The sequence below is a fragment of the Phoca vitulina genome, unplaced genomic scaffold, assembly GCF_004348235.1.
Source record: "Phoca vitulina isolate PV1807 unplaced genomic scaffold, GSC_HSeal_1.0 scaffold52, whole genome shotgun sequence".
Classification (NCBI taxonomy): domain Eukaryota; kingdom Metazoa; phylum Chordata; class Mammalia; order Carnivora; family Phocidae; genus Phoca; species Phoca vitulina.
Window position 1 is genome coordinate 451,778 of NW_022589755.1, and position 68,559 is coordinate 520,336.

Consider the following 68,559-nt stretch of genomic DNA (forward strand, 5'->3'; position numbering starts at 1 on the left):
CCAACACTGCTCATGTGCTCGCTCTCAAATAAATAAAATCTTAAAAAAAAAAAAAAAAACCAGTCAATGTAACCCATCATATTAACAGACTAAAGAAAAACTACATGCTCTTACAAATAGATGTAGACAGAGCATTTGACAAAATTCATTATCCTTTCATAATAACAGTAGCAAACTAGGAATAAAGAGGAACTTCTTTAATCTGAAAAGGGTTTATGTCAGTAATGTATAGCCAACATCATAATGGTGAACCACAGATAAGGATGACAGCGCTCCCTACTGGTATTGGAATCATATTGGAAGTCCTAGCCAATGCAATTAGGCAAGAAAAAAATACAAAAAGTGTACAAAAATGCAATTTTCATCAAACTCCCAGGAAGACATAGATAAGAGACATAAAATAAGAAATAAACTTGTAGACATAGACAAGCTTACTCTAAAATTTATATGGGAAAGCACTAGACATAGAATAGAAAAAATTGTCCCAAAAATAATTTTTGAAAAAGAAGAAAGGTGAGAGGAATAACTGATATTAAGCCTTACTATTTAGCTACAGTAACCAAGAGTTTGTGGTTTTGGCTGACACATAGGTCAATGGAACAGGATAGAAAACCCAAAAATAGACTCATAAAAACATGCTCATCTGATTTTTGACAAATGTGCAAAGCTGTTCAGTAGGGGAAGGATAGCCTTTTTAATGAATGGTGTTGGAGCAGTTGGATATCTGTCGTATAACAAAACGTATTTGGTCATTGTCCCTCATTCCTGGAAGAAACCCCTAGAATTTCCTGAGTGATAAGAATGTCTTGTTATTCATAAAAGAGCCCCTTTTGAGTTTATGCTCATAAGATGACTTGGTTTGGGTCCCCTAGATAGCTTCAGGATGGGTAATGGTCGCTAGAAGGAAGGTGGGAACTTTCAGCCCCACACCCTGACCTCAGGGAGGGAAGGGGGGCTGAAGATTTGTTTATAAGAACTTGTGGACAAGGAGATTCAGAGAGCTTCTGGGCTGGTGAACACACTGATGTGCTGAGAGGGAGGCATTCCTAGAGAATGCAAAGGAGATTTGTTCATACCACCCTCCTCCCAAACCTTGCCTTAGATATCTCTTCCATTTGGCTGTTTTGTTTTTTTTTTTTAATTTAAAAAAATATTTATTTATTTATTTGACAGAGAGAGACACAGCAAGAGAGGGAACACAAGCAGGGGGAGTGGGAGAGGGAGAAGCAGGCTTCCCGCCAAGCAGGGAGCCCGATGCAGGGCTCGATCCCAGGACCCTGGGATCATGACCTGAGCTGAAGGCAGACGCTTAACGACTGAGCCACCCAGGCGCCCCCCATTTGGCTGTTCCTAAATTATATCCTTTATTACTGAATTGGTAAACATAATAAAGTGTTTTCTTAAGTTCTGTGAGTCATTCTAGTGAATTCTCAAACCTGAGCTGGCGTCTGGGGAACCACTGAATTTGTAGTCAGCTGAGCAGAAGTGTGTGTAGTGTTTGGCCAGCATCTGGAGTGGGAACAGTCTTGTGTGACTAAGCCCTTGAACTGTGGAGTTTGCCCTAATTGTGGGTAGTCTCAGAACTGAATTGTTGGATATCCAGCTGGGTTGGAGAATTGGGTGGTGTTGAAAAAAACCTACATATTTGGTGTTAGAATTAGGGTCAGAAAAAAGATGCCCAACATACATAGGGGAAAAAAATGAACTTCAACATAAACTTCACCTCTTATATAAAAATTAAGTCAAAATTGGTGATTGACTTAAATATAAAAAGTAAAACTATAAAACTTTTAGAAAAAATATAAGAGGAAATCCTTGGGGCTAAGGAGTATTCTTAAACTTGACACAAAAAACATGATCCATTAAATCAAAAAGTGACAAATTGTGGACATCATCTCAGTTAAAATCCTTTGCTCTGCTAATGGCTTTGTTAAGGGAATAAAAAGACAAACTACAGACTGGGAGAAAACATTTGCAAACCCTATATCTGACAAAGAGCATATCTAGTAGAATATATATCTCTCAAAACTCAGACAGGAACAGACGTTTCACTGCAGAGGATACACAGTTGGAGAATATGGAAGTATGTTCAACATTATTAACCATTAGGGAAATGCAAATTAAAAGCACAATGAGATGTCACTACACGTCTATCAGGATGGCTAAAATAAAAAAACACTGGGGCACCCGGCTGACTTGGTAGGTGGAGCATTCAACTCTTGATCTTAGGGTTTTAAGTTGGAGCCCCATGTTGGACGCAGAGATTACTTAAAAAAAATAAAAATAAAACAAAAATGGGAACACCAAATGCTAGTAAGAATGTGGTGAAACTTGTTCACAGATATATTGCTCCTGGGAATATAAAATGGTACTACTCTTCCGGAAAAGAGCATGGCAGTATCTTACAACACTAAATATCTACTTGCCATATAACCGAGCAGTTGAACTCTTGGTCATTTATCCCAGAGAAATGAAGATTTAAGAAGGTTCACACACAAACATTTATACTAATGTTCATCGCGGCTTTATTTGTAATAGCAAAATACTGGAAACAACGAAAATGTCCTTTAGTGGGTTTGAGCAAACTGTGGTATATCGAAACTATCAAACAGTACTTGGCAATAAAAAGGAACAAACTTTTTTTTTTTTTTTAAGATTTTATTTATTTGAGTGAGAGTGAGAAACAGCATGAGAGGGGAGAGGGTCAGAGGGAGAAGCACGCTTCCCGCTGAGCCGGGAGCCCGATGTGGGACTTGATCCCAAGACTCCAGGATCATGACCTGAGCTGAAGGCAGTCACTTAAACAAGTGAGCCACCCAGGCGCCCCCAAAAGGAACAAATTATTGATACAACTCAAAGGGATTATGTTCAGTGAAAAAAAGCAAATCTCAAAGGGCCACCTGTTCTGAGATTCTGTTTATGTGACATTCTGGAAAGTGCAAAACTGTAGCCATGGAAAGTGGATCAGTGGTTGCCAGGGTTGTGGGTGAGAGAGAGGAGCATCAGGAAGGAGTCTGTTGTACAGTGGATCTACTCTTTGTTTTGTTTTGGTGGTTATACAAGTTAAGATTCATAGAACTGAATATCCAAAAACGTGAGTGTTGTTGTATTTAAATAACATACATAAAACGACCCGTTCAGATAAACGTCTTAAAAAATCAGTTTTCACAGGAGTGTCTGGGTGGCTCTGCCGGTTAAGCTTGAACTCTTTGATTTCAGCTCAGGTCATGATCTCAAAATCCTGAGATGGAGGCCCGCAAGGGGCTCCACTCTGGGCCTGCTTATGATTCTCTCTTTCCCTCTTTGTCCCTCCCCCCTCAAAAAAAAATCAGTTTGCACAAAATATCAGTCTCATAAACTGTTGTTATCTAGAAAATTCTGGAATGGGAAGCAGCGTCCTCGGCCTTGCCCTGTTGTCCCGTCTAGTGAAGTGATGACATCTACCTTGCGCTTCTGAGCACTTCACTCACCGCAGTTGCCCCTCTGTTACATTTCCCTCCATTTTGGCGACTCCTGAGCCCCCAGCATGGCTAGTCTTCCAATTCTATCGGTTCCTGGATATGCAGAACCAATCTCCCTTTTTAGCGAGTCAGCGTCCCTGGGTCTCGGAGCCTCCACCTCTGTCTCTGGTGTCTCCGCTGCTGTTGCTCTGGGTCTCTCCATCTCTGCCTGTCTCCACGTTTCTACTTCTCACCGCTTCTGTCTCCATCTCTGCTGCTTCTGACGTCAAGGTCTCCCGTCTTTGGGTCTCTGTCTTTGTTTTCCCAGTTGTGGGACTAGCCGTTTCTGTCTGTCCCTGACTTTGTGCTGTCCCTGGATCTATCCGTGTCTGAGTGTCCCCGTCTCTGGACCTCCCCTTCTTGATCTTTCTTCCTTTCGCGGTGCTTCTGCCTGGCGGCCTCCCCTAGCCTCTTCCCCTCCTCTGAGAATCCCGCCATCTCTGATACCCCGAGACTCTTGGTCTCCTTGTCCCTGTCTCTCTCCATCTTTGGGTGTGCACGGCTCTGGGTTCTCGCGTTTCTGTCGCTCCCTGTCTCGGCGTCTTCTTGTCTCTCTCTGTCTCGCAGTGCCTCAGTCTCCCCGTATCTCTGGTTCTCAGGGCGGTATTTTTTTCCCCCTCCGCTCGTTTTACTGCGTTGCCATGGGTCGAAAATGACGCAGGCGCACGGGAGGCTAGCTCTGCCTCTGATTGGCTGTCCATTCAGCCGTTACATTTTTTTTTTTGCCCCGCCCTCGCCCTGGGGAGCGGCCCGCTGCATTCTGGGAGTCGTAGGCCGTGGCGAAGGTCCAGCGCGCACGCGCAGTCTGACCTGACGCCATCGCGCCGAGCTCCTGGCGGCTGGAACCGGCCTGGGACCACTACGCAAGAGGTAGGTCTGGCAGGCGGCCGGGGGCGCTACGACGTGCTCTTCCCGAGCGGATCGTAGCGGTCCCGCGAGTGTGCGCCGCGCAGCTGCATTCGGAGGTGACCTGTGGGGGCAGGGAGCGACCCCGGGTGGGGGAGGGGAGGGGGGATTCTGCGGTGTGGGGCCGGGAGGGGGAGGGGAGGAGGCCGGGCGCCCCTGGAGTGGGAGTGAGGTGGGGGTGCGATCCCCCAGGGCGTGGGGCGGGGCAGGACCGGGCTGAGAGAGCGCAGTTAGAGGGGACCTGGCTTACCCCTCCTCGCTGTGGGAATGGGGAAGGGTTGAGGCCCCCCTCCTGCGGCCTGGGAGGGGGAGGGGATTAGGAGAGGGGACTTAAGGGCTGAGGATCGCCCTCGGGGGGAGGAGCGGCAGTCTGTGGCGTCCTGGGTGGGAGCAGGGAGGGGGCTGAGGTTCCCCGAGTGTGCGTTCGGCTGAGCCAGGGGCGGTGCAGAGGCGCACGGGGCTGGGACCCGAGGTGGGGCCTGGGCATGAGGGGTTGTCTCTGCTGCCAGGCTCCCTGCCGCCCTCGGACCTCCTGCCTCTTGCCAGTCGCCGGGGGATGCACGGTCTTGTTTCCGTGCTAGGATCCCTTTGGTGGGCCAAGAAACCCGAGAGAGGGCAAGAATGGGTCTCCCTTTCTTGCTGTTGGAGGAGCGGGCAAGGGGGAGTGGGGACGACTGAGGATGTTGTTCAGACCTTTTGTTTAAAAAAAAAAAATGTTTAGAAGGAAAGGTCTTAGAAGTGCATGTCTTTTGGTCAGATTCACCTCTTAATATTTTGCTTCGTACATTTCCCGCTTCCTCCCCTTCTCCCTCCTCTCCCCCTCCTCCCTTTTCCCCTCCTCCTCCACTCCTTTCTCCTGTCTTTTGTGCATCTTCGTTGACCCCGTGGAGGCTAAGCTGGACAGCCCCACCATCCTCTCTCTGTACCAGGGTTTGGTCGGTCCCCCATTGCCCCCAACACCCCAACAATGTCCTGTACCTTTTCTGGTCCAGGGCCATGTATGTATTGTTCGTTGGGTCTGTGAATTCTTGACTTTGGAGTTCTGTCCTTGAGGCTTTTGGGAAGCCCAGGCCAGTTGTGCAGGACATTTTTTTAACTTGGGTCTGTCTGTCCTCGGGAGTGGATCCAGAGTTTGCACTCTTGGCAGGGACCGTAGAAGACGACTGAGATGTTAAGGATGATCCCTTGATCCACATTTTCTCATTCTAAAGGCACTTTTTCCCCCTTTGCAATGAGTAAGTAATCATTGGTTGAGGCCAAGAGACCTGTGAATGAGATGGGCATACGTGGAGAGGGGGAAGTGGGGCGGGGCAGGCCTGGAGGTAGAGTTGAGTTAGGAGCCAAGCTTGAGCTCTGCTTAGCCCAGTGTGAGAGGGATTTGCCTGCAGGAGGCCCACAGGGTTTGGGGACCTCTCAGCTCACTGGGCCCCCCCCCCTGCCCCCTCATGGCTTCTGCATCCCAGGAGCTGTCTGTGGGGTACGGGGGGAGCCTGGGCTCCAGGAAATTTCCATCCCCATCTGAGGCAAATCCCCAGTGGCCCCAAGATGTGTGTGTGATGGGGGTGGGGGTGGGTAGCTCCTGGTGACTGATCCAAGAGGAATTTGGGCAATGGGGAATGGCCTTACTCAAGGAAGCTGGGGACAGGAAAGAGTTCTGGTGGTCCCTCTGCCGAACAAGAACGTCCTTGCAGCAGCATGACGTTTGTGAGGCTCCGATGAAGGGAGAGGAGACCTGTGCACGTACATATTAGCGAGTTCAAGGTAACTTTATGGAGACAGGCTCCACACAGAACGATCATGCCTGTGGTATCCTAAGAAAATGAAAATTACTTTTTGTTGACCACACATCTGCCCGTATGCCGCCTAGAGCTCCATGTATCCTGTGCCTGTTGGGGTAAATGGGGCTGTCAGCTGGCTGGAGCTGTCAGTACTTCTCTTGCCGGGTGAGGCTCTAGATTAGTTAACGGCAGCAACATGGTTAAAAAAGCTAGAGTCTGGAAAGCCAACCAGCAGCCTGTTCTGTAACGGGGACAGCCAGGCCCAGGGCATACGGGTCCTCTGGCTGCTTTAGCCACAAGGCAAAGTTGAGTAGTCACAGCTGAGACTGTCCTGCATTTGCCACTCGTGGCCCTAGCAGAGTAAATGCAAGAGTGCATTTCTAATCCCGTGGTAGGGAAGGAAGCTCTTTATGAACAAGTTTTGGAACTCAAATTTATTTAGGGGGAAAAAAACAAATTTGGCAATAAACATTAGAACCTTATAGCTAAAAGAGCATAAACTGAAAAGACAGCCATGGACTGGGACACTGGCAAGACCAAGGCAGAGAGAGACCCCTTTAATTACTTAATAGAAAGGGAGATAGAAGAAAAATGCCATCGAAAAACAAGCAGCTGACTGACAGAGCACAAGGAGCAGATTTTTGTGGTCTGAGGGTCCCCGGTGCAGAGGTGTGAGGACGGAGCCCCCTGGTGAGCACCGCTGTAGTGGGTGGCAGGGGCTCGGTTGCCTCCTGTGGGCTGCTGTGGGTCACAGCACATGCCCAGTGGTCCAGGTATCCCACTTTACTTTTACCTTCCAAATACATCCCCAGCCTGATCCCAGTACACGGATATGAGGGTAATGGCCGACAGAAATTAGGAATAACCAGCATGCCTCTCAGTGGAGAACTGGAACCATGTAAAAATAATTTATGCATGGGCGCCTGGGTGACTCGGTTGAGCATCCAACTCTTGATTTTGGCTCAGGTCGTGATCTTAGGGTCCTGGGATGGAGCCCCGTGTGGGGCTCTGTGCCCAGGGGGAGTGTGCTTGAGATTCTCTCTCCCTCTGCCCCTCCACCCTCTTGTGCTCTTTCTCTCTCTAAAGTAAGTTGAAAAAAAATAATTTATGTAGTCAACAAATACTGAATTTGGCTCTGCCCAGAGACTTCCCTGTGAGTAATCTCTGCTCTCCTGGGGTTTACGTTCCAGCGGGGGAGGCAGGTCATAGGCAGGTAAAAGGGAGCGAGGAGGTGTGGATGGAGGGAAGGTCTCCGTCAGAGCTCAGACCTGCGTGGGATAAGAAAAGAGAGCTGTAGGGAGCAGGGGGGTGAGGTAGGGGTGTGCGAGGGAAGTGGGGGGGGGAGATGGGGGGTGGTAATGATGGCATAGCTGTCTCTTCCTTGACTGAAACGGAACTCTGCGTGGCATGTCTTCTGACCCCTAGTCTAGCCTCAGAGAGAGGGGAGCAGTGGGCCCTGGGGCCTCTGCCAACCTTTTTTTCTTTCTCTCTGTCTTTAACGGCTTTATTGAGGTATACTTGACGTACCGAAAGAGTCCACCTGCTTAACGTGTACAACTCACTGATTTTGCACATATTCGCAGAGTTGTGCGACCAACACCACAGTTGATTTTAGAACAATTTATCACTCCAGGAGGAAATGCTGGGCCCACTAGCAGTCACTCTGACTCTGACCCCCTCTGCTCCTGGCAGCCCCTGAGCAGTATACTTTCTGTCTCCTGTGGACACTCCATATAAATGGAATGAGACACCCCCACAGCTCTGACATCCTTGGGCCCCATGCCCTGGTGAAATGTCAGAGCAGATCTTCACTTTCCCTAGAGGACGTCATGGATGCCTGGTCCCGCATTGCAGTTTTCTCTGTACAAGTGGGATTGCTGAGAAAACATCCTCACCACAGCTGTGATCACACACATTTTCTTGAATTCCTCAGATGTGTTTGGAAGAAAACGTTGGTTTCTGTGATTCAGACAAGGAGAGCATTCCCACTGGGTTTGGGTGCAGCTTTTGTCTGGGATGTCTCCCTCCCAGTGGGGTCTGTGGATCTTCCGGTTACACAGGGAGAAGTGCAGACCTAGCAGGTTCTGGGAGGAGCTGGAGTTCACGGCCCTGTGTGCTCAACAGCCGGTGAAAGCATCGGGAGCCCGAAGCCAACAGCTGGAGGTCTGGCCAGCTGTGGCCTGCTGGGTTCTGTCGTTCTCCTTGCTCAGTGTTCGCCAACAGTTAAAATCAAGAGATTTCACCTAAACATCCCAAATCTAGCTTCTCTCAGGATCATCAGGATCAGCTGGGGGTGGGGAGAGGGCCGAGCAGGACGTGAACTCCCAGGACCTAAACACCACGGTCTCTCCTCTCCCCCCACCACTGTACTCTACTCCTGGCCGAGTTCTTATACCTCCCACCTGGTTCTGTGGGTGGGTCAGGCCAGGTCTGCAGTCCTGTGCCATTTCCAGAAATAGATACTGGTTATTCACTGATCTGTAGTCGACCCTTGAACAAGTTGAAGGTTAGGGCATTGTCAGAAATCTGCATATAACTTCTGACTTCCCAGACGCTTAACTACCAGTAGTCTTCTGTTGACAGGAAGCCTTACTGATAATCAGTTGGTTAACACATTTTGTATATAACACGTTTTAAATACTGTATTCTTACAATAAGAGAAAAAAATGTTACCGGTGTAAAGAAGAATGATTTACAGTATTGTATTTATCAAAAAAATGCACCTTAAGTGGACCCATGTGGTTCAAACCAGTATTCAAGGGTCAACAGTGTTTCAGATTTTTAGTTGTCTTAATAGGAGGAACAGTCGTGGTACCTAGCCCTTCCAAAGGTGAAAGGAAGTCTGGGATACACCCAAATTTGGCATGATATCACATGCTTTGAGTATACATTGTTGGAATGAGTTTTGTCATGTTTTATGATTTTTACATTTTTGAAAGTGAGATCCTATAACTTTTCTTCTAGCTGTGACTGATTTTTTTTTAATTCCTGGTAATACCAGTCTTACAGAATGAGTTTCCACCTCCCACTTTTTATGTTAATTTTTATCTATACAAGTGTAAAACTCTGCTGTTACTTAACAAGCAGATTGCTTGGAAATAATTCTGCATGGACTCTGGGTGTAGTGGGTGGGACTGATGAGCTCAGGGGACCCGCTTGTCCTCCTTTGGTATGGATTCCCTGGCTTGCTTCTCACTGTGTAGGCCTCTCTGTCCGTCCCGTGCAGGTCTGGATTCTGGCTGAGATCCCAGAGCATCCCGCTCTCTGCCTTGCAGCTGCAGTTACGTGAATTCACCCTCCACAGCACGTGCCCTGTCCTTGGCTAGTCACGTTTCCCAGTGCAGGCTTGGGAAGATGTTGCCTTTGGAGAAGGCACTTGCCACCCCCAGGAGCTCCCTCACTCCCCCAGAACTGCCTATGCTAGGGTCAGCAGCTGAGGACCAGGAGGAGGACCCCAGGACTGTCCTCGGGAAGGACCTTGAGTTCTCCCGCCAGCATTTCCGGAACTTCATCTACCAGGAAGCAGCCGGGCCCCACCAGGCCCTGGCCCAGCTCTATGCCCTGTGCCGCCAGTGGCTGCGGCCCGAGGCGCACTCCAAGGAGCAGATGCTGGAGCTGCTGGTGCTGGAGCAGTTCCTGAGCGCCCTGCCTGACAGAGTACGGCCCTGGGTGGTGGCACGGCATCCTGAGAGCTGCACGAAGGCAGCCTCGCTGGTGAAGGACCTTACCAAGGCCCTAGAAGAGCCAGGTGAGGCAAGCACCCCAGAGGAGAGCAGACCAGAGAAGAAATGGGAAGTGGGGTGGTCAGCCCCGGAAGGAGTAAAATTGACAGCGTAGAGCCCAGACCAGTCGGTGGCTCACCTGAGAGTTGAGCTCCACCGTGTATAAGAGGCACGGAGGTGAGCGGCCCTGAGCTGGTGGGGAATACAGCCTCACCACCCTGCCCCGTGGCATCATCCTCAGCGTTGCCTCATGGGCCAGGAAGTCTGCTTAGGTTCCTGCCCTCACGTCTGCCTTCCAGGCGCAAAGAAGCAGAAGGGAACCAGCCCCTTAAAAACTGAGTAAATGTTCTGGGCATTTGTTTCTGCTCCCTCAGTATGGTAAGAAGAGGAGCACTGGGGCTGGGTGGGCAGAGCCTCTACCACATGTGAGGGCAGAACTTGAGGGACTGGTGGTGATAGGGGCCTGGAGCCTGGGGCTCAGGGTCAGAAGCCTAGGTCCATGCCCACCCCCTGCAGGCTTACTGTGTGATTGTTAGCACGTCACTCACTTTTGGGCTCACTCTCCCCTTGAGTGTAAGCAGGGATGCTGTTGAGTCTCCCACGGGGCTGTCCACAGCTTTGAGGAAGGGGGAGTGTGGGAAGCATGCTGAGCCTTTGTTGTCTGTTATTACCAGGTGGGCCCGTGAGGGCCAGTGAAGACCTGGAACCCAGCGAGACCCAGGCATCCCCCGACACCTGTGAGTGACCAGCTAGCCCTTGGGCGGGTATGGGCCAAGGTTTGGTTGGGGGAGGGTGGGAGGGAGTCGCCATGCAGGTTGTCATGGGAGCCAAGGGAGGCCAGGTAAGCGAGGCCTCCGAAGTCTGTGCTGACTTCTTGCTGTAGGCTCTGGTGAATGTGACAAGTATTTATAATTAAGTTTATTTTCAAGGATTGTACAAATCATACGTGCTTTACTATTAACAGTGAAAACCATTGAGATATAAAGAAAAAAGTTCTCTCTCTACCCCACTGCCCTCTAAAACTAAACCAAGTGGTGCCCCCTGGCATGTGTCCCTTCACGTGTTCCTGCTCATCCCTCGCGTGCGCACACGGCTCACCCGGGAGCCTGCTCGGGGTTTGCGGCCATTTTCGCTGGAGGTGATGTATTTGTGCCCGAGCTCGTGCTGTTTGCGTGAGCAGCATCTCACCCAGCCAGGCCCCTCCAGGCGGTGGACAGACAGATACCCAGGGCCAGATCCTTCTAACCTTCATGGCGTCTCGCAGGATCTGCCCTTCCTTGCCCTGGAGTTGGAATTCACTGCCATGAAGGTTTCTGCCTCTTCCTACACATGTGCTGTAAAATGTCCTCAGGCTTGTTCCTGCTGTGGGAGGTTTTGTTTGTGTGGACGGGTTCCTCGGGATCACTGGGCAAAGGACACGCCTGCATGGTTTCGTGAAAGTTTTGTAGCACACATGGTGCCTGTGTCCAAGGGTGTCCATTTCGCCACATCCGTGCCAGCACCGTATGTCATTGCTGTTTAAGATTTCCACCGAGCTAATGGGTATGAAAGTGTTCTCTGCTTTGTGGCTTCAGTTCGAATTTCTGGGGCCACTGCTGACCTTGAGCTTCTTTTTGCTTTCTTCTTAGTTTGCTCTGCTCTGTCAGTTGAGGACAGTTGTGGGGTCTCTTGGGACGTGCTGTGACATGGGCCTCCCTTTCTCGGAGTCTGAGAACTCTTCACTCTCTTTCTGGGGCCCATACAGGGGAGGCGGTGGGGTCTCCCTCATTGGTTTGGGCTGCCCAGCTGTGTAAAACCAGTCTCCTCAGCTTTGTCTCCCCTTCTCCCAGCCTGTCCCACTCCAGACCCTGTGCTTCTGGAACAGGGGAACATCGGCGACGAGAAGACTGAAGAGGCCAAGCCCACAAAGGTTGAGCCGAAGGTGGGCGGGTTCTGTCTTGTCCATGAGGCCTGTTCCCAGGGAGGAGGATCTGTCACCCTAGCCTGGGAGGTTCTCTCCCTCCCCCATCATTAACGTGCCGCCAGCTGCCCCAGGAAGAGCTGGGGTGGCCTGAGGTTCCAGGGCTGGACACCTAGCCTGCTGCATCCCCAGGAAACCAAGAGATGAGCCTGGCTGAGAGCGGGTGGGGTGAGGCAAGGAGGGGTCTCTGGGATCAGAGCGAGGGGCCCGAGTGCTGCCACTGCCCCCTTGGGAGTGCTGGACAGGTGCTCCCTTTCTGTCAGCTCCCCACCAGCCCGGGGTGTGGCAGCTCCCTGGCCCTCGTCCCTCTGGCGGTGACTAGGGCACCGTTCACCTCTCCCGGGGTGCACCATCGCTCCTAGCCACGGCTCCCCTCCCCACTCCCATGCCCCTTGCCCTTCGGCACTCTGGGCCTGGACATGACCTTTCCTGTGCCCAGGACACACATCCTCCAGACCTTATGGACCCCGTGGCCTTTGTCACGGTGGCTGCTTTTCCTGAGGGCAGTGAACATGGCTGTCCTGGTACCCTGTCCCCTGGGTGCTGGCCTGGGGCCTGTGTGGTGTGCAGGGATGGAGGAGATAGGAGGCTTTGGGGTCTTCGACAGCAGTGGTTCTGCCCCTCCGGGGGACATTGGGTGGTGCCTGGAGACAGCTTTGGTTGGCAGCACTTCTGTTGGGGGCGCGGTGCTGCTGACACCCAGAGGGAAGAGGTCAGGTAACATCCCGTTGTGCCCGGGACAGGCCCTGCGGAAACAAAGTCCATAGTGCTGGGCGCCTGGGTGGCTCAGTCGGTTGGGTGTCTGCCTTTGGCTCGGTCATGGTCCCAGGGTCCTGGGATCGAGCCCTGCATCGGGCTCCCTGCTCGACAGGGAGCCCGCATCTCTCTCTCCGGCTCCCCCTGCTTGTGTGCATGCTGGTGCGCACGCTCGCTCTCTGTCTCATCAAATAAACAAAACCTTAAAAATAAAAAAAAGAAAGTCCATAGTTTTGAGGCCAAGAGACCCTGCCCTTGCGTTAACCTGGGATCCAGGACCTGCATGGTGGTCGGGGGATCCCCCAGAATAGTGCCACCCCCACTGTGCTCACTGGGATCGTGGGACCAGCTGTCCAGCCTTCCTCTGCACGGGGAGCCTCAGCCGTGGTGGTGGTGCCGTTTCAGAAGTTGACATTTCCGGAGGTGCCTCTGTACCTGGGGGAGTGGGGCCACCTGGACCCGGCGGAGGAGAACCTGAAGACCTTCCGGAAACTGCTCTTGTGGGGTGAGACCTGTCCCCACAGCCTCATGTTGTACCCTCCACCTCTTCCAGAAGCGGTGGCATGGGGTTTCCGACTCCCACATGGGGCTTTGGCTAAGGCCCCACGGTGTTTTAAACGTATTTGACCGTGAACGAGTTTGCCGGGGTCCCCACTTTGGCCCTGCCCTTCTCGATCTACACATTTGAGGCCTCCCAGAGCCTTAGCCTTTCCAGTTTGCAGCCCCTGCTCCAGGACCTGAAGCCCCTGAATGTGGAAAGGCCTGGCCCCAGTGTGTTGCCTTTCCCATCCTCCTCGGTGCAGTTACGGAGCCTCTTGGCCTTCCTGGGTGTCCCTCTCGTGGGGACATCTTTGCCCACAGCACAGGCCCCCCCCAACACAGACTTCTGAGCTGTTTATGCTTGTAGTTTCATGGTCTTTCTCTGACTGCTCTCCCTTGAATTTCCCCACATCTGTTGGCCTTTCCGGCTCTTCTTCTGTGGGCCCTCTTCTTCACCCCTTCCCCAGTGTTCTGTGAGCCCCCAGCTCTCCAGGGCTCCAAGCAGCGCAGCTTTGGCGGGTGTCCCAGGGCAGAGGGAAGGATCGGGGCTGCAGTCCCACCCTGGCCAGCCTGTGAGACTTGAGGTGCATTTGCTGTTTCGGGTCTGGTTTCAGTGTCTCTTTGTTTTCGTTTTTTGATCCCACTCAGGGTTTCAGCTTGCCCAGCCTGATGATGCCTGCAGGCTGGAGACAGAGGAGCTTCGGTTGGTTGAAACAGAACCATCAGAAGGCAGCTTCTCAGGTGAGAGCTGGGTCAGGCCAGGGGGAGGGTGTGTCTTTCCTTCAGAGGCTGATGGAAGCTCCTCGCAGCTCTGCTGGTCTTGGCAAAGACCTCAACTTTGACCTCACTATTCTCCCACCCTGTGTCCCCTGCTTTTGCCGCCCCCACCCCAAATGTCAGAGCAGAAGGTAGGGAAGTCACTTGAGTAACAGCAGTGTTGATTGTTATGATCCTGTGGATTGACTGGGATTGGCTGGGCCTCTGTTCTCCCTTTGGCGGCTGCTGGGCCGTGTACCACCCGGAGGCTTGACTAGGCTGGGATGTCCTGGGTGCTCGGACTCAACCAGTGGCAGTTAGTGCTGGCTCGTGATGGGGAGCTCAGCTGTAGCCATCAGCCTGGGCTCTCCATGTTGCCTCTCCCAAGTGGCTAGCCTGGGCTTCTCCAAGTGTGGCAGCGGGGTTCATAGAGGGAGCATTCCAGGAGGGTAAGCACCGTCATGTGGGTGCTTTGTGAGCCTTTGCTTGCGTCATGCATGCTTAATGTCCCATAGACCACAGTAGGCCGCGTGGTCAAGCCAGTGTGCATGGTACACGGGTTGTATGTGTGCGTGCGTGTGTGTGTGTGAGTGTGTGTGGGGGGGGGCACTTCCCAAGGGCCTGAATCCCAGGAGGCATGCTTCACTGGGGGCGCCCGCTGTAACACGTTAGTTTACCGCACAAGGGCTCACGTGGCCCTTCCTGGTGAGGATGTGGGCTCCCCCCAGCTCATGGCTCCCTTGCTAGTGGCTGCTCAGCTCATGTCGACAGCTGCAGGAGAGAGTAGACCCCCGTCCCCCGCCCCTTACACTTGTACATACATCCCGTTGGCCAGAGCTCGGTCACATGGCCACTTCAGGTGCGAGACATGCTGGGAGTGACTGTCTTCAGGCAGGCAGTCGTGAGCTCAGGGACGGCCAGAGGAGGGAAAACAGATGGAGGACGCGTGGCAGTCTTCCGAGGGGTCTTCTTTGAATTCGTTGCCCCTGGGTTTGTGGAGGGAATTGACCGGTTGTGTGCATGCCAGGCGCTCCTCGTGTCCTCACCCGCTTCCCCCTTGCTCCGGCTTTCCATCCTGCCCTGTCTCACACTTGCTGGCCTTTTGTTAGTTTTCCTGCCCACGTGAGTGCTGGGAGTTGGGGCTGCTCACATCATGACCTTGTTCCAGGCGGCAGGAGGTGGCAGGAAGGTAAAGAGAACATGTGTGAGACGCTGATGGAGAGGATCACGAGGGAAATTCTCGTTTGCCCCCTAACGGGTGCTGCCCCAGAAGAGGAAGAGCAGCTGCAGAAGGCTCTGGAGCCTCAGGAGGGGGAACCGGGCCCTGTCACCATAGCCCACAGGCGGTCCGTCATCCGGGAGCCAGCCCAGGACAGGGGCACCGCTGGGGAGAGCCTTACGGTGCCTGTGAGACCAGCCACCCCACACCAAGGCCTTGGAAGAAAGAGGCCCCGCCCGAAGGATGTGGGTGGGCAGGGCCCTGAGCGTGTCTGCAGTGGGAGCAGCCACCGGTCGTGCCACGTGAGGGAGCCTGATGCAGCTGGCCACAGCGCAGGGTCCCTGGCCGGGCAGGACCAGGATGGCTCTGCGGCGGGCTGCCCTGCTGCCGATGAGCCTGGGCTGTCCCGAGGGAAGCCCTATGCGTGCAGCGAGTGTGGGGAAACCTTTGCGTGGATCTCACATTTCATTGATCATCTCAGAAGCCACAGTGGCAGGAAGGTGTATGCGTGCCAGGGCTGCTGGAAGACCTTCCACTTCAGCCTAGCCCTGGCCGAGCACCAGAAGACCCACGAGAAGGAGAAAATCTACGCATTGGGCAGGGCCCTGGGACCCCACCCTGCTGTGTGTGGAGCCCGTGCCAGTGGGAGGCTCAGTGGGCGCACGGGGTGCGTGGCGGGTGAGGTTTTCCCTGTGCACTCCGAGGCGCAGAGATGAGCCACTTGCTCGAAGTGTCCCTAGAGGACAGCTTCGCCTGCCCGGGATTCCCGAGAAATGTATCCGGCTCCTTCGAAACCCTTGCGTGGCTTCTTGCATTGTCTGTGTGGATGTGAGTCTTGTCTGTTTTCTAAATGAGCTTGTGTGGCTAAAGCACTTAGAACCCAGGAAGGGCCCTCGGGAAGCCCTTGTCTCCTTGTAAACACACCCACGCAGATGCCCCCACGCAAGCACGAGCCGTCGGGTGTGAAAGGAGGTTCCCTTCTCTTCCTTAGCCAGTTCAGCACCACCCGCGCACTGGAACGTTGTCATTGTGCAGAGTGTAGAGTTGCCTTCAAGTGTGTGATCGGCTAGCTCTTGCTGAAGTCAGCCTTGTCCCTGTTCCTCCTGTTCAAGCTCCCCGGGGCTTCTGCTCAAGCTGTTGGGTCCTTTCGTAAACACCTGATGTCAGGTTCACTTCTGAATCCTCACTAGCGGACTGTTTCCCAGTTCACGCACGTTGTCCACGTGTGTGGAGTGGTTTAACAAAGGTCACAAAAATGCTTGGAGCCTAGTAACACGGTGTTTTCAAACCGTGCGTCTCAGCCCATTAGTGAATTGTGAAATCAAATCAGTGGGTGGCCACCAGCATTACAACACCATGAAATTAGAATTAAATAGGTGAAAATTCATCATGTAGTGAAGGCAGATGTTTTGTGAAACTTTTCAGCCATATATCTAACTATGAGACCTGGTTGCAGTATAAGGTGTATTTCTTACTCAGAGGGTGGAGGGTCATGATCAGAGCAGGTTGAAAACACCAGTAAAGGTTGATGAGATGTGTCTGCCTGGGCAAGCGGAACTTAACTCCTTGGGCTACATAGGTGATCTTTTGATTTTTGCATTTAATCTCAGATTACAGCATTGTTTCTGTTGCCTGAGCATAAACTTTAACTGCTTCTTGTAGATAAACTGGTGCCTCTTTCCGTCATGGTGTTTGAGCAGGCAGTCTGTTGTAACGATGCCTAAATCACATATGCTTAACATAATAAAAGATTTATTTCTCGCACTCACATGACAGTCTTGTGTTTGTTGCTGTTGCTTGTGTGTGGATGGGAGGGGAGCTCTGCTCCGTGTAGTGATTTGGGGATCCAGGCTCTGTCCCTGTCCTGGCTCTGTTCTCCACTGGACTCCAGGAGCACATGGGGAAAGCCACCCTTGCTCAGCTGGGAGACGACACACATCACTTCCACTCCTGTACCCTTGGAGGGCCATGATCTCGTGGCCCCAGTCACGTGTGAGGGTCTGGGACTGTCCCCCCAACACCCCCATCCTAAGCTGGGTGTGGCTCTGGTAATTTTTTTTTTTAAACCTATATTTGCCCTCTGAACTCTTTTTCCCAGCCTTAACCCATGAGCTTGCCTCTCCTGCCACAGAGAGGGAACATCTGAGGTGCTCCCACTTTCAGCTTCAGGGCCACTGATGGGTCATTCGTTATCAGAAAGCCTGGCTCTCCATCCATCTGTTTCCCATCTGAGATGTCCTTTAGTGCACAGCTAGATGGTGGTGCCTTTTTTGTTTATATTTTTAAGTTTTTATTTAGAAATAATTTCAAACTTACAGAAAAATCAACCCCACCTATATGAACATTTTCCCCTGCTTGCCTGTGATTCATGCCCCCCCCCCCCAACACACACACCTGGGAGTGCCTGAGGTTCACGTTACTGCTGTTGGTGATGATTCCTTTGCTCAAAGTACTGTTCAATTTCTCCACCTTATGGTTACTTTTCCCCCTTAGCTAATAAGCAATCTGTGGGGAGACACTTTAAGATAATGCAAATATACTGCTTCTCACCAAAATCCACCCCCCCCCCCCCAGTTTATCCTCATTGATGGCTCTTGCCATGATGGTTGCAGAGTTGTTGGTTATCTAATACCAGCTCCCCTTCCAGGCTCACCACCCAGCCCTGGGCATTCTGCTGCAAGCCAGCACCTCCTTTCTCTCCATTTATGTGTCCTTAAAATCAGAACAGACTTACGGATTCCTGTGTTTTCAGTGGTCTTTCAAGTTTTATAACAACACCATCCTTATTTTGGCACTCAAGTTGTCCCAGATGTGGTCAACGAGCATCCCTGCATCCCTGTGACATGCCTCCACTTTTTGAACAATCCTTTTCTTTTTATTTATTTATTTATTTTTATTTTTTTTTAAAGATTTTATTTATTTATTCATAAGAGACAGAGAGAGAGAGGCAGAGGGAGAAGCAGGCTCCCCGCTGAGCAGGGAGCCCGATGTGGGACTCGATCCCAGGACCCTGGGATCATGACCTGAGCCGAAGGCAGATGCTTAACGACTGAGCCACCCAGGCGCCCAATCCTTTTCTTTTTAGTATAAGATATTCCAAGCCCAAATTGTTTCTACCCTGAAATCAGCTATTTTCCAGTTCCAAAGAACTTGTTCCTTTTAGTGGGGATGCTGTGAGACCTGAGTGCCAGGTGTATTCATTGCTACTGGTGAGCTGGGAAATGTGTATATATACACACAGGTGCACACAAAAAGGCCCATGTGTGCTCATATGCATGCATATACGCATACATATACAGCAAGACCTCCACTTGCATTCTACTACTCCCCCATATTTTTTGTCAGTAGTGAGAACTCTAAAATCAGCATATTTACTAGTATGCTAAATTCTAAAATACCTCTCAAAATCATTTCAGAATTGCTTTTCTCAAACCACTACAAAAACCAAACCCATTGAAAAGATGTCAGGATTTGTTTGCTCTTCCCCTGCCACAACCATCCTGACCAAGGCATGGTAGAGCACATGAATGATTTGTTCTAGAGAGACAAAAAAATTTAGCCAGATGTTCCCACTTGTTAATCTCAGAGGAAGCTGGGTTAGTTCAGGCATTAGGGGCATTGGGTTTGTGCGGAGGGTCTCCCATCCAAAGGGGTAGGGATGTGGCTCATTGAGAAAGATGTAGCAGGGGCGCCTGGGTGGCTCAGTTGGTTAAGCGTCTGCCTTTGGCTCAGGTCATGATGCCAGGGTCCTGGGATCAAGCCCCACATTGGGCTCCCTGCTCCGCGGGAAGCCTGCTTCTCCCTCTCCCACTCCCCCTGCTTGTGTTCCCTCTCTCGTTGTCCCTCTGTCAAATAAATAAAATCTTTAAAAAAATAAAAATAAAAAGATGTAGCAGATGGAAAGCACAAGAAGGTGGCCCTGGTCTCTCCAGTGGAGTTGGGAGGGCTGGAAAGTGTACAGATCATGGAGCTCTGAGCCACGACTCAAAAAGGAAATGACATCTGGAGGGCAAGAGAGAGCCGCAGATGCACTGGCACGAAGAATGGAATGGAGTTCCTGGCTAGTTTCCACAGGGTGTCCGAGGATGACTGTTCAGAGTGGGCAGGGAAGGGCAAATCCCACAAATGGAAAACTGGCAAGATGGAAATAAATTTCAATGCGAAGAAGATGCTTAAATACCCTCTGTTATAGACTGAATTGCCCCCCACCCCAAATTTATACACTGAAGCCCTGACCCCCTCATGTGACTATATTTGGAGATAGGGCCTACAGGGAGGTGATAAGGGTAGGGCCCTAATCCCATAGCATTGATAACCTTATAAGAAGAGAAAGAGCAGAGATTGCTCTTTGATCATGTGTGCGTGGAAGAAAGGCCATGCAAAGACACAGTGAGAAGGTGGCTATCTACAAACTGGGAAGAGCGGTCTCATTAGAAACCAACCCTGACAGCACCTTGGTCTTGGACTTCCAGTGAAGCACAACTCCAGAACTGTTAGAAAATTAATTTCTGTGGTTTAAGCCCCCACCCTGTGGTACTCGGTTGTGGGAGCCTGAGCCGACTAATGAGGCCTTCTCATGATCTGGGTTGAGAGCTTTGTAAATCATTGTCAACCAGTGTGACTGCTTTGGAAAGCAAACAGCCCAGTCACACCAAGAACCACTATGACGTTTGTATATCTCGAGTCTTAAGTTTTAGGCATGATGATTTTTCTTAAAAAATTAAAGCCAAGAGAAAAGCTACATAAAATGAGATGCTGAAATCCTTTCTGGCCCTAGGTGGGATATTAAAAGTATTGAGGAAACCGCACGGAGGCCTGGTGGCAGTTGGACTTCTCACGTGGTGTCTCAGGGTTCCAAGCACAAGCGTCCCAGTGAGCAAGGCGGAAACTGCATGGCCTCTTGTGAATCACTGTTCACACCCTTCATTTTTCCTTGTTGGTCTTCAACTTTTGTGTCAATAATTGCGACATACCAGCAACTCTCCAAGTGAGGCCCTCTGGTAAGGAATGTGCTTGCCCCTGCCATTTTTCTGACACTGTGGGTTTAACTTCAGCTTCCCTCCACTGGTGTGGCTCTGCTAGGGAGGGAATGCTCGTCTCACTCCAAGGGAGGGGAGATGTGATACTGTGGGCACCTCCTCATGGTCCCCAACTCCGGCTGTATTCCTGTGTGCGTCATTGTGGGGGTAGGACAATAGGAGCTTGTGTGACTGGGTTTCTCAGTGATCTGGCATTTTCAAAGGACTGCAAGAGTGTGGTTGGGTTCCATTTTTACTCAACTGATCTCGAATGGAGGAGCCCTAACATGTTTTCCAAATGCAGTGTTCTCGGATGAGAAGTATCATCCTAGAGAGTCTGAACTGTGCACGGCTGGCATGACCTATTTTCTGCACTAGATTCAGGGGTAGGAGCCTATCATGCCATTTACCTAAAGAAGCTCATCTTCTCAGTACATCTGGTTTCCTTGAGGACAAGATGCAACACAAGGAAGAAGCCCAGGGAAAGGGAGGAGGACAAAAGAGCTGACCAGAAGACCGAGGCTATTGAGCCACCCAGTCCAGTCCAGTCCAGTCCAGCCACTGGCTGGCTCCCTCTGGCAAATGAACACCGGAAAGGAGGCTGCAGCGACCTGAGGTGTGCCGCAAACGTAAAATATATGCTGGATTTCAAAGATGTACTATACAGAAAGCAAGCAAAATATCGTATCAGTGGCTTTTTAGAGTGACACGTTGAAATGGTAACATTTGGGATATATAGGGACAGATATTAATTTCACCTGTTTCTTCTTGCTTCTTAACTGGAACTGACAATAGCTAAATTTACCAACGTGGCTTGCACTGTTTCTACCGGAGATGGCTGTTTTAAGTGGCTTATGAATGAGTATGAGATTAATTCCAAAAAAGGGAGAGGAGGCACTGCAGAAGCATATGGGGACGGCTGGAAGACTCTGTAGTGTCCTTCCCCCAAGGGAGAAATTTCAAGGTGACTGGAAACTTATATCCCAGCATTGTGACTGGAAAACCAGGCCAACTGATATAACCCTGATGGTTGGTGACCAAATCCAGCCAATGTAATTTAAATACGGGTTCTAACGAGGATGGCAAGTCACCATTCAAGGGTCGTGGTTGTCAGAGAGACTGCTGTTAGTGGATTCAGGATTTAATGTAATACTATGGACCTTCAAGATAAATTATATAAAAACAAAAGCTTGTCTAAACACCAGGAAGAAGAATCAATGGAAACAATCAAGAGAGGATTACCTTGTACATTTCTCAAAAGAGATAAACCTTGCAAAACATAAGGTTCCAATGTGGAGGTGCTGTTGTTCACAAGATGGTGGCTTAACAAAGGAAATCTTCCTTTTTGTGAAACAGCAACATCTGTGTTTCTAATGCCTGTGAGTCCTGTAGAGAAATTTATAGTCACCTTGCACCATTCATAAGCACCCCTCCCAAAAATGTAATGTGCAATAATGATAAATTCTGAGTGTATCTGGTTCTTGTATATAAAGAGCATCCGCTTTGAAAATCTCTAGTTTGGGGCGCCTGGGTGGCTCAGATGGTTGAGCGTCTGCCTTCGGCTCAGGTCATGATCCCAGCGTCCTGGGATCGAGTCCCGCATCGGGCTCCCTGCTACTTGGGAGCCTGCTTCTCCCTCTGCCTCTCTCTCTCTCTCATGAATGAATAAAATCTTAAAAAAAAAAAAAAAAAAGAAAATCTCTAGTTTGGAATATCGTGAATCCTTGGACAGAAGCCATCTCCAGATCCGCTACATTTTTTTTTTCCATTTCTCTTTTCTGTAGGTTCTATGATGTAGCATTAGTGGGCACTCATGACTGAAGGTCCTCAGCACTAACTCCACATCTCCCTCCTACTGTCTGGATGACCTGATATCCGGGGATGGGTGACCGAGAGCTCCACACTCCCACAGTCCTTTCCATCACTTCTCGGAGGGTGTCTGGGGCATGTACTGTGTGCGGAGGCTTGCATGTGCATATACTTGTGTTGTTCCCGTTGAGAACGCCCGGGTCAAGTCTGGTAAGGGATGAGCTACGACTTGAGGCTTTCCCACGTCCCAGCGAGTGTGACGTGGGCCTACCCAGTATGAGTTCTCTGGTGCTTGGTGAGGGACGAGCTGTGTGTGAAGGCTTTCCCACAGTCCCTGCACGCATATGGCTTCTCTCCCGTGTGGATCCTCCGGTGCTGAGTAAGGTGGGTGCTCTGCCTGAATGACTTCCCACAATCCTGACATTCGTAGGGCTTCTCCCCCGTGTGTGTCCGCTCGTGCTGGCTGAGCGATGAGCTGTGGCTGAAGGATTTTCCACACTCGTTGCACCCGTAGGGCTTCTCCTTGGTGTGAATCCTCTGGTGTTCTATGAGAAGGGAGCTCTGGCTGAAGGCTCTGCCGCACGCGTTACACTCGTAAGGCTTCTCTCCCGTGTGGATCCTCTGGTGCTGAATGAGGGGGGCGAGCTGGCTGAAGGCTCGGCCACACGCGTTACATTCATAGGGCTTCTCCCCCGTGTGGATGCGCTGGTGTTTGGTCAGGGACGAGCTGTGGCTGAAGGCCTTGCCGCAGTCCCCACACTCGTAGGGCTTCTCGCCCGTGTGGATCCTCTGGTGCTGAGTGAGGTGCGTGCTCTGCCGGAAGGCCTTCCCACACTGCCCGCACTCGTAGGGCTTCTCCCCCGTGTGAGTCCGCTCGTGCTGGCTGAGCGATGAGCTGTGGCTGAAGGTCTTTCCACACTCGTTGCACCCGTAGGGCTTCTCTCCCGTGTGGATCCTCCGATGCTCGGTCAGGAGCGTGCTCTGGCTGAAGGCCTTCCCACACTCACTGCACTCGTACGGCTTCTCTCCCGTGTGGGTCCTCTGATGCTGAATCAGCGGTGTGATCTGCGTGAAGGCCTTCCCGCACTCGTGGCACTCGTAGGGCTTCTCCCCCGTGTGGATGCGCTGGTGTTTGGTCAGGGACGAGCTGTGGCTGAAGGCCTTGCCGCACTCCCCGCACTGGTAGGGCTTCTCCCCCGTGTGGATTCGCAGGTGCTGGGTGAGGTGGATGCTCTGCCGGAAGGCCTTGCCGCACTCGCCGCACTCGTACGGCTTCTCCCCCGTGTGAGTCCGCTCGTGTTGACTGAAGGACGACCTGAAACTGAAGGACTTCCCGCACTCGCTGCACTCGTAGGGCTTCTCCCCTGTGTGAGTTCTCTGGTGCTGGATCAGTGGGGCAATCTGGTTGAAGGTTTTCCCACACTGAGTGCACTTGTAAGGTTTCTCACCGGTGTGGATTCTCTGGTGTTTGGTAAGTGCCGAGCTGTTTCGGAAGCCTTTTCCGCATTCGTGACACTCATAGGGCCTCTCTCCCGTGTGCGTGCGGTGGTGCTCGATAAGTGCTGAGCTGTGACTGAAGGCCTTTCCACAGGCCTGACATCTGTAGGGCTTCTCCTTTGCATCTGTTTTCTGCTGGGCACTGAACTCTGGTTCTGGCTTGCCCCTCTTCCGGCGCGTCCCCGGCATGCGGAGGCCTTGTCTTTCAGGGGTCGGCGGCTGAGGTGGGAGACTGGGGTTCAGAGTCAGGTTTTCCCCGAACCCATTGCCCTGCTGCTGCTGCTGCGCGGGCGTCTTCCCAGGCGTGAGGGCTGCTCGCACCGCACGGCTCTGTCCCCGGCGGCCCTCGGCGTCGCCACCCTCAGGGTACCACAGGCTGTCCCCCAGGAACCTTCCCACTAGGACACTGCTGGCTCTTCTCTCAGTGATGTCTTGCTTTGGGGCTGACAGTCTCGTTTTGGGTCGAGTTTCCAAATCTGAAACAAAAATGGAGATGTTCCTTAATTTCAGTTTGGGGGGAAGAGTTTGTGGTGGGTGGGTGGCTAAAGACTAAAACGGATGGTTTTGAAAGGCTGAAGGCACAGGTGGCTTGGACCACTTAAAAATACAGCTTTGCAAATCAGGGAAGGAGCAGGAGCAGGAGGGAAAGCACAGAGAATAGTCAGGGGTGGGGGACCTGGCGTAGGGACACGAAGGGAGCTTGCAAGGGGAGCACAGAGAATGAGGGCAGGGAGAGGACGCGGGGCGGACAGCGAGCATCTAGGGAAGTTGCCGACGGATGCCCCAGGCTGGAAGGGGCAGAGCAACGGCCAGGCCTGGCGAAAGCAGCCTCCAAGTGCCAGGTGGTGATGGAGGAAGAGCCGCCTCTCACAGGTGAAGGACCAGCCAGCCCAGCCCTCCCACTGCTCAGGTCCAGTTTCTTCCTGGTGGTCTCTTGCTGCTGTTCCATGTCGGCCAGGTGTGAAGAAACCACCAGCTCCCCCAGCCCGGAGACAGCTGAGATGTGTATCGCCAGAAGCAGGGATAAATGACCCGAGGCGAACAGGAGGACCTGGGTCTGGTCTGTCGGGTCTGTCTCACCCACTGGGAGCTCCCTGAGGGCGGGGCTTCTGTCCACCTCGGTCACCGCTGCACCCCCGCCCACAGCAGAGGCCAGCAGACATGCTGCACGAACAAGCAAATGCATCCCCTCCTCCTCCTTCCGGGCAGGACTGCCCCTTGGCCCTGGTACCCAGTCTGCCCTGCACATCCACGGCCTCGGTGCATGCCGTCCCCACCCCAACACTGGACTGAACTAAAGGTGTGAGGTGGGCACCCTGCCCGTTTACGTTACGCTCTAATGAAGTGTTCAGGAAAAAAAAAAAGGTCACGCCAGGTGTGGCTGGCAAAATAGTGGCTCCCAAACATGTCCATGTTCTAATTCCCGGAACCAGTGAGGAAGGAAGGTTGCCAGTCCTCTGACATTAGCTAATCCTCTGCGATTACCCTGGATTACCCTGGTGGGCCCAAGGCAATCACAAGAGTTCTGATCTGAGAGAGAGAGACACGTAGGAGGGCCGGGGCCAGAGTGACGGGAGAAGAGCTCAGGGCCATGCTCACTTGGAAGATGGACACGGCTGTGAGTCAAGGACCGCGGGCACCTCTGGAAGCTGGAGAGTGAAAGGAAATGGGTTCTCGCCAGGCCCTGCAGAAGGAACGCTGCCTGCACTGTAGTGCGGTGGCCTCCAGAACGGGAAGATAACTCGTGTTGCTTCAGGCCGCTAAGCTTGTGGTACTTTGTTACAACAGTCATAAGAAGCTAATATCCTAGGTAAGGGCTGGCTACTCCTGAAGCTGGAGAGACTCAGTCGTGACCCCCTCCCCCACACTGGCCATTTCTCCTGGGCCCTGGTGATGGGCTGCTGCTGAAACTGGGTCAGGGCCCGACACCAGTGCCGGGAAGCCCCACCTCCTGCAAGGCTGGTACTGGTCTCAGGAGCTGGGTAAGAGGTATGAAGAAGACAGCCCCCACGGGCACGTGGGAAAGCCCAGATTGGATGCACCGACCCACAGATACATGAGTTGTAAAAGATTCTGTGGTTTAAACCACTGAGGCTGGAGTGTTTGTTACATAGGAAGAGCAGGCTGCTGCCCAACCCCAGTGCCTTTGCACTTGCTGTTCCTTCTGCCTGGAATTCTGTTCTGCCAGCTTGTTTCATGGTGGCACTGTTCTCATGACTCATGGCTCACATGTCACCTCCCTGGAGGGGCTCGCCTCATCTCTGCTCAGGTCCTCCGCACAACCTGGCCTCTGCCTTGTGACCCGTGTTTACTTCCTCAGCATTCATCATACGCCGTGAGCGTCTTGTGCAGCTGTTATTCCACCTGTTTACTGCGTGCCCCTTCCCTCACCAAGAATGTGAATTCACTGAGGGTCTCACTCACAGCAGAACAGGTGCTTGGTGCACATTTACTGAAAGACTGAGTAGTCAATTTGCTCAGAAGAATGCGAGAGGAGATATGGAGAGAGAGTGCCCCGGGGGTGAATGGGCTCCTCCCAGCCCTGCAGGGCTCTCCCCTCACCTGAGCACGCACCCCGGGGAACCCCCTCATCCACCGCCCACAGCTGCTCCTCCTGCTCCAGCAGGGAGATGACGTCCAGCTTGGGGAGCCAGCATCCTGCTCGAGGGAGACCCACAGGTGCGCCTTTGTGTTCCAGGACCCTTCTCACCCCTCTGTCCACTCCACTTTCCCTCTTCCGGGACCCACTTGGCTGCAGGCCCCAGAGGCCACAGTTGTGGAAGAGGCCCTGGTGTCAGGCCCTGGAGGGACCCCAACCCTGGCTCTGGGGGGATGTGTGACCCCGCCCCGGCCAATCCAAGCTCTCCTGCCTCCCCCGCCCGCCGGCAACAACGACCAGCATGGAGGGGACTGGGCTGCCACACAAGACAACCCGCGGGCCTTCCGTGGGGGCCCAGGCCCTGACCCTGTCTTTTTGGCTGGTCTCAGACACAGAGGAGGAGCCGTGGCAGCTCTCCTCACCTCCAGGGGCCCGTCTGTGAATGGAGGCAGAAAGAGGTGGCGCTCTCAAGACTCGGCCCTGGACCCAGAGGGAGGAGTGTGAAGGGAGGGGACCCCTGACAGGCCCCAGGAAAACTCAGGTCTGCCCTGGGATTCTGCAGTCCTGGGACCCACTATGGCCTCTTGCCCCATGACTTTCTGCTTCTGGCATTTTCAGGTGGGATCTGTAACTTGCAACCAAACGTCAGGAATCTAAGGCCAAAACTCATCCCAGGTATTTTAAGGCCTAGACCCACCCCTGCTTTTAACCCAGGAGAATTAGAATCTGTGCTGGGGGCAGGTGTGGCCTTACCCACGGAGACCAGGAGCCTCACGGTCTCCAGCATCACATCGTGGTACAGGGTCCTCTGGGCAGGCTCCAGCTGCCCCCACTCCTCCTGGGTGAAGTCCACAACCACGTCCTCAAAGGTCACTTGCTCCTGAAACAAATGTCACATGCAAATGTCCTCACCTAGGCCAACCTGGCGATGGCTGCGAGTGGGAGCAGCTGGTGGACAGCGACAGCCAAGCTGAGGCGGGGAGGGGTTTTCTCAGGTCTGAGGATTTGGGCCAGGTTTTCCTGGGGGGCCTGGGGGCTCTGCTGGAGGAAAGGGGGTCTTAGGATATAAGAGGACACGCCCCAGCCGTGCAAGCACCCCTGAGATGCCATCATGGCAGTGACCGAGGGAGGGGACAGAAAACCTCCCACCCATCAGCTAGAATGTTCCCTGGTGTCCATACCTGCATTCACCAAGTCGCAGACTCATGTAAATCTGCGCTGTGCATGACGATTCCTGAATACAATGTGGGGCGAAAAAAAAGAGCGAGTGGAGTGGTGGGAACAAGCAGGTGAACCCAATGGGGGGGGGCCCAGTAACGGGACCTCTGGGAACCGTTTCCTAGTCTTTGATTTTGGACGTTTACATATTGGGGTAAAAACATGATCCCCAAGGAGAAAAGCTAATGGTGGCTCCTGGGTGATCCCGTCACCCCCCCACTTGTGTGTGTTTTCTGAAATTCCCACACAAGGCCCGTTTCTTCCGCGACTGGATGGGGAATTTACGATTTTCTTAAAGTCGCATGAGGGGCAGGGGCGGACATCCTCCACAAAGGCAGTTTCATCTCACCAAATGAAGTGCTGTAGATGGCGGGGCGGGGGGGATATGTGGGGAGCAGAGGCAAAGCCCAGGCCCTCACCTTGACGTTGGGTGTCACTGCCCCGAGTGAGGGGCAGTGAGGGACACACGGGGCCCAAATACTGGATCCTGGCCCCACGGGCAGCATCTGCCTCTGCTAACATTTCTCCCACCAGAGAAGGGGAGATGTGGGGCAGCAGAGGGTAGGAACTAGGCATCTGGGGGTGGCCCTGTCAGGACTCGGCCCTGGACCCAGATGATTGGGCTTCAAACTCCAGCCCCAGGTCCATCTTTTAAAGTGCTCTGCGCCTCCTGCCCTCATCTGTGAGTTAGTGAGAACTCCCCGAGAAGGCTGTTGGGAGGAGTAAGGGAATTCACATGATGTGTGTGCCCCAGGCCTGGCACAGGGTGGGTGCTTTACCTGTGTGAGCCCCCATTCAGGTGGGTGTGCTGGGGGGCTTGGGGAGGTTTTATTTTTTTCACCAATTTCCCCATTTCTGCTATATTTCCCAGACTCAACAGGTCTTAGTGGTTGTCTGCAGAGTCCTCGTGAGCGCAGGGCATGGTTCTGGGCACCGCAGATGCCAGGGAAACGAGACGCACACCTGGCCGCGTGGTGCTCATGTGCTAGTGGCAGGGTCTGGGCGCTGACAAAAAATGACATCCCAGGAGGGGTCAGTGCTCTAGAGAAAATGGGCGGGGCGCTGCTGGAATAGCCACGAAGGCAGTGGGATGTGTGCTGAGCGCTGGGGATGTTGGTGGGCGCACGTGGGCTGAGCTGGGCCCAGGCGTCCTGGCTCAGCCACTCCCAGCTGTGTGGCCTCAGGGCTGTGACGTGCCTCTGGGTCTTAGTTTCCTCCTTCCAACCTCATGGGGCTGATGTGGGGGCAGGATAAGGTGCAGTGTGTCCAGCACTGACCTCAGGCTTTGGCACATTTCCACCCATTCACTGAGTGCCTACTGTGTTCTGGGCCTTTGCACGTGGCAGAGATGATCAGAACTGCTTCCAAGGCCCTGGGCCCCCGGCAGTTGGCCTAGGAGACCTTGTTCTCAGTCTTCCTGTTACATGTGTGTGCCTGCCCCTTACGGAAAGTGCCTAGTTGGTTCCACCTCCAGGCCTTTGCTCATGGTATTCCCCCGGCCTGGAACATTATTCCTGTGGGCCTTGATCTCACTCCCTACCCCCCTGCAGGTCTCTGTTTGGGGGCCACTTCCTCAGGGAGGCCTTCTGGGCTATATTGGCTAATGCCTGGTGCCCAAGCCCACCTTCTTCTGGGCCTCATTTCCCTGCACAACACTTGGCACATTGACATTCCTCGTAGGGACTGTAAGCCCCATAGGGATGGTGATTTTTTCTCGTCCTGTCTGTTCCTGTACCTGCAATTCCTACAACAGTGCCTGGAAGGGCACCTGGTCAATGGCAGGTGCTAAGTCCCTGTCGCCTAAGGGACTGGATGGAGAGAGTGAGCTGGGAGTACACACCAGAACCCTGTGTTGAGGAAGTGCCAGACACATCAGTGGAATGATTGAGTGCTCTCCACCAGGGTAGAATAGGGCAGGTGAAGGAATCAGGAGGAGCCTCTCAGAGGTGGTGAGGTGGGAGATCTGGAGGAAGATGGAGCTGGCCAAAGCACATTCCTGGCAGGGGGCAGAGTAAGGGTAAAGGCCCTGAGAGCAGAATGAGTCTGGTGGGGACCTGAGGAGGCCCGGGAGGCCTGAGTGGGAGGGCGGTGGTTACTCACCGGGGCCCCGGCAGTGAGGAGCCCAGCAGTCATTCCCTCCTCCTCTGGCCTCTTACAGGAACAGCCAGCTCCTCTGCAGGCAGTTCTGGGGGAACGGGGATGCGAGAGACTGGGTGAGTGCCTGTGGTGACCAGAAACCCCACACCCTGGAATCTATGTGCAAGGAGGAGGGGTTCTAGCTGCTAGAGCCGGAGCCCTGCACCCAGGCCAAACCCAACAGCAGTGAAACCTCAGCTTGGCATTTTCCAAGCACCTACTGTGTGCCCAGTACTACTGCAGGCATTGTTGACAGATTACCTTGAATTTTCCCAGCCCATTTCACAAATAGGAAAACTGAGGGCCACGGGCGGGCAAGGGGCACACCCCCAGTTGCCTAGGTGGGTGATGACTATTTGTTACTATGACAGAAAGCTAGACGGTTACGGAGTCTTTAGGCACTGTTTGCCTCAGTTTCCCCTTCCCATAAAATGAGAGTGGTGACCCAGCACAGAGATTACAGGAATTAGGGTGTGGCAAGGGCTGAATTCGGAGCCCGGCACGCAGCAGTATGCACATGAAGGCCATCGGTGCTGGAGGGAAGCCTCTCACTTCAGCGAGCATCTGCTTAGCATCCACAACAGGCAGGGCCCTCAGCCCTGGCTGAGTGCCCACATGAAACTCAGGCCAAAGGCAGTATGCATCTCCCCTGTCTCTCTGTACCTCCCCTTGGTGATGCTTCCCGTGCACCCAGTTCTGTCCCATCCCACTTGTGTCCTGTTGTCTTCACAGCAGTTTCCAGGATGGGAGCTATCTTGTTGAGTGATGTGTCGACAGGTTTCTTATCATCTCCCTGACTCTCCTGGGGGCTCTGGGGTCCGAGACAATATTCGGGGCTCTTGGGTTTAGGATAGGGCCTGGCACCCAGGACATCTAAATATGGCTTGCTGAATTAATGAAGGAGCCTGGATGGTACTCAATGACTTTAACATAATGAGGCTGTTTTCTGGGTCCTAGGCGGCTGGGAGTGAAGTGTTGCGCTTTTGGTCTCCCGCACGATCATCCTGAGAAGCCGCCCGGTAAGATGAAGCTCCAGAGATGACTTCGCAGCGGGGCCTCGGCCCTCCCCACCCTCCAAACCCCGGACGTCCCACCAAAGCAGGGAAGGATGCAGGTCAGGCTGGCTCCAGTCTCTGAAGGGTCGGACCAGCTAGTATCTCTGTGACCCGGAAGCCGGAGGCTCCCACCCCTTTTGCCAAAGCCAGGGCCCCACCCTGGCCCCAACTCCTCCTTTCGAACCCGGAGACACCCCCACCCCCAATCCGGGCCCCGCCCACTAGGCCCCGCCCCCACCGCCCCCACCGCCCCCACCGCCCCCGAAGCAACCGGCCCCGGGCCCAAAGCAGGAAAAGGGACTCTACAGACGCACGCGGGAAGACCCCGGATGCCCGCCCGTCTCGGCCTCCCCCGTTCCGACCGCCCCAGTGTCACTCACCAGCCGGACGGCAGGACAAAGGCCGCGGCCGCCACCAGCCGGGTCTGGGCCTGCGCGGGCGGGCGCCCAACTACATCTCCCAGAGGGCGGCGCGCGCACTTCCGGTCGTTTCCGTGCTCGCCTCGCCCCCGCCCGGGGCAGTGGCTCCTGCGTTCGGAGTACGAGCTCGGCTTCGAGGACCCCCGCCGGCCTTAGCCTCGCCTGCCCGCCCCAAAACGCTTCCACGCCGCATTCCCTTGTCGGATGGCCGGACGAAGGCCACGCCCGCGTTTGACCGGGACTGCGCCTGCGCAGGCGGCGCCGAACTACAACTTCCAGAGGCCCGCGCGCGGCGTCCGTGGATTCTGCCCCAGCCGTCCGGTCGTGGGGGATCGAGTTCGAGTTTCGACGACCGTGCTTATGGCGTGGTCGCAAGTGTCCAGTGCCCGCGGGCTGTGCCGTGGGCCCCGCGACCGTCGCCCCCGCGCTCCGACAGCGGTAACTGGCCGGGGACTAGTGTAGACAGAGTGGTCGGGGGTCAGGGAGGACGCTGAGCGAGGCCGTGGGGAGATCCCGAGGAGCAGTCTCCGCGAGGAGGTGGCAGCCGGGCCGAGGCCGCGTGGGCAGGGCCTGTGAGTGAGGTGAGTCCCCCCGGAGCAACGACGTACTGCTTTCCTGCTGGAAACTGTGCCGTAAACTTTATTGTTGTAGAGCAAACTGGTGTTTCCAAAAAGCAACAAAAAGTGCAAGACACAAAAATGACACACAAAGTTAGAACAGATACGTTCACTAAGATGCCAAATACCAGAGCCGCTTACGTTTTGCCACGCCGACCCTGCCTTGCGGTATTTAGGACGTGGTTGTAGGAAACATCGCGTGGTAGACACCTTTTACATCATTGCCGGATGTGTGCATTTGAACAGCAGCGTGATATTCAAAGCTGATGTGTCCTCAGCGCCTGAATTCGTCGTTGGCTGAACACTGACCAAGGCTTGCCAGGCGCCGGGCCCAGGGTTCGGCAGCCAGCAGTGGGCCAGGCGCCAGGGGACAAGGTGTGCACCTCGCCATGCACCCACTCAGGCCAGACTTCCTTTCACTGGTGTGCACGGACCATCCCTAGAGCAGTGAGTGGAAAGAACCTCACCAAGGCTGAGCCATGTGCACTTGCCCCATTAAGAAAGACTAATCGATTCAAGTCAGGGCTTGCATGCTGGGTTTGAAGCTGAGAAAAAGTGTCAAGGCAAGGGCATTTTTTCTTTGACTGGAACAACAATTTGTTTGAAACAGCTCTGACTCTGAAAACAGCAGAGAAGACAGTAGGAATTCTCACGTTAGGGAAAAACCTAGCTGGGTACCTTTTCTTTACATAAAGACACTTAAAAAATTAGGCTGGTTCTCACATGAGTAGAAGACTTTAAATTTCATAAGCCCTACAGAAGTGGTTGTTAGGAAAAAATATGATGGATGGCTCAAAATCAGAATGCACTGATGTCAACAAGGCAAAGACAAGCTTAACGGCTTTTCTTTAAAGTGTTTTGTACATTCAAAGACTCTAAAGGCCCACATTTGTGATTGTCATACTGAAAGCCCACCTTCTCTTCTCTGTACTACAGATGAAGGCTTTAAAATACACATGAAATGTCAGTTATCAGTTCTTTCACCTGCAAACCAAAATGCAAAAAGAGACTTATTTTTTCTGTTAGTTTTTTCTTCCACAAAGTGTGTACTCTTCCCCCTGCTTTCCTTTTACTGTATCAGAAGGCATGTACACACTACTCATGATGAAGTCTTTTCCCCAGAAGGTCTGGGCAGAGTCCTGGTAATGAGCTGTTGACTGTGGTGCCACACAGACTTGCCTGCTCATGGGGACCTACCCCAGCCCAAGTTTTGAGCCAGGTTGCCCTGCTCAGCTCCCTTGGGACTTGCCCTTCTGTCACCTTCCTCTACCCTCCTAATCCTTGTTTTTTTCCAACCAGCTTTCACAAACTCAAATGCCTGCAGGGGCTGGGCTCTGAAGGGATGGGTGCTGATGGTCTCAACCAACTGGTGCCATGTGAACAGGTAAGCGCAGTGTATCAGGTCTGTACTTCTCAAAAGAAGCCAAAGATTTGGTTTTGTGTGTGAAATCTCTTGATTCACAGGAAATTCAAAGGGTTTAAAAACACTGTCAATTAAACAAGATGATCCGAAGGCTAGCTCTGTGTTGCCTTCACCCCTCCAGACCATGTTGTAGCCAGTGGCTGGGCCCCACTTACGCCAATCTCCGCTTCCTCTAGCCAGAGGGGTCGCCTCCACTTGGCTGTGACAGGACAGCACCAGGAGCAGTCGCATTAGGAATCGGTGTAGGTTTCAGGGAATTCTATAATCATGTCATGGATAGCACAACTTCACTACACTCTTTTTGTTAAATTGTTCGATGTATACATTTAAATATATTACAGTGTTTAGCCTTGTATATATATTTCATCCTTTTAAAAAAAAAAAAATCATTTTGGGAGCCTCAAAGCCTAGCAGTGCCCAGGCCTCTGCTCCCAGAGGCCCTGACTGCGGTGGGGAGGAGGGTGGTGTGTTTGCCTCTGGTTCTGGAGCATGAGATGATGAGGACTCGCACTGCATCACAGCACCCAGTACCTGGCCCAGCAGAGCTCCGTGACAAGCGCTGGAGGACAGACCAGGAGGCTGGGAAGCGTCCCAGTGGGCAGGTGTTGGGGTCCTGCAGGGGACACTGGCAGATGGAAGCAGCGCGTGAGCCAAGCATGCACGGAGTGAGCAGAAAGAGAAGAGGGGGGCTGGTGTTCTACCTCGCTACAGCTTGAGCAGCATCTTGGGACCAGGCAGGCTGGGCAGTTAACTCAGTTTAGCAGCTTTGGTGAATCGGGATTCTGAGGAGCGACCCTTCAGGGCCAGGACCCTGGGCCGCATCCGTGCCTGTGTCCGCCAAGGCAGAGAGTGTTGAGGGTGGCCTTCCGTGATGCTTCCTGCCACCCCGTCTCCTCAGAGGTCCCAGTACGGTTCCTTGGTTGATCACTGAGGCCCTGAGGTGGGGTCTTGGCAGTGGCCGAGCTCACTTACTCATTTGATTACCATTCACCCATTCTCACTCGCAAAGGGCTGCTCTGTGCCGGGCGCTAGTAAAACGCTCCAGTGAAGACTGTTCTGGGCAGGGGAGGCAGCGCTTGAGGAGCGGAGGAGGCCCAGCATGGGAGTCATTGTGGAGACAGGCAGGGACAGAGTGGGTGAGGAGGCCAGCCTACACCACCCCAGCGCTGGGGGCTACTGAAGCAGGAAGGGACTCGAGGGAACTGGTTGGTTGGGCTTTATGTCATCTCAGTGTGGCTGCTTCAGAGGGATCCTGCCGGCTGCTGGGATCGGATGGGATGGAGGGGAATGGGCTGGAGGCAGAGTTTGCTTAGAGGCAGCTGCAGACATTCAAAGATGTAAAAAAGAAGATAGAAGAAAGGGAGGCTGGGGCAGTTGAGTGCAGAGGAGAGAAGAGAACAGGGCGATCCTTGGGCCTTGCAGGGTGGAGGGATGGCATATAGGGGAGGCAGTTGTTTTTCTTTCGATCAAGGGTTCTTCGGACAAGCTCAGTTGGAGGACTGAGGGACATCAGGCAGATGTCTCTGGAGGGCAGTTGGTCTGTGGGATGCCCGGGCAGACAGACATCTTCCGAGAACCCCATCTTCGGAGCTGTTAGCGTGAGGATGGTTGGGCCCATGGCAGTGAGGGGCCTGACTGACGTCTTGTAGGCAGCGGCCTCCACTCTCTCGTACAATCCTGCTCCGACCCAGAAAGCTGTGAATGTGCCCCTGGCTTAGGGGGATTAGAATGAAAAATGCATTGGAATAAACCTCTGGCCCCCAACAAGTGGGGACACTGTGATTTCTTTGTCCACATGTCCTGTCATCTTAAACAAACCTGTCCATCATGTGTGCTGTAACTGAAGGATCAGGGGCTGACGGTAGGGCCAAGACCCCCACCCTTGCCACCTGAGCTCCAAGGAAGAAACTCTGCCTCAGCAGGATGAGAAAGAAGTTGCTTAGGAAAGAGCTGGAGCCCACAAGAAATTAAGGCATGGAGTAGAGCCAGAAGCCCCCAGTGAGGACTTCGAGGATAAGCCAGGATGCTGGAGCGAGCCACGAGCGGGGTCTGGAGGCCCAGCTGGTGAGAGTTCCGAGAAGGCAAGCACGGCGAAGGGTGCGAAGGCAGCGGAGGGATCTGCGTGGCCCAGGACGGAGCTAGCGGACGGAGGCTGCAAGTGGGATGCAGGGGGCAGCGTGGTGGAGAAGCAGCAGGGGGCTGGGCGGGGCAGATCCAAAGGCTTTTCCAGTTGAAAGGCGACTTATGGATGATTTAAAGGAGAAGGTCTCTGCTTACATGTGGTCAGAGTCCCTCCAACACTATTTCCAAGTAAAGTTCAAAAAACAGAACAAAACAAAACTTCTAAGGCTTTCGTTTACATGGGGCAAGTGGTGCCCAGCGATGAAGAGCTGCGGATGGATGAAAAGCCGAATCCAGGTGCGCACACGCTATCCCCAGAAGTGGTAGGGTAAACTGAGGTGCTTGGGAGACCCCACACCTGCTCTTGGGAAATCCAGGGTGACCATAATGCCAGATTTTTATGTGACATCTATGATTTGAAAAATGTTGGCATTTATCTCAAAAAAAAGTCATTCTGTGAATCAAAATCATGTGCTGGTCAGATTTGGTTGGACCTAAAAACCCTGCCCGAAATCCATTCAGAAAGAAAGCAGATTAATAGGTGTCAGGGGCTGAGGGAGCGGAGATGGGGAGTGACTGCTAATGGGTATGGGGAACCCATTCTGGGAGTGATGAAAATATTCCAGAATTCCAGAATACATGGTGGGGATGGTTGCACAACGTTATGCATGTACTTAATGCCACCGAATTGTGCATTTTAAGTAGTTAAAATGGCAAGTTTTATGTTGTGTGTACTTTATCGTGAAAAAGGAATGGGGGGGACAAAAAAAAAAAGAAAAGAGGAGGAAAGTTCCACATAAAAGAACCCCACGCGTGTGCCAGGCTTCCAGGGGCTGGGCGGGCGGCAAGCCTCGTTCCGCGGAGCGCAGGAGGGCGGCCAGCTCAAGGGCGCCGAGGCCGACCTGGGGCCCCCGGGAAAGGCTCCTGGAACTGGTGGCGCTGGCGACGCTCCTCTTCTGTAGCTTGCGGAACACAGACGGCCGGCCGCCGAGCTGAGCGCGGCGCTGGGGGTCGCTGTCACCCAAGGAACGCGGCCGGCGCGGCGACACTCGGAGACGTGGCGGGTCCGGGTCGCCTGCAGGACGAGTCCGCCAGGGGTCGCTGTCACTCGGGGAACGCGGCGGCGGGGCGGTGGGTCCCGGGTCGCTCCGCAGGACGAGACCTTCGGGGGTCACTGTCACCCGGGGTAAGCGCCAGGCGCGGCGACACCCGGGGGACGCGTCGGGGCCCGGGTCGCTCCGCAGGACGAGTCCTTCGGGGTTCGCTATCACCCGGGGAAAGCGCCAGGCGCAGCGACACCCGGGAGACGCGGCGGGGCCCGGGTCGTCTGCAGGACGAGTCCGCCAGGGGTCGCTGTCACCCGGGGAACGTGGCAGCGGGGGTGGCGGGGCCCGGTCGTTCCGCAGGACAAGCCCTTCGGGGGTCGCTGTCACTCGGGGAACGCGGCGGGCGCGGCGAAACCCGGGAGACGCGGAGGGTCCCGGGTCGTCTGCAGGACGAGCCCTTCGGGGGTCACTGTCACCCGGGGAACGCGGCGGCAGGGGTGACGGGTCCCGGGTCGCCCCCAGGACGAGCCCTTCGGGGGTCGCTGTCACTCGGGGAACGCGGCAGGCACAGCGACACGCGGGAGACGCAGCCGGTCCCGGGTCGCTCCGCAGGACGAGCCCTTCGGAGGTCGCTGTCACCCGGGGTAAGCGCCAGGCGCGGCGACACCCCGAGACGCGGCGGGTCCGGGTCGCCTACAGGACGACTCCGCCAGGGGTCGCTGTCACCTGGGGAACTCGGCGGCGGGGGTGGCGGGTCCCGGGTCCTTCCGCAGGACGAGCCCTTCGGGGGTCGCTGTCACTCGGGGAACGCGGCAGGCGCGGAGACACCCGGGAAACGCGGCGGGTCTTGGGTCGCCCCACAGGGGGAGTCTGCCGTGGGTCGGTGTCACCCGGGGTAAGCGGCAGGTCTGGCGACACCCAGGAGACGCGGCGGCGGGGACGGCGGGTCCCCGGTCGCCCCGCAGGACGAGCCCGCTGAGGGTCGCTGTCACCCTGGGTAAGTGGCAGGCGGGGCGACACCCAGGAGACGCGGCGGCGGGGACGGCGGGTCCCGGGTCGCCCCGCAAGACGAGTCTGCCGAGGGTCGCAATCACCCGGGGTAAGCGCCAGGCGCGGCGACGCCCGGGAGACGCGGCAGGTCCCCGGTCGCCCCGCAGGACGAGTCCGCCGGGGGTCGCTATCACCTGGGGGACGCGGCGGCGGGAGTGGCGGCTCCCGGGTCGCCTGCAGGGCGAGTCCGCCGAGGGTGGCTGTCACCCGGGGGACTCGGCGGAGGGGACAGCGGGTTCCGGGTCGCCCCGCAGGACGAGCCCTCCGAGGGTCGCTGTCACCGGGGGGACGCGGCGGGGGTGGCGGCTCCCGGGTCGCCTGCAGGACGAGTCCGCCGGGGGTCGCTGTCACCCGGGGCCCGCGTCCGCTCACTGCGTGGCGTGCAGTTTCTGGTGGTCGAGGAGGTGGACCATCCAGGGGAAGGCCTTCCCGCAGACGCCGCACTCGAAGGGCCGCTCGCGGCCGGAGGGCTCCCCGCGTCGCTCTCCATCCGCGTCCTGGGCGCGGGGGCCTCCATCCGCCGCTTCCAACGGGCCGGCCTCCCCTGGCCCCTCGCCCCCGCCCCGCCGGGGCCTCTTGCGCAGCGGCTGCAGCAGGTGGATCTTCCGATGCTCCTCCAGGACGGAGGCGTGCAGAAAGGCCTTGCCGCACTCGGGGCACGAGAAGGGCCCCTCTTCCAGGTGGCGCTTCTGGTGCTCGATGAAGTGGGTGACCCAGGTGAAGACCTCCCCGCACTCGGCACACGCGAAGGGCCGCGCCCCTGGGGGGACTTGGGTCGCCGCTGAGCGCCCCAAGGAGGGGGCAGCAGCCGGTTGCCCCGCCTCTTCAGGGGAGGCTTTGGTGTCTTTGAGTAGGGGCAGGTGGGCATCGCTGTCCCCAAGTCTCTTTTGGGGACTGCTGCTCCGAGCACTTGGGAGGGTGGGGTCTGCAACCAGGCCGGGCTGAGGGCTCGGGTGCAGGGGCCCCTCGGGAGCAGGCCCTTGGCCTCCAGTGCCCTGAAGCACAGCGTCCCTGGGAGCAGCCCCTGCCTGCCAGGTACCCCCTTCTGCCTGGGGAGCGACCTGGGCCAGCCTGGGGAGGGAGTGTCTGTTCCTCAGGGCTCTGTCCCCCACCTGCCCACAGGGAGGTTCATCCCAGATACTAGGCTTCAGAGGCGAGCAGCCCAGGCCTGGGGAGGGTGAGGGAAAAGGGTTAATTGTTAGCGAAGTGGCAGGGGCTGGAGGCCGCACTCTGGGACTCTCCCTGCCCTCCTTCCCCCCAGGGACTGCTGAGAAGAGCAGGCAGCCCGTAGCCTGTACTCAGTAGGGCCTTAGTGCCCTCAGTCCTTTCCTTTCTTAAGATAAAGGGATAGGTGGGGTTGGGGGGCAGATCCCATGGCCCTGGGCCCCCTTGTCCTCACCTGGGCAGGCTGCTGAGGGGACCCCATGCTGCAGCATCTTCAGTCTGTCTGCCTTCATGCTAGGAGGCTGAAGCCCTGGTCAAGGGGTGGAAACGTTTGAGTGGCTGTTGCGGGGGGCGGGGGGGCGGCGCGATATCAGTCCCCACTCCTGGTGTGCACAGTTTCTGGGGTAAGGTATAGAGTTCATCACCAAAGCCCCCCAACACTGCCATCAGCATAGTCAAACCCCTGCCAGACTTTAAATCCATTCCCAGCCCTCAGGATTGCCGTAGGACCCAAACACTCACCGAGTGAGCCCAGGGTGCAGGATGCCTCGGCCCCCGCCCTGGTGTGGGGACTCCGCTGGGGCTGGGCAGGCTGCAGCCACTCGCCCTCCTGGGGGAGCCCCAGCTCCGATGCCTGGAATGGCAAACACAGTCCTGCTCAGCAACTGCCCCACGCCGCCAGGGCTTGGAGCAGCCACCAGAGAGCCATCTGCCTAGTGCCACCACAGCAGAGCGACAGTATTGCCTCCTTTCAAAACCCCAAGAATAGTAAAACTAAAGCCACGGCTCCCCCCTCCCCAAAAAGGTGCCAAAAAAAAAAAAAAAAGCCACCAAACCAATAAACAGTATTTAGTAAGAGTTTATTGTGCAAATAAGAATAGTCTACGAACTGGGAGCTTTGAAATCCAAGACTGATAGGAAGCCTGGAGGCTTGTACAGTGAAAATGAGGAGATTGTTTAACCTTCTTGATGATGGTTATTACAAAGGGGGTTTCCAGACAGCAGGGGCTGGCTCAAAGTGATTATCTTATACCGTGTTTAGGAAGATGACTTAAGTTTCTTTACTGATCATCAGAGGTATTTGCACGAGGTGGCCCAGGTTCTGTTTTGCTTGTTTTGCAGAACACACTAAATTAAGTCTCACTTATGTGGTAAGTGGTTTTGTCTGCTCAGGGAATGTTCAGGTCTGGTCTCCGTTTTGTATTTAATTTTAACACCCCAAATGCACATTCCCGAAGGACTGTTACTAGGACTGGAGACATAATTCGAGGGCTCCCCTGTGCAAAATGAAAACGCAAGGCCCCTTTGTGATGGTTAGTTCTAGGAGTCAATGAGCTAACGGATGGCCCAATAGCTGGTAAAGTGTCATTTCTGGTATCTGTGGGGGTGTCTCCAGGGAAGACTAGCTTTTGTACTGGCAGTCTGAATAAAGATCATCCTCACCAATGTGGGTGGGCGTCACCCAAGCTGTTGAGGGCCCAAGTTGAACACAAAGGCAGAAGGGTGCATTTGTGCTCTCTGCTTGAGCGGGGACAGCCACCTTCAGCCCTAAGACATTGAACCCCTCCTTGATTCTTGGGCTTTGGACTCAGACTGAGACTCCTGTGGTCTTTAGACCTTTGGGCTTGAGATGAAATCCCCTGCCCTGGAGATGGCTTTCTGGCGTCTCCAGCTTGCAGATAGCAAATCAGGGACTCCTTGGCCTCCATAATCGTGTGAGCTAGTTCCTTTTAATACATCTCTCTCTATGTCTGTATAAATCCTACTGGTTTTGTTTCCGTGGAAAACCCTGAGTAGTACACCCTCACTTGAAAACCGCTGATGTTCACAGTAGCATAGCGTTCAACAGAGCACCCGGCCCTGTGTAAGGACTGAGGTCGGTATCGCCTGTGGGGTTCTGAACTGCTGCTCGCAGCTGCACTGTCCCTGAGAACAAGTCCCCCAGAGGGTGATGAGCAGCAATAGGGTCCGCGTCTTACCTCTCACCAAAGCATTCCTGTCACCCATCCCACCAACAGGCACACAAATCCCACACAAAGTGGGGTCTCAGAGCTTGCCGCTGAAGAGTGAGGATCTGAAATGTATGGCCCTTGCATCCGGGCTAGCCCTACTTGCTGTGTGGCCCTGGGCAAGGGGCTTTCCCTCTCTGGGCCTGAAAGGGTTTATCTGCACAGCATGCTCAGAGCCAGGCACCTGGCAAGGGCTTGACAAACCTCCACTGTGGTGGCTGGATCATTCAGGGTCTGTGGCTAGAGGAAGAACACAATGACAGCCCTCAATACAAATGGACAATATTCAAGAAAGTGTGCTGGGAAAACAAGAAGTGAGAATCAACCAGGAGGTCAAGCACATGTCAGAAAGGCCTGTCTTGGGTTGGTCTCTGCTTTATGCTGCTCTCACCCACCTGGGATACAGGTGTGGGGATATAAGGCCCCCCAAAGACCCAGGCTGGGACTGCTAGGCACTAGGGACTGATGGAGGGAGGGAGCTGGGGATGGGGTGTGGTGGGAGAGAATTAAGATATTCTTCACTTGCAGGCTGGGAATATGTGGATGGTGTGTTTGGCTGAATTACTGATTTTCTGTTTCTTACTAAATACTAGTTTTCATTGTAAAACAGACATCTGTTGAATTCTCTAACAGTCACCAGAGGGGCCGTCATCTGCAAGGGGGTAGGCAGGAGTCCCTCTCTCTTTCTGGGACCTGACCACCTGAGACCCTCAGCTGCTGAGAGTCCCGCCTTCTCCTCAGTGGCCTGAGACCATGACCATGGATGGTGAGGGGTTGAGAGAAGGCTCAGGACCTGTGTATGTATGTGTTTGTGTGTATGTGTCGGGGGGGGCATGTTAGGGCATATTAGTTCCCCTGACTTGGAAGCGTGGGCCACCATCCAGAGATGTGTGAAGATACTGACAAACACACGTGGGCCACGCACAGAAACCAGGACATTTCTGAGCCTTCTTTATAGCTCCAAACACAAAAAATGTCCCCAGAGTCCTGTTGACCGGGGCTCTGATCATTCCATGGACAGTGAGGGGCAGTGAGTGGGATGTGGGGCCCAAATCTGTTGTCTAACCAGCCAAGAAAAAGAAAATAAGAACAATGGGAAATGTGAATGCCAACCAGCTATTTACTGCTGTTGAGGGATTACTGTTAATGGTTTTAGTTGAGGCAGTGGAGCTGGGTTTATGTCTAAAAAAAGAAGAGTCTGGATGCTTTGCCAGGAGTGTGTGGGTGTGTGTGGGGGGAATATAGGTCAAAAGGTACAAACTTCCAGTTTTAAAACAAGTAAGTCCTGGGCCCGTAACGTACAGCATGGAGACTATATTTAATAATACTGTATTGTATGTTTAAAAGGTGCTAAGAGAGCAAATCTTAAAAGTTCTCATCACAAGAAAAAATATTTGTAACTTTTTGTGGTGGTAGATGTTAATTGGACTTACTGTAGCTGATCATTTCACAAAATACATGCATATCAAATCATTGTTGTACACCTGATACTAACATAATGTTACACATCAATTATATCTCAATAAAAAATTAAAAATAAAAAGATATTATAGATTCAGTTGAGGAAAAAGAGTCCTTGAAGCCCAGGCCCTACTTGTGGGGAGTGTGAAGATGGGGTGTGAGCATGTCTGTGATTTCCGAGGGGAGAATCCGGGATGGAAAAGGGGTTTCCATCAACACATCTGGCCATGTGTCAGGCACTGTGGCTCATCTGGGGCTGACTTCTCCACCACGTGCCAGAAACAGCCCAGGGCCCATGAAACTTTTTGGAGAAACGAGTTTCTTGCAATATGTTTTAATGTCTTTTACAATCAGTCAGAAAAAAAAAATGAATATAGTGACTACTCCAGCCTGGAATATATTCATCTTTGTACCAAATGGTCGTAAAATATAACTTTTACTATTTTGTGGAAGCTCATGAGTATAACTTTGGTATGACTCTTATTGGACAAAAATTCTTAGGGCCTACGTAAGTCCGAATACAACCCTGGGTCCATTACTCTATTTCTCTACTTTGGCGTATGTAGTATGTATTCGTTTCCCATGGCTGCTGTAACAAATCATGACAAGCTTAGTGGCCGAAAACAACACAAATTTCTCTTACAGCTCTGAAGGCCAGAAGTCTGAAATCAGTTTCTCCGGGCTAAAGTTAGTGTCTGCCAAGGCTCATTTCTTCTGAAGGCTCCAGGGGAGAGTCTGTTTCCTGGCCTTTTCTCAGCTTCTAGACACATGCACATTCTTTGCCTTGTGGACCTTACTCCATCTTCACTACCTCTGCTCAGGTCACGGTCCTGTCTTCTGTAGTTAAACCTCCCTCCGCCTCCCTCTTATAAGGACACTTGTGATTACATTTAGAATCCTAATCTCCTTTTCTCATGGTCCTACCTTAATCACACCTGCAAAAAGTCCCTTTTGCCGCTTAGGGTAACATTCCCAGGTTCTAGGGGATGAGGACATGGACCTTTGGTGGGGCAAAAGGGGTTGGTGGAGGCATTTTTCAGCCTACCACATGATGTGTGTTTGAAAAAGTTTTATAAGAAGATATTTCCTCCTGCAACCCTAAAACAAGACAATAACTTTTTTCTTCCTGAGCCATAGCAGGTCAGAGATAGAGAGATTCACACAGGTGAATTCAAGGTTGGGGATGATCTGCTGCTGATGTCTACGAAGGTACACAGGTGTTTCTTTGGTGGGCTGAGCTCTTCTGCAGAGCAGTGGGTGCGTTATTCATCTTTTGTCTCATGTTTTTGTTTAGATGTCTTTTTTCTGTTGTTATTAACTAAAGAATGAAAATGGTCTCCAGGCAGAACATAGTAGCCAGAGAAGAAACAAGATTCAGACTAGTGGGTCCTTCAAAAAACCAGGCATGCAAATCAAAAAACCTCAGAATGATACTAGACCCCAGCATCATAAGAGGGGGTGGTCTCTGGGAACACAGAAGGGACTGGACTTTGGCTTAATGGGAAATATTATCATTTTTTAGTGGTTCCTTTAACTTAATAATATAGAATTGATTGATTGATTGTGTGTGTGTGTGTGCATGTCCAGGTCTGTTAATTTTAACATGTATATAGATCGTGGAACTACCACCACAATCAGGACCAGAAGGTTCCCCACCCAGGGAAACCTCCCTCCTGCTACACTGTATGGTCATTTTCCCTCCACCCGGAGCTCCTGCCTGGCAACCACTGATCTGCTCTCTGTGGCTGTCATTTTGTCTGTTCAAGAATGTCATATAAATGGGATACCTTTTGAGATTAACTGTTTTGACAGCATGGTGCCCTTCAGATCCATCCAAGTTGTGTGTGAATCAAGAGTTTCTTCCATTATATTGCTGGGTAGTTTTCCATGGTGTGCAGGATAAATGACTGTTTATCCAGTCACACGCACATGTGGGTTGTTTCCAGTTTGGGGCTATTACAAACAAAGCTGCAGTGAATATTTGTGTCCAGGTTTTTGTAGGAACATAAGTTTTTGTTTCATCTGGCTAAACACCCAATCCCAGGAGTGGGATTGCTGGGTCATGTGTCACGTGTATACGTAACTTTGTAAGAAACAACCAAACGGTTTTCCAGATTGGTTTTACCACTTCGCCTTCCTACCAGCAATGAAACAGTGCCAGTTTTTCCACATCCTCGCCAGCACTTGCTGCTGTCCCTCTTTCTACTTCTAGCGATTCCAGTAGGAGTGTAGTGATACCTCATCATGGTTTCAATCTGCATTTCCCTGATGGCTAGTGATCTTCAGCATCTTTCCGTGTGCTCATTGTAACATTCCCATTTTTAAAAGGGAAGCACATGACTCCTATTCTTTTTCTCTCTGAGCATGGACATAGAAGACAAAAGGAAGCCAAAGATGCTTTGAGGTTGCTTGTGAATGGAGTGGAGGGGCTTGGGAGGGGAAGATGGTAGTATTGGTCATGACTGAGGGAGGCCACACGACCCCCATATAAGAGAGAGGTAGGATGTCTCAAGGACACCCAGACTGACAGTCATGTGCAGGGGATGAAGGTCCTGACAGGTCTTGGCATTGGGGGTTAACATGTGAGAGAGTGGCAGATTAGTGGGAGACAGAAGGGGCCTGTGGTCTGAAGAAGGGTGAGGTCACAGAGGCCACAGGAGGTGAGTGCAAGGTGCCTGATGCCAGAGGAAGGGCGAATCTGCCTGATGCCAGAGGGAAGGGAATGTGGTTTGGTTTTTGTTTCTTTTGTGTTTTGCCTGTTAACAAATCTACATTGTCTGGTCCCCACTGTTTAATCACTCTAGTCTGTGCTGGGGACCTGTCCCCATCACTCTGTGAGCTCCAGCCACACCAAGTTTCCCTTGGTCCCTGACATACACCATGGTCCCCTCTCACTTGGGGCCTTTGCAAGAATAGATCTTGCTGTCGGGGATGCCCTCCTGGAGTCTTTCCCAGCCCCTCCAAGAATCCACAGGCTTCTCGGGTATGAGACTACTACAGATACTAATACTACGGATGGCATCTGGGCGGGGGCACCCGAGCTCCTATGTGGCAGCAACAGAAATCTTTCAATATACACAGCATGTGGTTGTGGATTATACACGAGGATGGGGACCTCAGCATCTGGCTGGTGCCTGGTAAAGGACTAGCAGAGGGCCTGGGTGGAGGGGGATGAAGGTGGTCTGCAGCAAAGCACAACCCTATTAACTGTATTTTGCCCAGCACTGAGCTGCAGCAAGTTCTGGGATTTGTGGGACAGGTGAGAGGTGTGGAGTTCAGGCTTCCTGGGAGTGTTGGGACAGCCTTGCACAGAGCGTGGGTGGGATGTCCTTCAGCCTGTCACAGCATTGATGCTCAGGGTGCCCCAGGAGTGTGGGAGCATGGAGCCAGGGGCCCCGGGCTCACCTGGGATGGGTCTTTCTGGGACCTCGGGCTCTTCCCGTCTTCCTCCTCGCTGATGCTCTTGTCCTGGTGGTCGGTGAGAGATACCAGAACTGGGCGGGAGAAAGGGATGGTGAGAGGCCTGTGTGACCCAGAGCCCCTAAGTCCCCAGATTTCCTGCACAGGGGGGGCAACCAATCCCAGGAGCATCTCTGAAGACCCCAGGGAGGCCAGGGCAAGAGCAATAGTATGCCACCGCCTTTATCCTTCCAACAAGCTTCAAATGCAGCCCCACCCCCTGCTCCAGACCTTTCTAGGGCTGCCAGTCATGAGGCCCCGGTGACACAAGAAGCAGCTGAGGACGGGTCTTCTCACCCAACACTCCATGCCCATGTGTGCCCCTGAGAGGCCCATGAGGACATTTCCTGCAGTACTGACTAACATGGAAAGCCTGGACAGGGGCCTCATCCCACAACTGGAATCCTACTGAAGTGGAATGCAGTCAGGTAGCAAAGATAGTTGAAGCAGGGCCCCATGGATCTAGCACAAAACACATTGGAGGGGGACAAAAACAAGGGCAGGATAACAGTTACAGAAGGACACCATTTATAGGTTTAGGACATGGGAAACAGAGCCATACACTGTTATGGATACAAAATAAGAGGAAAAAGTACAAACATGCACATGCAATGAGAAATTCAAGGCCTTGCCCCTCTCTGGGGCAGCAGGGCAAGCTGGGCAAGAGGAATGTGGAGGAGACCTGCACAGTGGACCTAGTGAACTCCACAATGTGTCATTTCTTTAAATAACAACCTAAGTTGCCTTTCAGGAGGTTAGGCTCTGAGATGGCTTCATGGCAGTTACATGGGTGTTCATTATAGTACTTTTCGTACAGTTTTGTAGGCTGAAAATGTGTTCTATAAAAAGCAAACAGTTGCTTTGGAAGGCAATTTGGCAGTTCCTCAAACAGTTATACATAGAGTTACCATATGACCCTGTACTTCTCCTCCTTAGGTGTGTTCCTAAGAGAAATGAAAACATGTCCACACAAATATCTGTATGTGAATGTTCATAGCAGCATTGTTCATCATAGCCAAAAAGTAGAAACAACCCAAATGTCCATCAAATGGTGAACAAAGAAACAGTGTATATCCATCCAATGGAATATTATTCAGCCATAAAAAGAATGAAGTACTGATATATTTTACAACATGGATGAACCCTGAAAACCTTATGCCAAGTAAAAGAAGCCAGACACAAAAGGCCACATATTATATGATTTCATTTATATGAAATGTACAGAACAGGCAATCCATAAAGACAAAAAAGTAGATTAGTGATTGCCAGGGGCTGGGGGGAGAGAAGAATGGGGAGTGACTGCTAATGGTCTGAGGTTTCGTTTTGGGGTGAATAAAATGTCCTGGAATTAGATGGTGATGATGGTTGCACAACTCTGTAAATATACTCAAAAATCACTGAATTGCATTTTTTTTAAATGGGTGAATTATATGGTATGGGAATTATGTTTCAATAACATTACTTTTAAAAAGCAAACAGAAAGATAACATTGCCAAAAACGGCAGAATAGGGAGCTCCCAAAATCAGTCCCTCCCCTGAAGCAATAATTAAGCCAGCAAAAACTTTCAGAGTTAACTTTTTGGGAACTTGAATTCTGATTAAAAAAGAAGAAGAAGAAAAGAAAACAAGGATGAGGGAATGCTTAGTAGAAAGAAGCTATTAAATTTCAACTAGAAGGTGTTGTGGCATTTTTACTTACCCGCCTACCAACCCCACTCTGCAGCTAGGAGGGGCTGTGTGAATGGCAGTCCATCTTATTGGTGTGGCTTGCTGAAGCCACAGGGGACAGGACAGATCTTGTTCCCAAAGCATTGCATTTGTATGTTTGTCTGGTGACCTGTCTGGTGACTCCCTGGAGGATTAGTTCGGGGGTTTACCTTTGTTAGGCCCTCTCAGAACCCTCAGGACTGGAGTGGCCTCCTGAGCAGCATTTGTCAAAAGCATTTGAAGGCATACACTAGCCACAACCACCTGGGCAGGGATGACAGATGGAGCAAACAGCAGAGAGACCAAAAAAGCCTAGGAAAGAACAGGCTGGAGAAAGAGGTACATGTGGGAATAAAGGCTTTACCAGAGAGTCTAGCAGGCCATGCATATGATCAGGACTAAACACATGGTAGGAAACATGAGAAGATCCCAAGCCTTCCTCTCTGATTGATCTTTAGGCCCCATGTAACCAGGAAGTCAAGGCTCAGGAGAGTTGTAAATGGAGAGGCTAAGCATTGAAGGAGTACCTCAACTCAGAGCCTACCTACAAAAACCAGGAGGGTTTTGTTTTGTTAGCTCCAGTCATTTAAGGAAATTTCTGTCACATCTCTGGCCAAACACTAAATTAATGAAAGAGAAACTTTAGTGAGCACACACAATAAAGAATGTAGCATTTACAAAAATAGTTTAGAAAAGTTTCCAAAATAGGGCACCTGAGTGGCTCAGTCAATTAAGGATTTGCCTTTGGCTCAGGTCATGATCCCAAGGTCCTGGGATTGAGCCCTGCATCAGGCTCCCTACTCAGCGGGGAGTCTGCTTTTCCCCCTCCCTCTGTCCCTCCCCCTGCTTGTGCACTCTCTCTCTCAAATAAATAGATAAAATCTTTAAAAAAAGAAAGAAAAATTTCCAAAATAAAACACTTAACAACCCACAGTAAGCAGCATAAACAAGACCTGGGGAGGGAAGGGAATCTGATCTCCAGACTTATCGCATTATATTATCAAATATTAAAAATGCCCAGCCCCAACAGCAAATTAAGAAGCATGCAAAGACCCAAGAAGATATATCTCATTCAGAGGAATAAAAAGAAATTAACAGAAACTGTCCCTGAAGAAGTGCAGACATTGGACTTACTAGACAAAGATTTTAAATCAACTGTCTTAAATACCCTCAAAGAGCTAAAGGAATCCATGAACAAAGAACTATCAAAAATCAGGAGAATGTTGTTCTCAACAAATAAAGGATATCAATAAGGAGAAATTATATAAAGGAGCTGAACAGAAATTCTGGAGCAGAGAAGTACAATAACTAAAATGAAAAGTTTGCTAGGGGTATTCAACCTCAGATTTAAGCTGGCAGAGAAAAGGATCCGTAAACTTGAAGATAGATCAATTAGAATTATACAGTCTGAGGAGCAGAAGAAGAATGAACAGGGACTGAGGGACTCGTGGGACGCCATAAAACATACTAACAGATACATAACAGGAATCCTAGAGGAAGACAGAGAGACAAAATAGTTGAAAAAAAATGGTGGGAAACTTCCTAAAATAGATAAAATACTCAAATCTGTATATTCAAAGAAGCTGAACAAACTCCAAATAGGATAAACTCAAAGAGATCCACACTGAGACACACTATAATCAAACTGTTATGTGGTTCAATACATCAAAATCAAGCTATGTAGGGCGCCTGGGTGGCTCAGTTGGTTAAGCGACTGCCTTCGGCTCAGGTCATGATCCTGGAGTCCCTGGATCGAGTCCCGCATCGGGCTCCCTGCTCGGCAGGGAGCCTGCTTCTCCCTCTGACCCTCCCCCCTCTCATGTGCTCTCTCTCTCATTCTGTCTCAAATAAATAAATAAAATCTTTAAAAAAAAAAAAAAAAAAAAAAAACAAAATCAAGCTATGTAATGCACCATATTAGTAGACCACATGATCATCTCAGTTGACGCAGAAAAAGCATTTGATATAATCCAGTACCCTCCAATGATAAAAACATCGTAATTATGAGGGACTGAAAGCTTCCCCCCAATCAAGAACAAGGCAAGGATGTTTGCTGTTACCACTTCTATTCAACATTGTACTGGAAGTTCTAGCCAGAGCAATTAGGCAAGAAAAAGGGGGGAAAAAGTCATCTAAATTGGAAAGGAAGGGGCACCTGGCTGGCTCAGTCAATAGAGCATGCAACTCTTGATTTCAGGGTTGTGAGTTCAAGCCCCATGTTGGGGGTAGAGATTACTTAAAAATAAAATCTCTTAGGGCACCTGGGTGGCTCAGTTGTTAAGCATCTGCCTTTGGCTCAGGTCATGATCCCAGGGTCCTGGGATCGAGCCCACATCAGGCTCCCTGCTCAGCGGGAAGCCTGCTTCTACCTCTCCCACTCCCCCTGCTTGTATTCCCTCTCTTGCTGTCTCTCTCTGTCAAATAAATAAATAAAATCTTAAAAAAAATAAAGATAAAATAAATAAAATCTCTTAAAAAATAAATACATTGGAAAGGAAGAAGAAAAACTATTTACAGATGGCATGAGCTAATAAGTGAATTCAGCAAAGTTACAGGATACAATATCAACACATAAAAATTAGTTGTTTCTATAAAACATCAATGAACAACCCAAAAAGGAAACTCAGAAGATTTCATTTGCAACAAAAAGAATCAACTCTACTTATAGAATCAAAAAGAATAAAATACTTAGGAATAAATTTAGCCTGGGAGATACAAGACTACTATACTACACTGAAAACTGGGAAAACTACTACTGAAAGGAATTAAAAGAAAATCTAAATAAATAACATCATTGATTATTATTATTAATAAACACATTCTGCGTTCATGGATTGGAAGACTTAATACCGTTAAGATGGCAACACTACTTAGTGATCTATAGGTCCAATGCAATACCTATCAAAACCCCAACAGTCTTTTTTTCTTCTTTTTGCAGGAATGGAAAAGCTGCTTCTAAAATTTATATGAAATTCCAAGGGACCCAGAATAGCCAAAACAGTCCTAAAATAGGACAGTGTTGGAAGACACATCCCTCCTGATTTCAAAACTTACTACAGAGCTACAGTGCTGGCATATAGACAGACATACAGAATTAAAAGGAATTGAGAGTCCAGAACTAAGCCCACATATCTTTGGCCAACTGGTTTTTCACAAATGTGCCAGAACCGTTCAGTAGGGGAAAGAAGAGTCTTCAGCAGTGGTGCTGGGACAACTGGTAACCCACATGCGGAAGAACGAAGTTGGACGCTTACTTGTACAGGATACCCAGCAGTGCCTGCTACCTGCCAAATGCCCATCCTTGGTTCTTGCTGCTGTTTCTGCTCACCCGCACCTTCCCCTCCTGTATTGGCTGTGCACCCACTAGGTGTCTGGTACTGCCCACTCTCCAGGAACCACCTGAAGGTGGATGCAGAGCTCTTGATCTCATGAGGCTCACATAAACTAGGACAGAGAACAGACACACAGGGAAAGGATAAACCCTATAAAGTCACAGAGAGGTGAGGACCCTTGAGAACATGAGTGAGGTCCTGCGTGGTAGCCTCTCAGAGGGATGGATGTCTGAGCCAGGCCTAGATGATGAGCTGGCTACCCCTGGATCCACTGAGGGTCAAGGCTTCAGGGCTGTTATAGGGAGGTGAGGCCCTAGAGGCAGATGATCAAGGCACACAGCCAGGACAGGGATCTGGGGTCAGCCCCACTGCTGGGCTGACATGGGAGGAGCTGATCACTCCCTTTGCTGCTGTGTGGACAGAGGATAGGATGATGGGTGTGGGGAGTGCACGGAGCTGGGCCTGACATTAAACTTTTGATTGCTGAGGCATCCATTTCAAAGACCTCCATCTGGAATAAACATATTTGCAGCTGTATGACAAAGCTACTAGCAAAAAACCAGATAAGGAATTGGGCTGCCCCCACTCATGGAGGTCCCTCATTCAGAAAGCCTTGGGTGGTCTAGATAACTGACAGTTTGGGTGACTCACTTCTCCCTACTCACATCCTAATTCCCACTCTTCTGCTTTAAATTAGCCACTGTAGTCTTTAGACTATACCTCTGAGACCCTAGACAGCCTCCCCCCAATAAAGGCAGGGCCCCAGGTGCAGGCTCTCTCTCCCAGTGCTCTCCCTCTTGTGCCTGAGCGCATCAATATCAATAAGTAGGCTGTAATGGGCATGACACTCCTCTGCATCCAGGTGTACCGCTGGGCCAGAGGGAGGGATACACCATGGACTAAGATGGGGAGAGACTTGTTCTGTTCAGTTATTTTTCCAGACACCAGCCATCAGGGACTTCAAGTGGAAATATTGGGTCTGTCTTCACCCTGCACTTGCACCACGGTGACTGGAGAGGGCCACCCACAGGAAAGAGGAGAGCCAGGCTCCTGCTGGATTCCATCTGGGCTTCAGGCACCCCACCCACAGCCCTGCCCCAGCCAGCCCCTAGGCTCCCTTCCCTCAGTGCACATCTCTTCCTGCTCCTTCCCATTCTGCACCCGCTGCCGGGAGCTTCCTTTCCCAAGGAATAAAGCCCAATCTTGAGACAGCAGCATGCAGATGCCTCCTGCCTGTGTCCCTGACTTCCAGGCATTCACATGCAGGTAGAGATGCCTTATCAGGCCCGGCCACCGGCTACTCCAACTACCTCCCTGTCCATAGGACCACAGCCTGGCTCCATGCAAATTATGTACGCGACCCCCTTGTTGAAAAATGATAGGGAACCTCAAGATGGCGACAGCAAAGCATTAACACCAGCCTGGGCCTCCTAAGCTTGAGGCCCTGGGTGCTGTATGGGTCCACCTAGGGCCAGACACAAAAGCTTTCTGGCCACTTGGTTCCTGGAACAGTGAGTTCCAAGGGCCACTTTATCTGCCTCGCACGTCTTCATGATTCCACAGGAACCTGGGAACAAGACTCCATGACGCCAATCAGTGCCTTCCAACTTGGACTATGCTCTTGCCTCTGCAAAATGCAACATGCAAAACTTTCCCAAGCATGTTAGCCTGCTTCCTGCGGGCAGTGTGGAGACCTGGGAACCCTGTTTTCTGTAGATTTCAAGGCTTTTCTGAACCTAGGGTCTGAAGACACCCTGATCACAGCACCTGTGCCAGGCCCTGAGGGTTGACCTCCTCCAGATGTGATGGGTCTGCACTTCTGTTGACATTACTAGGAAAGAGGGAGCCCCATTCCTTGGGACTGGGGCTTGGGAGGATGGCAATTCTACACAGGGTCACAGGGGCAAGAAAGCATGAGGACAAAGCCCCGGCAGGAGAAAGGGGAGCCGAGGGAGAGAGGCGGTGTCAGATTCACCTGCAGACCTTGCAGCTACCTGAGACCCCTCTGTCTGCTGAGCTCTTTCCAACACCCGTTCTGTGACAACTGTGGACCTAGGCGTCAGTCTCTATAACCAGCTATTGGGCCTTTGGGACGGGTCTGCGCCCCATGGACTGGATGCAGGGGAGGACTAGTAACCTCCAGGACTCCTCGACAGGACCTGGGGTAGGGGGTGGGGGGACATGGTTCACAGCACCTCGTGTGGGCTGAGAGACCCGGGGTCCTTCTGAGGGAGAGCAGACAAATGCAAAGCCACAGGCCAGATGGACACATGGTAAAATGGAGAAATCCTCAATTACCGACTGAGCGAGAGAAGTGAGGCAGACAGAGGCGTGCAGCACAATGACATTTATGTAAAACAAAGAAAAACACAGGTGTGTGATACGACAATGTGCACTGGCGGACATGTGCAGGCAGGGGGTTTGCTCGGATGGCCTGGGGCGCCGCTGTCGGGAGAGGGAACGGGACAGGAGCGGGTGGGGGGTGGGTGGGAGCAGTGCTGGGTGGATGCGACACTCTTGAGTCCGAAAGGAAAAAGAAGCGCGATCCTTGGGCACCGGGCCACGGAGACATTGGCCAGAACCCAAACCCGGCACCTGCTCCCCCCGGCAGCCACTCGCTCTTAGGGATGAGGCCCGTCCCCTCACCTTCCTGCTGCGACATCTGTGTGAGGTCCTCCACCAGGGTAGCGGCCTCCCTGCAGGTTCGGGGACCCTGCGACTGCACCCAGGTCCTCATCTTGCTGGGCAGCGCACCCAGGAACTGCTCCAGCACCAGCAGCTCCAGCATCTGCTCCTTGGAGTGCGCCTCGGGCCGCAGCCACTGGCGGCACAGCATCCAGAGCTGACCCAGTGCACGGTGTGGCCCGCCTGCCACGCGGTACTGGAACTGTCGGAAACGCAGGCGCCAGGCCTCAGTATCCCCAGGGCTGGCCGGCTGAGGAGCCCCGTCCTGCTCCCCCAGGGCGGGGGTCTGGGGATTCCTGGGGGAGGCGAGGGCTTTGGCCAATGGGAGCATCTCTCCGGCCTCAGGGGGCAAGCAGGCTGGATCCCAGGACAGTCCCAGCAGCTCCAGACAAACCCAGGTGGCAGCAGGCGGATGCAGTCAGCAGTCAGGGGCCTGCAGAGAGGGGCAGGCGCAAAGTGGCCACATCAGATGGTGGCCACCACCTTGCTCAGGACTCCCCTCACTCCCCCCCTCCTTGCCCTGACCTCTAGTTCCCAAGGAACTGACCTGAGCCCTCCCCATCTCATTCTGACCTAATCTCCTTCCATATGACCCTCATGGGTTACATCGTGTTGAAGACAAGGCACTGGTCACCCCAGGACCTTCGTACCTGCTGTTCCCACCCACACTACTCTCTGATGTTCATCCCAGCCCAGCTGTCACCACAGCAGGATGTCACCATGCGCTGGCTCAGGCCATCCCCCTTTTCTCATCTTCATTGTGCTGTCTTCACGACTCTTACCTCATTGTGAACGTATCTCATTTCCTTAACTTAGCATACATCTGCCTCCTTCGCTCATTTAGTCATTCAACACATGGTTTACTGAGCATCTAGGGGAACTGGATTCCTGCCCTGGGAGTAGCCAGCACTGCCCCTCAGAACTTCCTGGGGGGTTGGAAATGGTCTCCATCTGTGCCATCCAGCATGGTAGCCACCAGCTAATATGTGGCTCCTGAGCACTTGAAATAAGGAACTGGACTTTAAATTCCCTTTAAATGGAAACAGCCAGATATGCTATGTAATAGCACAACAGGGGCCTCCTGCCCTGCCTCTGCTGTCTTTCTTGCCTTTTCTAAGTTAAGGCTGAGGGAGGAGGCGGTGAGGAGGACAAGGGGGGAAAGAGACTTTAAAAACAGAGGGAAAGTGGGAAGGGCAGTGAAAAAATAGCACTTTGTGCATTTTCCAAGCTTCCCATAGTGAACATATAACCGAAGAAAACAAAGTTGTAAAAATAAAAATGAGCAGATTTTTTTTTTTTTTAAACACTTGTCCTGTGTGCTGATCCAATGGTGAAAGTACAAACTCGCACGACCTTTCTGGAAAGGACTATGGCAGCTTGTATATCAAGACCATTCTGGAAGTTCGCATGCTGTGGAATTTATCTGAAATTGGGACAAAGATTTAGGCACCAAGAATCACAACAGAAGTGCCCAACAGTCAAGCCTGGTGAGATCAACTACCCTCCCATCACATGGCGCAGAATTTATGACTGCAAAATGCACGGTAACATAACATGCTCAAGGGAAGCAGACGTGACATACAGATGATATGAGGTACAGGGGAAAGTGGGATGTAAGATGGTATATGAGCGTCCCAAAAAGGGCTGCTGGGAAAGGCCCAAGGGCGGCCAGCCAAGTGCTGTGTTCTTCATACTTCCCTTAATCTCCCCCAAATGGTATATTGATGTTTGACCTTCATCATGAAGGAAAAAAAAAACAAAAACATTTAGGAAGGATTTTTAATGACATGGGAAATGCTTATGACAAGTGGAAAGTGGAGGAGTATTCCATGTGATCTTTCCTTCTTGATCCTCTGGAGAACTTTCCATGTGCACGTGTGTGGGTTTTACAATCAGGAAGGGAGGCGCACAGACGCAGGGAGGGCGACTCACGAGGGCCGAGCCCTGTCTTCGAGCCTGCTCCTGGCCGCCGGCAGCCTGGCTGGGCGTGTACAAGCTCCGTCACCCCTGCTGAGACCACAGGCAAAAAGACTCATGCTGTCCTAACACTTCCATATGTGTATTTTTGAAAGAGAACGGGCCCGTCTCGCAGCTTCACAGGTTCGAGCAGTCCTCGTGCCCTGGGGTCTCAGACCTTACCCTTCTCTCCGGTGAGCAGGGAAGTGCGCCCCAGGCAGATTCTCCGGGGTGAAGACCCGCAGCCCCTCAGCACCCTCCAGGGTCCTGGGATGAAGTCTACGTAGGGAGAAGCTGAGTTGATGGGGGACCTAGAGGGGTAAAGGGGGCTCCTAGCTGAAAGCACCTAAGGCCCGTGGGCGGCTGTCTGGGGCGCATGTGGGGTCTGGAACAAGTGGGAGACCCAGGCTGACGAGGGGGCCCGGAAGATGTAGGGGTCTTACGCTGATGGGGGGCGTGAGGTCTACATGGGGAGTACCGTGGTCTTGGGGTCGTGGAGATCCACTGTGGGGTAACCCGGCTTGACGCTAGGGGGTCTCTGAGGGTCACTTGCAGGGCTCAAAGCCACATGGACAGGCCAGGCTTACCTGCGCGGGGCACCGAGATCTGCCGCTGACACACGGTCAGGTTCTGGGCTGCCGGCTGGTGGGGGGAGGGAGGGCCTGCGCTGGGCCGAGTGGGGTCTGGAGCGCACAAACGGGGGCGAGGGGCTTTCCGCCCCGGCGGACGGGGAGGGGAGATGCCACCCGGGCCGGGGCTGGGCGGAACGGCGCGCCCCGGCCCCCTGCCCACCTCCACCTCAGCCCCCGCGCGTGGCCCGCGAGGCTCGCCCGTCTCCCTCATCCCCGGGGACCTCGCGGCCCCGCGACGGCTTCCCTGGCCCGGCTCGGCCCCGCCGCCGGCCTCGGGCTGCGCCTCCCGCCCGAGCCCGGACTCGTCTCCGCCCGCGCTTCCTCTAACGCGATCCCGGCCAGCGCCCGCCGACTCCGACGCCCTCGGCCCGCCCCGCGGCCCCTTCCCGCGGCCGGCCAGCCCGGCGGGCGCACTGACGGACGAGGGACAGGCGGCGGGACGGCCGGACGGGCCGCGGCGGACTCACCGCGCGCGGGCTCCGCTCCGGCCAGGGCCGCTCCGTCATGGCGGCGCCTCGGCTGGAGAGCGAGCCGAGCCGCCGCCGCGCGGACTACAACTCCCAGAACCCCGCGCGCCGCGGGCGGCCGCCATTGGTCCGTAGAGGCGCTCAGAGTCGTCCCCGGCGGGGACGCACCGGGCTGCGCGGGCCAATCGGAAGCCGCCCGGAACGGGCATCTTGGCCCTCGCAGTGGCCCGGAGTTACCCAGGCCGGATCCGGGCGCCATGGCAACGGGGCACGCCGCGTCGGAGCGAGGTGAGGGCGGGGGGGCGGGGGGAGGACGGGCGGGGCTGCCTGAGCGAGGCCGTTGGGCTCCCTCAGCGCAGCGTCCGGGAGGGACGGAAGCCAGCAAGTGCGTTTGATCGACGTGGTGGTTTGTTTGCTTCACTGTGGGAGGGCCTCACGTTTGGTGTGTTAAGATACTTTTAAGATATGTCTGTTTCAGTAGAATATGTGCCAGTGTAGGATTGCCGGATTTCGCAAATAAGTAATACAAGAGGCACAGTTGGGCTCGAGTGTCAGATAACAACGATGTTTTTTAGTATTAGTGTTTCACATTTAGTGTATTTTTTAAAACCTGGACAATATGTAGTAGTATACGTAATTTTCGGTGTAGCTATGTCCCACAGCAGGTTGCCAGATTTGGTAAACAAAAATGCAGGATGCCCACCTGAATTTAAATTCCAGGTAAACAATAAATACTTTTTTAGTATAAGTGTGTCCCATATTTATTATATTTTAAAATCTTTTTACTAATACTACATTTAGTATAACTAATTTTTGATATATGTATGTGTCAGAATAGGATTGCCAAATTTAGCAAATAAAAATATAGGACAAGTCCTAGTTAAATTTGAATTTCAGATGAATAATTTTTTAGTATAAATATGTCCCAATAGTATATTTTGGATATACTAAATAATAATACTAAATACTATGTTAATTACGAACAGTGTATCTTATTATTATTTGTTCTAATAGTATATTTGGGACATATATATTTTTTAAGAGTTTATTTATTTGACGGAGAGAGAAACAAGCAGGGGGAGTGGGAGAGGGAGAAGCAGGCTTCCCGCGGAGCAGGGAACCCGATGCGGGGCTCGATCCCAGGACCTGGAATCATGACCTGAGCCGAAGGCAGACGCTTAACGACTGAGCCACCCAGGCGCCCCTATTTGGGACATATTTAAACCAAATTCTAATACCAAATACTCTTCTAAATACTAATGCTATATTTTAGTATAAGCACATTCCAGTAGTATTTTTGGAATATACTATACTAAAAAGTTATTATTTATCTGAAATTCAGATTGGGGGCAAGGTAATGATTCAAGGGGGTTTCACAGCTCTGGGACTGGGCTCAGGGTGGCTGTAGCTGCCCAGTGCTGAGATGCAGTAGCAGGAGGATGTGAGTGGGATTGGGGACCTAACAAAGGAGATGGGAACCCCACCTCCCGGAGCTTTGGACTGAATGCCATTTCCGCTGGACAGCAGTGCCCACCAGGTGCTGTTTAGGTGGGGAGTGAGGGGAGCACATCAGAGAGCAGGACTGATGTGGCTTTGACCTTGGAGGGCCCACAGTTTATGCCCCAGTAAACAAGTAAAGCAGATGCTTGCTGGAAGTATGAATGCCTTAGAAAAAATAAAACTAGGCAGGGAAATATAAAGTCTCAGGAGTGACAAGAGGGGCTACTTAGCTGTGTGGTCAGGGCTGGGCCTCTGTCTCATCTCCTGCTGGACGCTGGTCCCTGGAGTGTTGTATTCAAGCAGCTGCTTGCTGTGGGCAGAAGCCACAGATGGGACAATAAAATCCAAGTGCTGAGGGCTCATTATTCTCCTTCTTGCAAGTTATGCACTTATAGTGACATGAGTTCCCTGGCTCATTTTCTTGGTAGCTGAAATTGGCCTGAACCTTTGGACTTCTTTATGCATTTATAACTCTGCAACGCACCTCAAGACATTGCCCTTGAGAGAACATTCACTTAGTTTGTTTCTAGAGCCAGAGTGAAAGGCATCATCATCATTAGGCAGCTTGGATGCTAGATCCACTGGGAGGCAGTCTGGTACCAGACACAGGTTTCCAAACATTTTGTAAGCAGCAGAAACTTGTCCCAGATGACACTGAGGTAGATCACTACATAAGTTAGCTAGAAGCTGTACTGTTGTGATTGCCAGGGGTTGGAAGGAGGAGGACTGCAGAGTGCACCAACAGGCATGGGGTTTCTTTTTAGGGAATTAGTGGTGATAGTTGCAAAACCCTGTGAATATGCTAAAAAGCACTGAACTACACACTTTAAATGGTTGAGTTGTATGCTGTGTGAATTATACATCAATAAATATCATTAAAAAGAAGCAGAACTGTTTGGGTTGTAGGAAGATCTGGTGCGGCCATATCACACTCAGAAATCAACTCCAGATGAATCCGGGACTTGAAGCCAAACACAAAATATTAAAACTTTTTGTGGGAGATATTTGAAGATATTTGAGTTTTGGAAAACATTTGGCATCTTCCAGTTCAGCTGACCATCTGCACACCCCGACTCAGGGATGCTCAGGCACACTGTCAGAAAAGCCAAACACTCACTGGAGAAGGAGGGGTGCGTTGTGCTCTGCTCACGTGTGCGATATTCTACACCGGTGAAAAAACGTCGTCCACAACAGAAGCCAGAACACTTGTTCTGCAAAGGGCCAAATAGTGAATATTTTTGGTTTTGTTGGCCATATGGTCTCTATCACAGCTACTCAGCTGTGCTGTTGTAGCTCGAAAGCAGTCCTAAACAATGCTCAGAAAGACAGGGTTGGCTGTGTTCCGGTAAAACTTTTTTTTTTCTTTATGTAGGATTGACCTCATGACCCTGAGATTGAGAGTTGCATGCTCTACTGACTGAGCCAGCCAGCCAGGCACCCCTCCAATAAAACATTATTTATCAAAGTAGGCAGTATTTTGCCTTCAGGATGTAGTTCATGGACCCTGAATTACAACATGGATGAGTCCTTGCCTCGTCTAGAACATCCTTGCCCCAGATGGCAGATGGGGCCTCCGCTCTGACATCAGCTCCTCAGAGAGGCTTCCCTGACCACCTCAGCTAAAGCAGCCCCAGAGAGCTCTCTCAAGTCCCCTCTGCTTAGTTCTTCCTGGCACCTTTTACTTTTTAGATTATGTTTGTGTTGACTTGTTTTACTGACTTTTCTCTACACAAGGAAGTCTCTTGTGGAGGAGACCAGATCAAGGGCAAGTAAGAGTTGTATGGAGGGCCCAGAATACATGGGGAAACTGAATTCCTGGTGGGTTTTCCAGGTCACTCTCAGCTTTTGCCTTCAGGAGTTGATGGAGAAGGCGGCGTATTAGCTTTCTGACTTAGGTCAGAAAGCGAGAGGTGCATAAGCTTGAAGCAAGTTAACCCTTTAGACCAGGTGGAGTGCCATTACAAGGTGACCATGTCCCAGACTCTGCTAAGTAGGGTGACTGCCACCCCGCCAGTGGCCCAGGACTGAGGCTGTCCATGGAATGTGACAGAACTTGGGTGGGTCAGTCCCCAAGCTCTGTCCTGGCTCATGTAAACCCGAGAAGCAGCCTGTGCCTGAGCCCCCACTCCACGCTTCCCTCGTTGTCACTCCTCCCCTCCCTGCCCAGGTCAGTTACTCACTCACCCCGCCAGCCTTGGCGACAAGAGCCAGTTCCTGTCCTTCCTTCAGACCCTGGCCAGTGGCCTCATGTGCTCCCGCGGCCCAGCTAGTGGTCCACTTTGGGTGGCCCTGAGTGAACATCTTGGCCCAAGATGAGGCTTGTTGGAAGCCTGGCATCTCTCTGGCCAGCTGGGGCTAAGCCAGGCCAGCATCTGTGCTGAGCCATCTCCATGTCACTCCCAATGAACACTAGAGAAGATGGAAGCCATCCTCTAGGAGACCGAGGGCCAAACACCCACTAACATAGTAGCCCTCCTGAGCGACTTACTCTGGGACCATGAAAGGCTTGCTAGGCCCAGCGAATTGGGGCAGGTCAGGGTCAGCCTCACCTCCCCCTGCCCAGGCCCTGGCTGATGTAGGAAAGACGTTAAGGTTCGAAGCTGACGGCCAAGAAAGAATTCTTGAGACGTCTTTGGTGCAAAAAGGTGGTTTTATTAAAGCACGGGGACAGGACCCGTGGGCAGAAAGAGCCGTACTGGGGTCGTGAGGAGTGGCTGATTATATACTTTGAAGTTGAAAGGGGGTTAGGGATAGTGTGAGTCTCTAAGGAATTTGGAAGCAAGGTTTCCAGGACCTTGCGGGGGCTAGCTATTGTTGGGAAAGGGTCATTTATTACCGTCTAATAAAACCTGAGTCATGAGACCCTTCAGATGTATATCGGTGGGCCGTATGCTTGGGGGGTGATTGCCAATGTGTATCTTGTGGGGTAGAGGTAAAGGAAGTTTCCAAAGGAAATTTTGTACGTTAAAGTAGACTTATGGGGTCCTGGGTGGGGCGGGTTGGGGGCGGTCAGGCTAGGATTGTCTCTGCCCTCAGCAAAGTAGTAACTTCGGGGCATCTGAGTTCCTAGAGGAATGTCACTCTGCCTGGTTCAAGGACTTGTCAGTGGGCTGTAGGGAGTAAGGAAATCTAATAATTTTCCTTCTGCCTTTGTTTCCCACATCATTGGCCACCCCTAGTGATTCCCGGACCCGGCAAGGCCTGCTGGAGCTGGTGGCCCGGGGCAGAGCCAGGGCTGGTCTGAGTCGGGCACGGCACACCCCACAGCTTGCCAGACCGGGTGACCCCAGGAGTATCCAGAACCTCACCAAGCTTTCCGGGCCGGGTGGTCTGGGCCAGGTCCAGGGCAGGTCTGGGGCAGGACCCAGAGACCCTGATCCTGCCGGCCTAGGGCAGGCCCCACATCTCCCGGGACCTGCAGGAATTGCTGGGCTGAGTGGCTGGGGCAGGTCAGGGGCAGGCAGCATGGCCCAGCACATGCCGGCCTCGGTCACCCCAGATCGTGCAGGACCCGGTGGGCCCAGAGGCTGGGGATTGGTCCGGGTGAGGCCCCGTACACTAACACGGTGCCAGCCCTCACCACCCCAGTGTCTTCTGGGACCTGCAGGGCTGGCTGGGCCTGGAAAATGGGGGTAGGTCCAAGTCAGGCCCCACAGCACAGCATCCTGGCCCTCTAGCTTCTCCTGGACCCTGCAGGGCTTGCTGGAGCTCACGGACCGAGGCCATTCTGGGTCAGGCCCCACAAACCCAGCATCACGCCCACCCTGGTCCTCCGACATCTCCTGGAACCTTCAGCACTGGCTGGGTCTGGAGGCTCGGGCTGGTCTGGATAAGGACCCAAATGGCCCACACCTGCAGGCCCTAGCCAGCCTGGTGTCTCCTGGAATCTGCGGGGCTTGCAGGGCCCGATGGCCTCAGCGCAGGTCCAGGTCAGGCCCCACGCACCGTACCCCATGCTGGCCCTAGCCATGCCCAAGGTCTCGGGGCGCCGCCCAGATCCTGCAGGGCTGGCCAGGCCTGGTGGTCTGGGGCACATCCTGTCGGCTGCAATCACTGCTCCTGCTGGCCCTGCAGGGTCCTCCTTCCCCAGCACAGCAGCCAGGCCGCGGTGTCCCTGAGTTCTCCGCTCCCCTGCACCCCATCCGTACCCCGGCCGTCTGTTCTTGGAGTGGTCTGGGAGGCCACCCAGGGCACATGTGGCCCTGCAGGAGCCAGGGCCAGTGGGGAACAGCAGGGTGGCGGGCTAGTGGGGTTCTGCTCCGGAAACGGGAGTCTGAGGGGCCGGGAGCACCCCTTCTAGGAAGCGAGTCCTGGGGACATGGCCCATGCCCTGCAGGCCACAGGGATGGAGTGCGGCACTTACAGCTGTGGCACGTGACAGAGTCTGTTGTGGACGATTTAGGGAAGGGCTGGGAGCAGGCCGCTCACTCTGCCCAGGCCTGGAAGGCAGGACAGAGACGGGCTCTGCAGAGAGGATGGGCAAGAGCAGCCACATGGCTAGGGCGGAGGCGGCGTGGGACACGCAGGACCGCAAGCCGGCGGAGGCCGGTCTGAGTACGTCCAGAGCGGTTTGGACTCTACTGGGGGGTAATGAGGAGGCTGAGGGAGGGAGTGAATGGCCCCAGGTCCTGGCATCAGCTGCACTATGACTTCTGTGGGTCCTTTCCTCCTTTTTTTTTAAAAAAAATTATTTTTAAAATTTTTATTTATTTTTTTGAGAAAGAGAGAGAGAGAATGCGAGCATGAGCAGGGCGAGGGGCAGAGGGAGAGGGAGAAGCAGACTCCCCGCTGAGCAGGGAGCCCGATGCGGGGCTCGATCCCAGGACCCTGGGATCATGACCTGAGCCGAAGGCAGACGCTTAACTGACTGGGCCACCCAGGCGCCCCCCTCCCCATGACTCTTGCCCGGAGGTGGGAGGTGGGCTCAGGGAGTCAGACGATCCCTTTGCAAGTCCTGAGTAGACCCACTGGCTGTCCGAGGGGAGGTTGTGGAGGGGGAGGTGAGCACCTGCGTGCTTTATGTGGGTGTCTCAGACAGACTGATGCACCACTGGCCACGGGGTCACCAGGCCTGCCACCATCAGACCCACCGGAGGGCTTCTTTCATTTGCTGAATCTGTGGGTGCCTCTCCAGTGTGACTTCACTGTAACTAAGGTGTTTTTCTGGTAAAAGGAGCCTTGTCTTCTTGTGCGTGGGAAGGACACTGGGACTGCCTCCCTGGACTGCTTCTGGACACGGACCAGTCACTGAGAACACCCTCTGCTCACCCATCCTCTGCTCGCAGCACGACTTCCAGGATCTAGCCAGAACCCCCGACAGGGAGCCCCCCACTGCTGTTCTGAGTGCAGCCCCTGCCCCAACAGACAGTTTGCAGACCAAAGAGGCAGGGGAGGAATTGCAGAGGCTGAATTCAGAGAGGCCAGCAATGCACCTCCAGCCTCCAGATTCCTGACCTGCAGCCTTCTGTGGAACTATTGGGCTATTAAGGATGGACAGATGCATGTCTCCTGTGTGTGGTCCATTGAATCCTCACCTAGCAAACACCCAGGTGCCGGGGCCCCAGATGGAGAAACAGAGTGTGGCCTGCCCCCCAAAGCCTGTGGTACTCCTCTTCATTATTGTTCCTCCCAGGACTGCCATCTGGACTTCAGTCGATGTTGATGGGTTTTGTCTATTTTTTTAACTCCTATAAGTGGAATCACACAGAATGTTCTTTTTTGTCTTACATTTCCCTACACGTGACATTTGTGAGATTCATCCTGACAGTTGTGTGTGGTTGTGGCTCTCTGGGTCTCACGCCTGGTAGGATCCCATGTGCGGACAGATCACGACTTCTGTTCAGGGGCAATAATGAGCGGTGCTGCTGTGACTGTCGCTGTCCTTGTCCCTTGGGGACAAGCAAGTGCATTTCTGTCAGGCGTGGCATCGTCAGAACTTAAATGTTCTTAGAAAAAAAGAAAAGAGGGCGCCTGGGTGGCTCAGTTGGTTAAGCAACTGCCTTGGGCTCAGGTCATGATCCTGGAGTCCCTGGATCGAGTCCCGCATCAGGCTCCCTGCTCGGCGAGGAGTCTGCTTCTCCCTCTAACCCTCCCCCCCCATGTACTCTCTCTCTCTCTCATTCTCGCTCTCTCAAATAAATAAATAAATCTTTAAAAAAAAAAAGGAAAGAAAAAATATGTAAGGGGATGAATGTGTTAATTAACTCGATAGGAGGAACCCTTTCACAGTGTACAGGTGTATCAAATCATCACGATGTACACTTCAAATATCTTACAATTTTGTCAATTATACTTCAGTAAAGTTAAAAAAAAAGAAGAATAAGCGAATGAATCAATAAATGGAATACGTGGAATGCTCCCTCCGTGTAGCTGGCTTCTCTTTGGCCCTGCTGGCCAGGGGTTTGCCTGATGCCTTTGACGAGACCCAAGTTCCTCACCGTCAGCATGCTGCTTTTCTGCAGCATCTGGAAGGCCTTCTTGCCCCTGTACCACAGCACCCGGGGAAGGCCACTGCGGCTGTGGAGATCTTCTCCATCCTGGCCCCAACTGCAGGGCTGCTGGATGGCATCCTCATTCCCAAGTGCTGCATCATCCTGCTGAAACCTGAGCAGAATGTTCTAGCCTGGTTAAGGCATGGATGCTGGGCTCACTGGGAAAGACACGGTGAGGAACCCCGGAGCAAGCATCTCCCAGGTCCAGGCCACAGAGCCTCATGAACCTCACGAGTCAGTCCTCACTGAAGACGCTGGTGCCACAGGATTTGGACTCATTGTTTTTCTGTGGCTGGAAAGAAACTTAAATAATCGAGAGATGAAGTACATAGAGCAAAATATTAATGACTGTTAGATCAAGATGATGGGCATATGGATGGTCATTGACTATTCTCTTTGTAGGCACTGTTGAAGATCCTCACAAATAAAAGGGTTTAGGGGGCACCCAGCTGACTCAGTTGGAAGAGCATGAGACTCTTGATCTCAGGGACATGAGTTCACACCCCATGTTGTGTGTAGAGATTACTTAAAGAAATAAACTTAAATAAATAACCCCCCAAAAATAAAAATAAAAAAGTTTGGAAAAGGCCCACGATGCAATAATAATAATAATAATAACAACACCAACAATATTAATGATAACAAGTGTTGGTGAGGAAGTTGAAGCCCTTGTCCGCTGTTGGTGGGCATGTAAAATGGAAAACAGTTTGGCAGTTCTCCAGAAGATTAAAAATAGAATGACCATATGACCTGATAATTCCACTCTTAGATAGATACACAAGGACAATGAAAATGTCATGTCCATGCAAAAACTTGTGCACAAACGTTAAGAGCAGCCAAAAAGTGGAAACAACTCAAATGTCCTTCAGCTGATGAGTGGACAGAATATGCCATATCCATGCAATGGAATGTGATTTGGCAATACAGAAATAAGCTACTGAAACTACGACATGGATGAACCTTGAAATATTATGCTGAGTGCAAGAAGCCTGTTACAAAAGACCATATATTATATGCCTTCATTTATATGCAATGTCCCAAATAGGCAAATGCATAGAGACTGGTTGCACAAATATGTGAATATGCTAAAAATGACTGAATTCTACACTGTAAAGGGGCAAATTTCATGGTATGTGAATGTTACTTTGATAAAGCTGTTAGCAAAAAACAAAAAAGGGAATTAATATGTTACAAAGCGTAGCCCTTTGTTATATCCTCCTTTTAAAAAAACTATTTTTGTTTTTTAAAAATATTTATTTATTGGGGCACCTGGGTGGCTCAGCCAGCTAAGCATTTGCCTTCAGCTCAGGTTATGATCTCAGGGTTCTGGGATCAAGCCTCACATCCAGCTCCCTGCTCACTGGGGAGCCTTTCTCCCTCTCCTCCCCACTCATGCTGTCACTCTCTCTGTCTCTCTCTCTCTCAAACAAATTTTTAAAGATTTTATTTATTTATCAGAGAGAGAGGAAGAGAGTGAGAGAGTGCGAGTAGGGGTGGGGGCAGAGGGAGAGGGAAAGAGAAACTCAAGCAGACTCCCCGCTGAGCCTTTAGCTCCAGTCAGACTCCATCTCCGACCTGAGCCAAAATCAAGAGTCGGTCGCTTAACCGACTGAGCCACTCAGGCGTCTCTCAAACTACTTAAAACCGTGGATATAATTTTAAGTTGTAATACTGAATATTCAATAGTGCAAAAGTTATTTTTTCTAAAATTTTGATAATGGAATTTTAGTTATGTTAGAAAATGGTCCTTACCTTTACACTACATATTGTAGTTAAAATAGGACACCAAGACACTGTTTGGGATTTGCTTTCAAATGACACAAAATGCCAGAGTGGCTGGGGAGTGGGTTAGGGACTAGCCCTGGGTTTGGGGTGCCGGTTAAGCGTGGCACTCGTGGTTTCAGCTCAGATCCTGATCTCAGGGTTTGGGGGTAGACCCCCCAGTTGGGCTCCCGCTCTGTGCAGAGTTGCTTGGGATTCTCTCTCTCCCTCTCCATTTGCCCTTCCCTCGTTCGCTCTTTCTCTCTCTAAAATAAGTAAGTCTTTAAAAAAAAAGAGGTTTTGGAAATTCCTTAAAGAACCCCCACGAAGAGCACAGAGAACAAGGACTGGTGAACCCGCCCCGTGCAGATGCCGAGACGGGGGCGGTGCGTGGACAGCGTCTTCCACGAGATGCGCCGGGGCTCAGTGCGCGTGGAAGAAAGGCGCGCCCCAGCCTCACACCCGCCGGCCGGGAGAGCCGCGTGCGGGTCTGTCTCCTAGAAAGGTGACCCAAGGCCCCGTCGGCACCTCCCTTTCCAAACCTAGCTTTCGCCCTCAGAAGTCCGACGACTCCCATGGTCCCGACGGGAAAGTTTCTCCACGTTTTAGGAGTTGGGATTTTCACCCCCAGGATTTTCTCACTTTCCGTTATTGTCAAGGAAGCATAAACGTGGTGAAAATCTCGGCTATGACAACATCGTGTCTAGCCAGGACCAAACATCCCGATATGGAAGAGGAGTCTGATGGTTTAGGAGGGATGCCTGCCTTCATTGCCCGCCCGACGACCAGAGACGCCGGGGCACGGACATCACATTTGAGTACGTGTCTTTGTCTTACACAAAAAGGACATCAAGGGGCACCTGGTGGCTCGGCCGTTAGGCGTCTGCCCTCAGCTCAGGTCATGGTCCCAGCGTCCTGGGATCGAGCCCCGCATCGGGCTCCCTGCTCTGCGGGAAGCCTGCTTCTCCCTCTCCCACTCCCCCTGCTTGTGTTCCCTCTCTCGCTGTCTCTCTCTGTCAAGTAAATAAAATCTTTAAAAAAAAAAAAAGGACATCAAGACACTTACTTTTACTTCGTCCCCAGGAAGGTGTATTTGTGAAGCCAGCGTCTTTGACAGCTGGAGCTGAGGGCCGGCGGCCCCCAGACACTCCCAACCCCGCGCTGCCAGAGAGCCTTGTGGGAGCTGTAGTCCGAGCCTCAGCGCAGGACCACGCTGTGATGTGCTAGAGTGGACTGCAACTCCCAGGAGGCCACGCTCCTGGGTGACACCTACTTTCCGGCACCACCATTTTCCTTCCTCGGGAGGACCCGCCCCGCGGAGCCTCTGGGAAATGTAGTACGAGGCCATAGGTGTCTACGCCCGCCACCTGGTGGACAAAGCTAGTGTAACTATAATTCCCTATAACTTTTAGAATACTTCTCAGGCTTCTTGGAGTCTCCGGAGCCGCCGATTGCGCGCTTCTGGGGTTCGGGAACCTGACCAACGGTAACTTCGGGGAATTACAGTGAGAGAAATCTGTCTCACTGCTCCCAGGCACGGAAGGCCCCGTTCCCAGCCCAGGCCCGGTCGTGCATGCCCATCGGGCGGACAGCCCCACCTCCGCGCCTTCTGGGAAACGTAGTCTGACTCTCCGGGCTCTCGGCTGTGCCGACTGCTGGACTAGGGCTGGGCTCCGGCCGCAGGACTACAACTCCCGGAATGCTCATGCGGCGGGGTCCGTCGCTCCGGGGTCCCGGCCGCGCTCTCCCATTGGTCAGGGGCGGCCGCGCGGGGTTTTCGGGTCGTGGTAGTTCCGCTTCGTTCTCGGCGCCGCCGGCGGCGCGGCTCTGGTCTTTTCCGGTGTGTGGGGCCGCCCCGGGCGGTCTATCCGGAGCCCCGAGCCGGTGGGCGCTGGAGGGAGCGGGTGGGGCTGCAGGTGTCTCCTTGAGGACCTCGGAGTCGGAAGAGGCCGTGGCCGCGGGGCCCCTGGCAGCCCGCCCCCCGGTGAGGGGCCGCGCGCCCTCCCTTCCCGGGCTGGGTCTGGACCCTGCTCCCGGGCTCGGGTGGGAGTCGGTGCCGCAGCCCGTCGTTGTGGCCCAGCGAGGCGGGAAACCTCCGTAATCCTGCAGTCCTTGCACCTGCGAAGTCCCGTAACCAGAGAGACCGAAACAACACCTCCCAGCAGGAGAGCTACCGCACGTTCCCGGCAGCTGGAATGGGTGTCTGAAAAGGGACCATCTCTCAGTCCGTTTTTATGCAGCCACCATAACCATGATTCCAAGACGTGTAAACTCTGAGCTCAGGCTCCTTTTGAAAAACCAAAAACCACCCCAGGAAGTGGGAACTGCGTCCTAAGACTTCGAGGATTAAGAAAATTTCCATTAGGTAAAGTGCTTACTTAAATACAGCGCCCAGCGTGGAGAGGGAACCCTTGGCAAATGTTAGCATTATTACCAGCAAATATTAGCGTTATCATTTTTATGTACCTGGTGGTGTAAAAAAGGAAGGGGAATCCCAAAGGGAACTGTTCATTTGGTCTTGAAGATGACAAGTTGGTCGAGAATGGGTGTGAACATTTTAGTGTAGTGGCGGCTCACCTCTGAAATGGCTGCTGCAGACCCCTGCTGCCCCCCAGGAAGGCCCAGGTGTATCCCTCCGAAGCCAGAACGCGTTCAGGACACCCCTGTACACATGGGTGCAATCTCCACATTCCCGCACAGCCCCTCCCTGCTCTTCTGGGAACTTTGCAGGGGTAAGGGTCCTGGCTCAGCAGACATGTGGGTGACATTTCAGGGGCAGGTGACCTTCGA

At 52.7% G+C, this 68,559-nt stretch overlaps 4 protein-coding genes across 9 annotated transcripts in view; 2 read left to right on the top strand and 2 right to left on the bottom strand.

Annotated features, from left to right (window-relative positions):
* Nucleotides 1-4,279: 4,279 nt before the first annotated feature.
* ZSCAN18 (zinc finger and SCAN domain containing 18) lies at nt 4,280-16,907 on the top strand. Of its 2 annotated transcripts, none has more exons than XM_032388616.1 (7): nt 4,280-4,370; nt 9,411-9,932; nt 10,581-10,643; nt 11,736-11,827; nt 13,028-13,127; nt 13,811-13,903; nt 15,087-16,907. In XM_032388616.1, the coding sequence occupies exons 2-7, from the start codon at nt 9,539-9,541 to the stop codon at nt 15,851-15,853; spliced, it is 1,509 nt and encodes a 502-aa protein (XP_032244507.1). In that variant the 5' UTR covers nt 4,280-4,370; nt 9,411-9,538; the 3' UTR covers nt 15,854-16,907. The 2 variants fall into 2 exon arrangements, with proteins under 2 accessions (XP_032244507.1, XP_032244508.1); XM_032388617.1 differs by lacking the exon at nt 4,280-4,370 and adding an exon at nt 4,380-4,465.
* A 5,229-nt stretch (nt 16,908-22,136) lies between these two features.
* ZNF135 (zinc finger protein 135) lies at nt 22,137-32,807 on the bottom strand. 2 transcript variants are annotated; one of them, XM_032388586.1, is made up of 5 exons: nt 30,850-32,807; nt 29,379-29,463; nt 26,814-26,940; nt 26,033-26,119; nt 22,137-23,982 (listed from the first exon to the last, which is right to left on the bottom strand). In XM_032388586.1, exons 2-5 carry the CDS (start codon nt 29,409-29,411, stop codon nt 22,232-22,234), a joined length of 1,998 nt encoding a protein of 665 aa, XP_032244477.1. In that variant the 5' UTR covers nt 29,412-29,463; nt 30,850-32,807; the 3' UTR covers nt 22,137-22,231. The 2 variants fall into 2 exon arrangements, with proteins under 2 accessions (XP_032244477.1, XP_032244476.1); XM_032388585.1 differs by lacking the exon at nt 26,033-26,119 and having other exon boundaries at nt 22,137-23,937.
* A 4,319-nt stretch (nt 32,808-37,126) lies between these two features.
* Nucleotides 37,127-56,097, bottom strand: ZSCAN1 (zinc finger and SCAN domain containing 1). 4 transcript variants are annotated; one of them, XM_032388621.1, is made up of 7 exons: nt 56,018-56,097; nt 55,102-55,229; nt 52,924-53,395; nt 45,185-45,273; nt 38,832-38,943; nt 38,545-38,619; nt 37,127-38,313 (listed from the first exon to the last, which is right to left on the bottom strand). In XM_032388621.1, the coding sequence occupies exons 3-7, from the start codon at nt 53,291-53,293 to the stop codon at nt 37,514-37,516; spliced, it is 1,446 nt and encodes a 481-aa protein (XP_032244512.1). In that variant the 5' UTR covers nt 53,294-53,395; nt 55,102-55,229; nt 56,018-56,097; the 3' UTR covers nt 37,127-37,513. The 4 variants fall into 4 exon arrangements, with proteins under 4 accessions (XP_032244512.1, XP_032244513.1, XP_032244509.1 ...); XM_032388622.1 differs by having other exon boundaries at nt 55,102-55,197; nt 56,018-56,086; XM_032388618.1 differs by lacking the exon at nt 56,018-56,097 and adding an exon at nt 55,506-55,996 and having other exon boundaries at nt 55,102-55,197.
* Nucleotides 56,098-68,524: 12,427 nt separating this feature from the next.
* Nucleotides 68,525-68,559, top strand: part of LOC116622411 (zinc finger protein 239-like) — an 8,172-nt gene continuing 8,137 nt past the window's right edge. The window contains 1 exon segment of the mRNA XM_032388882.1: nt 68,525-68,559. This exon segment is cut by the window's right edge and continues 159 nt beyond it. Within this exon segment, the coding sequence (XP_032244773.1) occupies nt 68,525-68,559 (35 nt within the window).

Coding starts and splice junctions, on each gene's coding strand:
- ZNF135 (XM_032388586.1), bottom strand. CDS start 29,411: ATGACTGCTGGGCTCCTCACTGCCGGGGCCCCG. Junction 26,941..29,378: donor TCCTCACTGCCGGGGCCCCG/GTGAGTAACCAC, acceptor CATTTGTTTCAG/GAGCAAGTGACCTTTGAGGA. Junction 26,120..26,813: donor GAGGCTCCTGGTCTCCGTGG/GTAAGGCCACAC, acceptor TCCCTCGAGCAG/GATGCTGGCTCCCCAAGCTG.
- ZSCAN18 (XM_032388616.1), top strand. CDS start 9,539: ATGTTGCCTTTGGAGAAGGCACTTGCCACCCCCAGGAGCTCCCTCACT. Junction 11,828..13,027: donor CCACAAAGGTTGAGCCGAAG/GTGGGCGGGTTC, acceptor GTGCCGTTTCAG/AAGTTGACATTTCCGGAGGT. Junction 13,904..15,086: donor ATCAGAAGGCAGCTTCTCAG/GTGAGAGCTGGG, acceptor ACCTTGTTCCAG/GCGGCAGGAGGTGGCAGGAA.
- ZSCAN1 (XM_032388621.1), bottom strand. CDS start 53,293: ATGCTCCCATTGGCCAAAGCCCTCGCCTCCCCCAGGAATCCCCAGACC. Junction 45,274..52,923: donor ACAGATGTCGCAGCAGGAAG/GTGAGGGGACGG, acceptor TCTCCCGCCCAG/TTCTGGTATCTCTCACCGAC. Junction 38,314..38,544: donor CCCCTCAGCAGCCTGCCCAG/GTGAGGACAAGG, acceptor CACCCTCCCCAG/GCCTGGGCTGCTCGCCTCTG.